At 41.0% G+C, this 72,089-nt stretch overlaps 1 pseudogene; it reads right to left on the bottom strand.

Annotated features, from left to right (window-relative positions):
- Window positions 1–35,739: 35,739 nt before the first annotated feature.
- LOC133758700 (tigger transposable element-derived protein 1-like) lies at window positions 35,740–60,039 on the bottom strand (annotated as a pseudogene).
- Window positions 60,040–72,089: the final 12,050 nt, after the last annotated feature.

The following is a 72,089-nucleotide window of genomic DNA, read 5'->3' as shown; positions in this document are numbered from 1 at the left end:
ATCAGGATTGAGAGTGTCATTCATCCCAGTAGGAGAAGAAAAAAGGATGGATGCCTACCAGAGCAAGAGGAGGTGGGCTATGAAGCCACTGCAGATATCCAGTCACAACTCCCAGACTAGTGGACTGAAAATCAGATTGGGGGAGAGAAGAATATCAAACTATAGAAACAGAGGTGTTCCATGACATGTGCTTCTGCTTGTCTCCCTGCAAGTTCAAGTAGCTTCTGGAAAGTAGATGTTTCATATTATAATCTACTGTTTTTGAAAGTAGCACCCAGAAACTCACTATTGAAAAAGGGATATAACTGTTAATATTTATTGAATGGCTATATGTGTTAGGGAACATCAACATTCCCCTTAAATGGAAGTGCATAGATCTTTAGTGTGATTTTTCCTTGAAGGCTGATTTGAGCTGAAGTCGGAATGGGTGGTGGTGGTACCAGGACAGTTGTGGTTTCTTTTTTTAAAGATTTTATTTATTTATTTGAAAGGCAGAGTTACAGTGAGGGAAAGACAGAGTGATTTTCCATATGCTAGTTCACTCTCCAAATGGCTTCAATAGTTGAGGGTGGACCAGATGCCTGGAACTCCATCCAAGATTCCCATGTTGGTGGCAGGAGCTGAAGTAATTTAAGCCATCTTCCACTGCTTCTCAGGCACATTAGCAGCGAGCTGGATCAGGAGTGGAGAAGCTGGGACCCAAACTGGTGTCCTGATGGGATGATGGCATCACAGGTGGTTTAATCTACTGCACCACAATACTGGCCCCAAGTTGTCATTCTACAGAGGGAGGTCTTCCTTGGTATGGATAATATTGGAGATAGCTGTGTTCCTCCTGTGTTACATGTCCACTCATTTCTATTAAGATTTCTTTCTGTTTTATATGTCCACTCATTTCTACTATGATTGCTTTCCAAATTAACTCCTTTCAGAGTTGTATATATGTTATCCCTTCCTCTAATCTGTAAACTTCATAATGATTGTCAATATGATTATGCCCATTTGATATGTTGTAAAACTGAGGCTTTTGGTAATCATACAACTTGTCAAAGTGAGCAACAGGTAGAAGTAGAGCCTTGCTACAGGCCTAGATCCACATTTTTGTACAACTGGTGATCTGTATGTTTTTCTCTTAGAGCAAACCTCCTGTGTCCCATGGTGAGCAGGGTAGAAGACCTTAAATATTAGAGATTTATTTTTTTGGTGAAATTACCTCACTGAAAAGTAGAGGATGCCATTGGCATTTTCTCAGATCTAGTAAATCTGATTCAGTGGTTGAACAGGCATGTAACTAAATCATGAATCTAGTTCTCCAGTTTGAGAAATCTTCAGGTTGTGGTTGGTTCCCTTGATTCTTATTCATCTCTAACTTTGCATAAAAGCTGTAAAGATGACCTTTGGCCCTGAGAAAACACATGGATTCTTTTTTTAAAAAAATATTTTATTTATACCAATTTCATGTATTTCATATATATTTCAGATTTAGGAACATAATGATGCTTCCCACCCTATTCTCTCTCCCACCCATGCTTCAGCCCTTCTTCCTCCTCCCTCTCCCATTCCCTCTCTTAAATTTTACAAAGATCTACTTTCAGCTTAATTAATGGTTATAAGATTAATCCTACACTGAGTTCAACAAACGGTATGAAGAAGAAAAAAACAAACAAACAAACACTGTTCCTCAACAGTCAAGACAAGGGCTGTTCAAAATTACTGCATCTCAAAGTGTCAATTTCACTGTTATAGATTCTTGTTAGGTACTTTATTAGTTACCACAGATCAGAGAGAACATACGGTATTTGTCTTTTTGGGACTGGTTTATTTTAATAAGTATAATGGTTTCTAGTTATATTCATTTTGTTGCAAATGACAGGATTTCATTTTTTTATTGCTGTGTAATATAATTTCTTTATCCAGTCTTCAGTTGATGGGCATCTGGGTTGATTACGTATCTTAGCTATTGTGAATTGAGCTGCAATAAATGTGATGGGATAGATCCCTCTTTCTGTTGGCCATTTTAATTTCTTCTCTTGAAAAATGCCTGTGAAGTCTTTTGCCCATTTCTTAACTGGATTGTTTGCTGTTCTTGAATTTCTTGAGCTATTTATAGATTCTAGATGTTAACTTTTTTAAAAAAGAGATTTATTTATTTGAAAGTCAGAGTTAGAGAAATAAGGAGAGGTAGAAGTAGAGAGAGAGAGAGAGATCTTTAATCTGCTGGTTCACTCCCCAACTAGCCACAACAGCCAGAGCTGCACCGACATGAAGCCAGGAGCCAAGAGCTTCCTCCAGGTCTCCCACATGAAGTCTATTTTGTTATGAAGCAATACTTTTTTTTTTTTTGACAGAGTTAGACAGTGAGAGAGAGACAGAGAGAAAGGTCTTCCTTCCATTGGTTCACCCCACCCCCCAAATGGCCACTACAGCTGGCTCTGCGCCAATCCGAAGCCAGGAGCCAGGTGCTTCCTTCTGGTCTCCCATGCGAGTGCAGGGCCCAAGCCCTTGAGCCATCCTCCACTGCACTCCTGGGCCACAGCAGAGAGCTGGACTGGAAGAGGAGCAACTGGGACAGAATCCGCTGCCCCAACCGGGACTAGAACCCAGAATACCGGCGCTGCAGGCAGAGGATTAGCGTAGTGAGCCATGGCGAGGGCCTATGAAGCAATACTTAATGAGGTTTACAAATATGGAAAGATGTGAAGCTAGGTCTGTTGTTCCGTCCATCAATTAGGATAATTGTGTTTTTTTCCATGTTGTTATGTTTATTTACAAGCCAATGGAGAAATTTATAAGAGTTATACATGGGAATTGTCTCTTGTGCAAACACATCATTAATAGGAAAAGTTGTGGGAAGGTAGATCGTGTAAGAATAGAAAGTGATTCAAACTCAACTTTGGAAAACCTGAAGATCCTAACATATAACAAAACATTGCCCTGTCTTTGCTATTGGCTGCTGTGTGTGTGATTTTTGTTTAATTAAATTGTACACTTGGAGGCAAAGGCCATCACTTATTGTTCATTTGTACTCTCTGTCATGTCTTAGTGAAGTGCAAGACAATTTAGTTGGTTCATTAAAACAATTTTTTTTGCATCTTTATTCGTGCTTACAGCTAACCCAGATCTTAATTCCTGCTAAGACATATATCTAAAACCACCTCTATATCCATGTTATTTTATTTGGCCTCCAAAGTGACCACGTCTGGTAAATGAACTTTTCGTTTTATTCTTTACAACTCAGACCAAATGTCAGCAGTTCTAGGAAGCTTTTCTAAGCTCATCACTTTGGATTAAAAGCATTCACTTTGTGTTCTGTACATCCTGAATTGAAGGCACTCATCTTAAAATTGATTTGATTTGTCTGTTTTCCCCATGGACCTACAAGATCCTGGAGAAAAGGTGTCATATTTTTCTTTCCATGCAAAGCGCTGTGCCCAGGTCCAAATGACTGTCTAATAGGTGCTCAATAAATGTGTGAGTGTGTGAATTACTAGTCTTCATGATTTTTTAAAAATGACAATCATTCCTACATAGACATATCCCCATTTGCATGTGGAAGCACTTATTTTTAAATGGCCAAAGCAGTTCTGCACTACTTTGATGTCACTAAGAGTCATTAGCTTTGATTTAACTAAAATCTTTGACAACGCCTAAAGTGGGAGCCATAGAAATTCAATCCATGCTTTTGGTCTGATGGTGTTGCTGGGATATTGCATAGTCACATCTCTACTGGCTCCTTCCATTCTAGAAATAATTGGGAGATGTCCATATTTCTGTGTGTGGAGGAGTGACAGAGCAAAATGATAAGTCGAGGGTTCCAGGATGTATGAAAATGATGTGACAGGATTTACGTGATTCTCATCTGGAGTTGTCATGTCAAAGCAAAGTTGCTGTTTCACTCTCTTTTTTATTCCTAACTTAAGTAATAAAACTATTTGAAAATGCATTTCTTCTCTTTCTCCCTCTTGTCCAGCAGGCTGCTCTGTGGTTTTCTGATTCATTCTTATGGCACATAGCTCAGGGCTCAGACACACTTGAATTGTTAACTCACTTCTTTTTCTTTTTTAATGATAATACTAATGTACATATTAATAATAGGTATATTTCTTAATGGGAATATTAATATAGATAATGTCTCCTATAAAGCTTATTTATAAAACTGGCTTTTGGTGGATCCATTGTGTGATTTTTGTTTTCAACAGTTAAGAGGCATTTGATAACTTTACATTAGGGCCCTATTCCTTTAAATTGCCAAAATGCTTTTCTGAATTTGTATATGATTCTGACCTTTGGCCTATAAATCACAGTATCACTTTACAATTTTGGTCCTTGGTATAATTTAAATGCATATTTCTCTGTCTACATTCTATGCATGGAGAGAAGGGATTTTTCTTTATTTACAACAAGCTAATCATTATAATTGCTGGTGTTTTTCTGAAGTCCAGCAATGGGATAAGTGCTGCTGAGTTGTGTTGGTGCAGCTTTATGCAGCTGAATTTATGAGTTATAAGTCTTAATCCAAATGAAATACAATTTTATTTGAGGTAGATCTGCAAGTGGGAGAATGACTATTAATTCTGCAATTCCAAAATAACTAATGTACTTGGTTTGAAGCCAGGTACACTGTGAGTTCTGGATTTAAGTGCTCATGTGGGAAATACAGAGAGAGACTTTAACATATGGATTCTCAGAAGAAAATGCAATGGTTCCATACAAGAAATATTGAGTTATTCTTAGTACTTTTTAATGTGTGGTTGACTATATATTTTTGAGTGGTGCCATTTTTAACACTTGGCAATTCAAGCCAAAGATCTTCATTTCCTGGGGTAATTTTAGTGACTCACCCATTCATACAGCAAGCATTCAGTGAGGATTGATGGTACAGTGTTGTACTTGACCTGATGAGAAATGCAAGGAAAGGAGAAGCAAGATCTCTCTTCAGTCAATTTTACAATACTGTTAGACAATAAAACTGATACACACGTGTTTGTGTATATCTATTTGGTACTTCAAAAAGTTTGTGGAAAATGGAATGAAAAATTTATTGTGGTGCCCAAAACTTTGAAATTCATACATGTCTTAAAAATAGTACACATTTTCCATGAACTTGTTGAAGAGCTCTTGTATGCATGAATTTCAAAGTATTTTCCACCAAAATAAGCTTTTTTCTTTTAAAATGTTTTAATTGAGACAGTTATTTATTTATGGGAGAGAGAGAGAAAGAGAAACCTCCTATCTGTTGGTTCACTCCTCAAATGATTGTAACAGCTGAGCTGGACCAGGCCAAAGCTGGGAGGCTGGAACCCGAGGTGAGTCTCCTATGTGGGTGGCAAGGACCCAAGTACCTGAGCCATCAGTTGCTGTCTCCCAGGGAGCATGTAAGGAAGAAGTTGAGATGAGGAACAGAGCCTGGCCTTGAACCCAGGCATTCCAATGTGGCATGCAGGCATCCCAAGCAGCATCTTAACTGCTATGCCAAACATCCTCCCTAAACTCATATTTTAATTTCATTTTCCACAGACTTTTTTGTAGCACTCTTGCATATAATACATACCCTCAGGCAGTGGAGAGAAAGAAAAATGGAGCTGTATGTTGAATGTATTATTAGAAGTACTTGTGGACTCCCTAGTCTGCTGTGATACAGGCAGAGGTTTTGCAGCCCCAGCCTAAGGGGAGTTCAGGATCTGGTGGTGCGGGCAGATGGGAGAGGAGACCCCCACCCAGTGGGATGTAGTAAAATGCAAAGGGTGAACCAACTCTCCGAGGTGTCATGACAGCATTGTTGACATAGCTGCCAGTCCTGCTTGGGAAGTGCGGGAAGCTTTGGAGAAGAATGGGGGCATGCAGAGTCTCTGGAAAGAAAGTGTTGGCAAGTTGGGTTGTGTGTCCACACACACAGAGACAGGGCAGAGGAGGGAGGAGATGCATGTGAGGCCACAGAAGCTCCTCAGGGGATGTCAGTTCTATCGCGCGAGAAGTTCATACACTATTCTCTGAAATATTCATTATTTCTATTCCTTGATACATGCATGTCAAAGGGAGAAAAATGAGAAGGCAGCCCAGGCAAGAAAAACATCACAGGGCATGGTTCAAGAGGTGGAAAGGGACACACATGAGGAGAGTAGTCCACTTAAATGGGCATCCTTTTACTAAAAGAGAGATCAAGTGAGGTTAGTTTAGGGATAAATAGCATCTGATGGAAAATTTTGTCCTAAAAAATACAAAAAATCAAGTAGGTACTGGTTATTGTAGGGTAAGGTACCATTATATACTGGCTAAAAGCACAACCTGCATTCTAATCATGGCTCCATTCTTCTGGCCGTGTGGCCCAGGGCAGATCACTGAACCTCTCTGTGCTTCCATGGCCTCTTCTATAGAAAGGGGGAAGTGACAGTTTCTGCTTCAATGGGTTGTTATGCAGATTAGATGGGTTGGTATTTGTAAGGGCTTAGATCAAGCCTGGCACAGCAACAAATAAAAGGATATTCACTGAGTGTTTCTATCACTGTGCACCAAGATAAACTCATGAAGTAATCCCACTTTCCACAAACTTTTTTTTAAAAAAGATTTATTTATTTATTTGAAAGTCAAAGTTACACACAGAGAGAGAGGCCTTCCATCCGCTGGTCCACTCCCCAGTTGGCCACAACAGCCAGAGCTGTGCTAATCCAAGAAGCCTGGAGCCAGGAGCTTCCTCCTGGTCTCCCACGTGGGTGCAGAGGCCCTAGGAGTTGGACCATCTTCTACTGCTTTCGCAGGCCATAGCAGAGAGCTAGATTGGAAGTGGAGCAGCCAGGACTCGAACCAGTGTCCATATAGGATGCTAGCACTGCAGGGAGTGACTTTACCCACTATGCAACTTTACCTACTATGTGCCAGTCTCTCCACAAACTTTTTGAAGTACTCTGTGTGACAGCGATTATCCTATAATAATATACAAGACAGGCTCAAATGAGGGGTGTTTCCCAAGCTGGAAGATAAGATGTGCAGATTCCTTAGAGAGCTGGCTAAAGACAGTGGAAGTTTGGAGCATGGTAGTGAAATCCAAAGCGATTTGAATAGAAGATAATTTTCAAAGAAAGAAAGAACTGCTAGCACTTGGGGAGAGGACAGGGGGATGTGAGCCGTAGCTAAGGCTAGAGTTGAGAGAGGCTTGGAAAAGAGTGGTGCCATAGACGACAAATGGGGTAAGTTATGCATGGGTGGACCTCAAAGCTTAGTCAATGAAATCAACTGCTCTTAGCTTGAATTTGCTCAAATAATAATAATTAGCTAGAATTTCATCTTCCTTTGTGCTTTTGTGCAATTCTTTTGCCATCTGTTCAAGGAACAATTCAGGATGTCATTGCTGTTTGAATGGCAAGAAAATGCTAAAGGAACAGATTTCTTAGTTAAAATACATACTTCTGAAGCATTTAATTAAATGAAAAATAAGACAAAGACATAGGAGATTTTACTCTGCATTCATTTGGGATTTAGTTGAATAATGTCGAAAAATTATTTCAGTTGGGAAAAAAAAATAAGAAAACAACAGAAACTAGGTCAAGAAATGACCCCGAGGCCAAGTCTTAAATCTTAAAGGTCAGTAGGTCAGTGTGCTTTAAAAACTGTAATTATAGTTCTTAATTCTTCAATGGGCTTACTGTGTCATGTTCAGCTTGTTCACTCCCATATACCATGGCCCATAATGTCACGCGAGGACTCTTATGGCTTCTCCAGGTATTAAAGAAGCTTGATATGTTTTTGTTCCATTAATCTTTTCTTGGAGACCAGTGATGAGTTCATCTGACTCTTTTCCATCAAGTTGAAAATTCTTTTCAATTAAAAACTCATCTCTACAGATGGTATTAGCATTAGCAGAGGCCTGTTCTGTCTAAAACAACAAATATTGAGATATTTCAGGAATTGTCCTATAAATCATTGGAAGGAGAATGGACTTTAAGGTTTCCGTACTTTTTTTTTCAAAGTGAGCAAAAGTTGAGCTGATGAGAATTTGGTCCATATGGTTTATTGTTGCTAAAATGGATCAGTTTCATCCCAGTGCCTGGGCAATTTTGTTGCACATTAATGTGAAATATTGTGAATGTTTTAAGCAAGCTATCAACGATGAAATACTTTATCCAAAACATTATGATTACAAAGGCGATAATAGAAATAGTTTAAACCAGGAGAGAATGCTCTGTTGAAGAGGATTAGAAAGACCATTTATTGAATAGTGTGGATTTCTTCCAAGCCCCTGTGTGCAGAAAGCATGCAATGCGTGAATAATTCATCTAGAAATTCTATCGTGAAGTTGTATCAGTTTCCACAGTAAAACCTGGCCGTGGAGGAGGAAAATACATCAACATCTGTGACAAGCTCTATGAAGAGACAGTGGCAAAGCCTTTCAGGCACCAGGAGCAAAGCAAAATATAATAAATTCACTTAAGTGTCAAATTTGTGTCGGCTGAATAATGACACCATATGTCTGGGTTGCTATGTCACCATAGGCTGGCTCTGAAAAAAACACATGGCTTTATAGAAACAGCTGTCAGCCCGGGGAAGAAACGTTGCTGGCTACTGCCTTTCAGTCAAAGAAAACAGAGATTGCCCTGTTAAGTGCAGCGTCCGATGGCCTGGAATCATGGTTTGTGGTGGCGTTGCTTTGTTTTTTAATTTGTGCGAATCTTGAGGGAGTCTGGTGTTATGACTTGGGGCGCTATGGCCAAGGAGGCTCTCTCTGGTGTACTGAGGCCTCACATGACTTAGGCAGAGGCTTGGAAACTCCAGTTGACCTGCTGCATAGACAGATTAATGGAAGGCATTATCTCATTTCATAGCATTCCTAGGAGGAATGTAGGACTCCTATTATGTTTGCTCCAGGGGAAACCGAGGCACGGAGCGATTACAGTCACATCCGCCCGTAGGAAGCATGAGTCTGCCAGCGTTGCAGCGTTCTTTGCTCCAGGCGATCAGCGGTCAGCCCAGTGTGCATTTTTACGGGAGACAAGGCTTGCCTTGTCCCTTGAGATTTCCTTTGCCTCCTTTCCGCGGGCACGCTGTGCGCTGGCCCGGGGCCCATGCCCTGCCTGCGCTGCTGCTCCCATGCGCTGCGCCTGGGTTCAGCAGCCGAGCGTGCGGAGATGGCACAGATCGCACACCAGGGCTGTTAGCTGAGCGTTTGCGCTTGCAAACCCCCCCCCCCCCCCCAGCAGGGCGATTATGTCCTGTGTAACTGCTCCCACCAGCCTGGAGAGACCCCTGTCTGCCACACCGGGGAATCAGTGGCCTTGTCTCGGCTGCACGCGGCTGGCGTTGGCCCTCGGTTTTCCGTCACAATTAGTCTGGTGGTGCTTAAAGGAGATTATGGCAAAGATAAAGCATTTGGAATGGGTTATATTTAATTTTAATCACAATGCCATGGGCAGAACCAAGGAAATTGTGTGAATCGATCTGTTATGAAGAAAATTGCTCTTCACGAGAGTATATATTAGTTTTCCACATGACCGCGTGCCCCTGAAGAATTTTAAAAACAGGAAATTCACTTTCAAACAATAACCAAAATGGTGGACATCTGAATCCTTCGGCGGGTTTTCCCGTGCACAGAGACGGGGAGCGCAGCGCCGGCGGGGAGCAGCAATTTTCAATCCCTTCCCCAGGTGACCGTGATGTGAAGTCAATGATTCTTCCCAGAGCTGCACATGCTCCAGTTCCTCTCTTCCCCGCTGCTCAGGAGTGTGAAACATCAAGTGCAAAGGGGAACAGATAAAAAAGAGTTGTGGTTTCCTGAGCAGACAGAGGTGTTTCACATTCAACAGTGTAAAGAAAAGGAGAAGATATAAATGCAGCAGTTCAGACTGAAGCGGAAAACTGGCATTCAGGTGAGGGACACCTGGGGAGCAGCCACAGCCAGGATGTTTCTGACTGACCCCCTCGGTCCCCATCCTGGTCCCGTGCCAGTTGTTTGTGGTTATAATCTGTCCTCTCCCTTCTTGAAACCAGTCAAAAACAGATGCTGTGCAGATGAAAGATGGCCTCACATTCACAAGTGGAGTCTATTTCTCCACCTCCTTGAACTTGGGCTGAGCTTGGCTGTGACAGCTTTCATGAACAGAATACGGGAAAGCCGTGTTGTGTTAGTTCTTGGCCTCAGCTTCTGACAGGATCGGCTGTTTATGCATCTGCTCTTAGAATATTAATTCTGGGGTGGTTCCCTCTTGAAACCGAACAACCATGCTAAGCAGTAGTCCCAAATGCAGGGAGAGGCTGTGTGCAGGCATTTTGCTGAACAGCCTCAGCTGAGTTCCTGGCCAAAAGCCAGTGTCAACTGTGAGCCATGAGAGTGAACTGTGCTGGGCCTTCCTGCCCCACTGAACCCCAGATAGCCGCAGCCCCCATCAGCATCAGGGGGAAGCACAAGGACCACCCAGCTGAGCCCAATCGAACCAAAGAATCACAAAAATTAGCAGGATGATGTTTAAACCACGAAACATGGCAGAGGCTTGCTAGGCAGCAATAAATAACTGCTAGAAAGTGTCAGTGTATTTCCCAGTCGGCACCACTTTGAAGGTTAAAACGTTGGATCACAACTACAATTGCAAAATAGTATTTTTGGCTGTATCTTCTCTTATTTTATGGGAACTCCAGGGCCCTCATACTCCTCCCACATTATTTCTCTAAGGGGTGTCTCGAACAGATGACCCAGGAACCAGTTCTTTCGGCCACCATGTGGCACTGGCTACTTTCTGATTCTTTCTCTGATGACATCTCTGGTCTGAGGTGGTGTCTTTTTTATCTGCTGACACAGAGAGTAGCAGCTTGGTTCCCCGGGTATCTGTTGTTGTTGGCCAGGATCATTGTGCTGAACCTGTGGAAGCCCCAGGATCTGCATCAAGGTGCCTACTCTGATGCTGATGAGGCTTCCTGTCTCATCACAGCTGATGCTTTGTTTGCAAGGTCCCATGGGGGTTTGAAGAACCAATTCATTATTGTAATTAGTGATGCAAGTGCTCATACACTTAATAAATGCTTGTTCAATTGAACTAAAAAGTTAAGTCATACTGTTTGGGTTATTTATTACTATTTTTTGTATTTTTTTTAACAGGCAGAGTTAGAGAGAGACAGAAAGAATTTATTACTATTTTTTGGGGGGGTGAGAATTCAGATGATCAGAATTAAGGACTCTGTGTAGGTGTTGCTAAAGTTGAAACATTTAGCCCCACCTAGAGACTGAACAAAGTGTTGAATGGTAGGATCCATTTGGGGATGTTTCTATATCTGGTTTTCCTCAGCAGGAAAATTTCCTTACTGTTTATGCTGTATTTGGATGGGCTAATGTATTTGACCTGCTTTCTATTCCTTAAAAAATACAAGTAGAAGATAAAAAGATTCTCTCTTTAATGATAACCTTAATGAAGACCTAATCTAACAAATAGGAAACTTTTCTTAAAAGTTTGGAAATTCAGAGGGGAACAGACTTTAATCTCTAATGCACTAATTCAGTAGGTGTTTGGTATCACATTTATTATGTGATATACTTATACCAGTATCATGGGATTATTTCTGGGAAAGAATTGCATGTACCATTTCCTTGTTGTCAGTTCGAAAGGGACTGTGTCTCCCTCCAGGATTACAGTTGAAACAGATGGAAGGTATTTGAAGCATTGGATCATTGGTTGAAAATATGAGGGTACATACAAGTTTCATGAGATGGGAAGATGAGAGAACAAGAGAGAATAAATAAACATTGAGCAAGAGAATATCAAGATGGAGTTGTCTTCTGAGGTTAGATTGCAGAACAGCTTGATTCTCTTGTGTGTGGTTTTGGAAGGTTGAGGAGAAGGAGAGTATCTGTTTTTCTGGACACCAAGGCATCAGGAGATTAATGAGAAAATGAAGGGAACTTTATGCCTGAAACAAAACCCTCTTTGATGTTGTCCTTTATGATACTAAGAGAAGTAAGAGCAGAGAAGAATTCTGCTAGCTGATTTTACTGCTTTCTAAAGTAATACAATGATTGATCGATGATTAATCCCCTCTGACATTGATGAATTTTCACTCCCTGAAACATCTTAGAAAAATTGAAAGTTGAAAAGATCTAAAAAGTACTTTTTTTCTTAGAGTTTTAATAGAAAAATAAATTTGGAGTCTTCATCTTCACAAATTTAAATACTAATATTGGAGAATGCTAAATATTTCTAAAAATAAATTGCTTGAGTCCCTCGAAATTATGTTAAACTTGGTAATGGTCACAATAGGGTATGGAGTTTGAATAGGTCTTTGCTTAGTTAACATGGCTGTTTGTCCTCATAATGAACATCTGGTTAAATTCTTAGGTACAAATGTGAAGGAACTATATTTGAGGAGATAGAGTTCTAGGAGTGCATCTGGTACTTGGAACTATCTGTAACCTGCCAAAAGATGCTCTGATAATTTTCCAATTTTGAGACTCACTTCTTTTTCAGACCCCTTGGAAAGAGGCCTACATGTGAGGAGTAGATCTCATAGAACTAGGGCCCCTTCGCCAATTTGGAAGCTTTTGAATTTTTGTTGGAACAATGAAGTTGAGTTCTAAACCCTTTCACCACATGTTATAAATATTAACAATGAAGGTAATGTGGGTGGTGGAGATTTTTTTTTTTTTTTTGAAATGGGGATTTCAATATTGGCTGAGATGATAATAAAGTCATTCAGTGAGAAACAGAACAGGAGGTTGTTCTAATTTTACATTTGACTTATTTTTAATGAAAGAAGAAGGAATAAGAAACTTCAGCATAGCAATCAAGTTTATAGAGGTAAAATTAATGGATATAATGGATTAGACCAAACTGCATACATATTTATATGCTGAAATTCTGAGGAGTCAGGCTCTAGGGTCTGATTTCCCTGGGCTTAAGCAATAGCTCTACCATTTACAAACTATGTGAACTTGAGGCATACAGAGGTTAAGCAACTTGCCCAATTTTCTCACCCTAATACCTCCGAGAGTTAATCATAATACTTAGGAGATAGTTGTGAGGATTTCTTTTAGTTCTTGGTGCAGTATGTTAGGTGAAACACTACACCCTTGATAAATATAAGTTGTTGCTTCCTTACCATTAAATAGGAAAAAAAAATCCCATGAGTAACTGTATTCACTCAGAGAGAGAGAGTCAATTTATTTGGCAGTATTCTTTAGTATCTTTTAGATACTGAAAAAGTAGATGGGGAAATTGAAAAACTTTTCATGCTTATGTGCTTAGACATTAGTGAATTATTCCTTAAACAAAAATCTTACTTCTTATCCTTATTATGTTGAGAGGTAGTTTCAAGTCCTTTTATACCACACCTTGAATAGATGTTGGGCTGGAACCCCTCACTACTTTGCTGGACATGAAAGGTCCTCTGGATTCCCCTTTGTTTTATTATTGAGCCTAAATTATTGCAATGGAAATGTTTTGTGAGTACAAGGTGTATGTGTGACTACAGAGCATCTTGCATCTGCCCATGTCACACAACAGGCAGGCACAGCGGAATACCATCCCAAAACTGCGAGCACAATCAGAAGACATCACCTTCTGAGAGTGACTACGAGGAGGAAACATTCTGTGCTTCAGCTGGTCATCTGCTCATCAGCAGAACCAAGCCTTCTGGGTAGAAGCTGCTTTCTGGGTTGCACACAAGGCTGCTGTGTTTCTCAGCGGCCAAACAGGAGGTACAAGATATCTCCCAGATTCAAAAGGTCCTGCCAAAATCATCAGGGTGTGTTTTTTTCTCTAGGAAAAGAATGCTGTAATCTATTCAATACATGTCGCTTACATATTTAAAGGGATCATTGCCTTGTAGGAAAGGATGGGGGTCATTTATCTGCATTCTAGGAAAAGACCAGGAAGCTGTTTTATCAGGATGTCAGCATGGAGCAAATGGTTATGTCTCCTCTCCTTCGTGAGAATGGTTTCTGGAAATGGAGCTGGGTAGCACAGGTTGTACCTGTGGTACAGGTACCTTGGTGGTACCTCCTATTAGCATCCCATCTTGCTGTACTGGCTGAGCTGCCCTTTAAATGTCATTTAGATTGCCATGTAACCTTTCCTAAAGAACAAAGAATGATCTGTTCACTCAGAAGCCACACTGAGCCTTAGGGAGTTCTATTTATCACTGTGAAGTAATAAATTGATGTTTCAAATCAGTCTCTTGGGTATTTGGCTAGTAGTGTCTAGGAATGATCACTCTGGATCAATTAAACAATAGAGGATTGAACTTGTAGAGCTGGACCTAGCATGGGTTACCATGGACCTTTTCAGGGTGCAGCCAAGCAGTTAGCCTGGGCCACTGAGTGTCTCTGTTTGACCTTGTTCACCTGTAGCAAGGACACTCTGGGCCATTAAGTCTTCCTTTCTTCCCCTCTCCATCACACAGACAGATATTCTCACACTCCCACTGGGCTAGGCGATGTTCTGATTCTTTGTGAATTGGCAGGGAGTGGGAAGAAAGCAATTAGATGGAGGAATTAGTGAGTATAACAATTGAGATCCTGTGAGTTTTCCTAACTTGGCTCCAATTATGACGTCATTGCCGCAACATCACTGAAAGCACTTGACTTGGACTATATTTTCATGGCCTCCATCCAATTCCATTAAAAACCAAAGATGGGTTTTTTGTTTCTCAAATCTCAAATTTTTGGCAAATATCCAGAGAAACACACCATCCAAAAGTACTCACTCTGTTTCAAGCTTGTCTTATTCAACAGAGGGAAACAAGACTAACAGGTAAAGAAAGGTCTTTTACAGCTACAGAAAAGTGAAAGTGTATGACAAATATATGGCTAATGTTTTACACTCACCCTCATTTTCATGCCATTGATTATTTCAATTTATTTGAAAGCTTGAGAAACAAAAACAGAAAGAGACAGATATCACATTTGCTGGTTCACTCCCTACAGCTGATAATGGCTAGAATAGGCCCAGGCTGAAGCCTGGAGCCCAGAACTCAATCTGATCTCCCACGTGGGAATCCAACTGCCTGAGACAGTACTCTGGGCCTTGTGTTCTGCAGTCAGAAGTGGAGCTGTGACTCCCACCCAGGCATTCTGGGCTGTCCCCAGGGGAACTTTAAGTGCCGCACTAAACTCTGGCCCCCATTGTTATTTAGCATTCAGATTTTGCTGTGGTTACCAAAGCCTCTTGTCCTGGAAGGAATAAACCAATTGCCAAAGTTGTGAGGTCTCAGATAACAAATGTTTTAATTAGGCACATCCTGTTTGTTCTCATAAAACCCTAAAGAAAATATCAACTAGTTTTTAACTTTCCTCTGACTTAATTCATTGAGAAATGTGAACAAGAAACCCCAAATACCTCCTGAGAACCAGTTTTACAGGAGTAATTCTTTTCTTTGCCTCAAAAGGAAAAAGAAAAAGAAGCCAATGCAAACAGAGCATCAACCTTCACTGGCAGCCGCTGCCCCCTGTTTTACCTGTGGGAAGAAGGGAGCCCTGGAGAAATGCCCTCAGGCATCAAACCTGCTGTCTCAGGATCTGCTAACGGGTGATTTCAGTGGCATGCCCTTCCCCCTAGCCAGAGATGTGGAGGATGAGCTACCTCATAACCTCCTGGCTACCTTTGCTCGCCCTGAAGTCACCAGCTCTTTGTTTATCTTTTCCTTTTGAACCCTGGGAAAAGTATATCAAAGTGATAGGACCTGCCAAAAGTTTGTGCACTTAGGAACTGGCGCTGTGACAATCGCCTGCAGAGAAAAGATTTCTGTGTTCCTTAGTGTTATTCTCTCCCTTGAGATGTTTCCAGAGACTTGAAAGGAGGGCTGTACAGAGGAGGAGCTGATTAAACTTGCTCCTATTAACATTGAAAACCCTTGTGAGTGACTCTTTCTCTCTCTCTCTCTCTCTCTCTCTCTCTCTCTGCTTCCACCCCTGGCCCAGTAACCTAGGTAGCTGGGATCACTTATCATGGAAATTAGAGCTGGAAAAGACCAGTCCTACCCTTGTACCTGGCAAGGGGAGAGTTGTTTCCGTGGTCTCCCTTGTTTAGTCTGGTTGAATCTTAATTCATGCTTCAGGAAGAGAGAGTCCCGAATTTCCTCTGGGAGTTCTCCCAGAAGACGCAAACTTGGGAGATTGGTTCTGCTAATAAGTTGAAGATTCTTTTGGTTAGGTTCATCCCATTATTCTGAGGCAGTCCTTGCCTCCTCTGTGCTTTGTGGTCGTAGGAAATTATTCAGTTCTCCAGTTTCTCCACATCTGAAGAAGGGAATTGTCTCATCATTAAAATACTGTTTGGAGAAGACAGGAGAGCTGGGCCAGAGAGAGAGAGTTTAAACTGTCTGCTGTGTGACTAGTTACATGTAGCCTCAACGTTTCTTCAGGAAACCCTAGTTTTTCCAAAAACTAACACAGGCATTGGTCGATGTTGAAGTTGGCCTGCTCTGTTGTGAAAGGGCTGTGCCCAGTCTGAGGCGGTTCTCTGGGCCTTGTGTTCTGTGCTGACCTCCGAACCTAATGGGATGGTCTGACAGGAGTCCTCGATCAACCTGAGAAAGCCAATGACACTTTTAGGGGGCACCTATGTCCACGTCCACGTCCAGGGCCATTCTGCCCTCAGGCCTCCCTGAGCGCTGGTGTCAGTGACAACTCTCCAGGGCTCTGCCGTCTACAGCCCTTGCCTTCTCTCATTGAGCACTAAAAATACCGTGGGAGTTATTTGCTGAACCAACAAAACTGCTCAGCTGTTGGCTGGTACTCCTCTTGGCACCTCGGGGCTTTTACATATAACAGTGAACACTTGCCTTTCTACAGTAGGCTTACTTTTCCTTCTTTTGATTTCTAGATGTTTGGGATAGAAATGGTAACTGGGGAACATTTTTTAAGCCATTTTTTTACAATTTTATTTTTATTTGAAAGAATGATAGAAGGAGAGAGAAAATTTTCCATCTGCTGCTTCACTTCCCAAATGGTTGCAATGACCCAGACTGGGTCAGGCTGAAGCCAGAAGCCAGGAGCTCCATCCAGGTCTCCCACATGGGTGGTAAGGACTCACGCACTTGAGCTATCTTCCACTGCCTTACCAGGCATATTAGCAGGGAGCTAAATGGGAAGCGAAGCAGCTGACACCCAAATTGGTGCTCTAATATGGGCCGCAGGTGCTAAGTTAACATCGCAATCAGCGACTTAACCCACTGTTCCATAGTAATGGCCGTAGAACATTTTGGAGGTTTTTGTGGAGATACTGAGGAGGGGGTGCCTATCAGAACTTTTTCAATAGCATACCATGTAAATGATATAATAGTTAACGGAGAGCCAAGTCAAGCATCTATTTTTTTGAATTTAGTTATCACTCTGACTTGTTAGGCAGATACTACTGTGGTTCCTATTTTATGGAGAAACAAACTAAGTCTTGGGGAGTTGAAGACCACATGATTAGTTAGGGTTGGAATTGTGTTTGTGTTCAAGACATCTGAATTCAAGCTATGTTGCCAAATCTCTATGTGGTTTTAGTACTAGTCATGGTAGTGATGTTAATCAAACCAGAAAATGGTTACTAAAGTGTTTGAGATAGCTTTTCGTGTGTGATATCTTGCTTAGTCCTCAGAATCATCCTTTGAGACAGGGTAGTGTAGTCCCTTTCTATATACAAGAAAATGAAGCACAAAGAGGCCAAGGTTACATTTATTCAGGGTTACATTCACTCAAGTTATAGTCAAGGTTTCATACTAGTAGACTGCAGAGCTGTGGCTTCAAACCCAAGGAGACTGATCCTGGAGTCTCTGCTCTTCCCTGCCTGCCTGCCTCCATCAATCTTTACCTCCATAGAGATGGAGGTGGCCTGCTACCACAGTGGCTACTATCACATGCAGCCTTCAGACAGTGCTTTAGAAATTGGTCCACTTATAACTTACCCCGGAAGTCTTGAACCCCCTGGTGACAGAGTTGGCAAGAAGTCACCATCGGTGACAGAAGATAGCAAGATGACAGAATAGTAATCACAACCTTACCCATAAATCCTGGCCCATCATATCTGTGTACTAATTCTTATGTAATTCCTATGCTCCTGGTGCAACCCAACATATTTCTCTTTAGTTTCTTCTCTCCTTCTTCATATGCAAAACAGTGACCTGAAAGTTTATCAAATGCTGTCTCTCACAAGGCCTCTGCACTGACACCAGTGGACAAGTCTACAAAGCGAGAGAAGCATGACAGATGGGAGATTTTAGCCTGCAACTCTGCTGAGATGTAGATCCAGGTGGCTTTATCTGAAAGGACTGAGAAAGCTTGGCCATGGGTTGGAAAGAAGTGGTAACAATGCTGAGTGTGTTCTGGTTTACTATTTAGGGACCATGCATAAAATGTAAAGGACTTCTCACTCATGGCTCCATGATAGTGTAGCACGAAGAACACTGCCTGATTACTCTCAAAGATGAAAGAAGGAGTCTCCATTCCCTAGGTATTTAGCATTCCTGAGTTCATTGTGCTCCCTGGACCACACTACTTGGTTCAGGATGACCATGCAACCCAACTAGACTTGGGGCTTTGTGCAGCAGCAACATGTAGGAAGGGGAGCTTATTTCCCATGGGATTTAAATCTGGATTGATACAAGCTTTTCCTCTCTGGTTTGCTCTCTGTCTCACGATTACAGGCAGCCTGCAAAATGAAGCCATCATGAAAACCGGTGATTCTGAGAGGCAGAATGTCTTATTCTTTTTGAGCGGCTATAAAAAACACTGTAGTCTGGGTGGTTTGTACATGACAGAAATTTATTTCTCACAGTTCTGGAGGCCGGGAAATCCAAGATCAAGGCCAAGGCAGATTAGGTGTCTGATGAGGACCTGCTTCCTAGGTAGCTGTCTCTTTGCTGTGAGCTGACAAGGTAAGAAGGGGCAAGAGACCTCACTGCGGTCTCCTTTATAATGGCACTCGTCTCGTGACCTACCAATCTCCCCCGACCCCCTCTCCTAACACCCTCATATTGGAGTTGAGATTTCACCTTAGGCATTTGGGAGGACACAGACATTCAGACCACGGCACCCAGGGACACATTATTTGAATCTCCAGATTCAAATTCCCTCCTTTTTAAGGTTCTGAATTTTGCCACCCAAAATTTCCACAGCAGGGTTGCAAATGACAGACTGGGTCATTTTAAAAGTTAGCTTTGATGGAAAAAAATCTGTCTGAGTATCTGGCAGGTTATGGAGCCAGGTTCTAGCAATGCACCGTTTCCCAGAGGTGGAATTAAGGGTGATTTTTTTTTTCTAATACCTTTTTAAAGAAACACTTATTTCTTTGTTAATAGGAAAATGCTATATGTTCAATTTCAACATTTCCTAAAATTGTGAAGCAGGCCACTGATCACACTGCCTCTTTGTTACAGCCCGCATTTCCCCCTCGAAATTCCCGGGGATAATTCGCCAGAGAGCTCACAGATGTGCTTTCTCCTTTACACACACCTCATTCGTCTTCTTCCTAGAAGGTAAGGTTCAGTCTTCTTTCCTGTCACTTGGTTTAGCATCTTTTTTTTTTTTTTTTAACCCGACATGTTTCTAAAGTCTCTAATCTTGAGAGGTCAATTGCTGAGTTATTTGTCAAATAAAATAATAAATTTATTGTGATAACTGCAAACTGGGAGATGATGATGGCTAATAGTTTCCAGAGGCAAGATGGAGTTCCCCAAAGAGTCTGGGGCAAGGAGAGTCCGAGTGCACCAGCAGACTTGTTTCTGGGTGTGCCTGCTTCCTCCACTCGTGCACACACACACTGTATATGTGAGAACTAAAATGGGAAGCTTTCTTTGAGTGAAAGCCCCTCAGGTAAGTAAGCTGGAGCCCCCACTTAAACTCCAGGTCATATTTGTCTGCTATCTGTCTGCCATACTTCTGGGTAGGACCCCTACAGGAAGGCAGGCCAGGGGGAAACCGGAGGCCCTCCGAGTGCCTGAATTTACTAGCTACTCTGAATTGGCTTCCTGTACTTCATCTTGGGAAAAGCAATTCAAAGCAAGTGACAAAAAAAAAAAAAAAAAAAAAAAAGCCCTTCTTCTGGCTTTTTGAATACCCTCAGGGCCTAAAGGGGAGGAGGGGAAGGTTTCTAACCCTTTGAAAACTCTTTCAAATGGAAGCCTACAGAGAATGGTGTGCATGCTTTCCTGTGCTTTCCACAAGGAAAGTTCTGCTTAAAATGTTAGTTGCACGTGGACTGACTTCTCCTGATGGCACGTCTTGGTGTATACCACGGATCACAAGAGGAATATTGTGTCCATCAAAATCAAGTTGACCCATCTTTACCAAATGGTGTTTGTTTCAATTCTAAAAATGGAGTAAAATTGTTTCATATTGACTGATCAATGTATAGGCACAGAGCAGCAGACATAGCAAGAATGGGAGTATTTCTTGAAGCCCATATGTGTGCATCTTTTCCTTTGTGTCTTTTCATGTGAGTCATTGCTACACCACTGAATAGTCATACTCTTTTAAACAATGCACTAATAATAGTTTGTTCCTAAGATTTGGGGAGCTTTATAATCTATTTTTCTTATGAAGCTTTTGGCATAAAATTTTTACAGATAAAAGTATAGAGAACATGAGTAGTGTAATGGACCATTGTATACCCATCACTGTGATTTAATACATATTTGCTTTATTTTCAAAGTAATTGAAAGTTAATCATAGACTCACAACGTTTCATGACTGTATTTTCTTTTGTGAGCATTTCTATGATAATTTTTCTATAATAACACTAGTGTTATTACACTTATAAAAATTCCTAGTCTTTACCAGTAAAAATAAAAAATGAAGTATTTTTGAATTTTATGTAATAATGAAAGCATTTTACAAGTTAGGTTTTTAAGTGTACAATGAGATGCATCTAGAAATATGTGTCACTGTCACCTTGTATTTGGTACAACTTTAATAACATGTACACAATGAGACATTTCTTGTCTTTGTCTTTAAAGGTTTCAATGAAAGTTCATGGAATGACTCTGCATCCATTTTTTTCTCCCACATTCTTTAACATAGTATTTTCTTGTTCAAAATGCATGCGCTGTAGGCACCATGAATAATTCTTTATTCTTTTGTGATTTTTTTTTTTAAACTTGATGGCTAATTGTGAGAACAGCTGAATCTCCTCCCAAGCCATAGTCCTGGTACACATGAGAACAGATGACATACCAAGCTGTTTCCACTCTATGGGTTTCAACTGACTAATCATTAGATGGTCAAGTATAAGAATTACAACCTAAGACTTTCCTAGTTTATTCCAAGGACCTCCTTTGAAGCCACATGTTTCCACAGTAACTGTAGGACAGCTCTTACAAGGTGAACAACACGAATTGTCATCTTGGCCACTGACAAAGTGCTCTAGAACATGAATAAAAGGCATGTGCTGAGTTCCAGCTTTCCTCGCCTTAGTTGTATGATCTTGGGCCTCCCAGTGGATTTCTCTGAGCCAATTACAGAGTTGTGGGGATTAAATTAGATGCAGAAAACATTTTGTAAAGTATAATACTCTTTGTAGAGATAAGGTGATTGGGTGTGGCCATATGAACTGTTCCTGCCCAAATCTTATTGCAACCCTTATCTCCGATGTGACTATGTTTGGAGACAGGTCTTTTGGGAGCAATTAAGGGTGCATTAGTGCTAATCTGATAGGACTGGTGGCCTTAAAAAGAAGAAGGGCTCTCGCTCTCCCTGCACCTGTCTCCTCTCTCCACACACACACATAAGCACACATACGTACATACATACATACATGAAGGCCCATATGGGGACACAGTAAGATGGTGGCCATCTGCAAGCCAGGAACAGAACCCTTACTATTACCTGACCATGCTGGAACCCTCATCTTACACTTTTAGGCTCTCTAGAACTGTGGGGAAATAAATTCTGGTGGTTCTTGTTGTTTTTAAATTTTTGGTTTTTTTACACCACCCCTTCCCACCATCTGTGGCATTGTTTTAATGACAGCTTGACCCGGCTACTACAAGTGTATAAGGGAAGAATACATCCTGTGGAGCTGGCCTCCTCTCTATTTCCGCTAGAAGATCAGAAGAATGGGTTTTCTTTGTTGCAGGAAGAGAGGAGGTTGAATAGAACGTGGCACACAGGGCAAGAGCACCGTCTATTGAACCACTAATCCTACTTCAGAAATCTGATGGTGTGATCTTGGGCAAGTCATCACAGAAGAAAACCTTTGTGGTTAGTTTGAGCTTCATGATCTCTTTAGTCTCCCTGATGACACAGTGGAAAATGAAACAGTTGAGAGCTGTCTAGAATTGCGGAGGTGTGTACCTTTTCAAAGATGTTGAACTTCATCCTTCTGCAATAGTGTGATTTACCTGGGATGTAGGCCTCTAAGTCCTCTATCTAGAATTTCTTTAGGATACCAGATTTTCTGAGACCTATTTTTTTTTTTTAAAAATAGTTTAAAGAGCAAGAATGATATATTTTTGAATGCAACAGATAGGAGTTACAGTGATATTATTAATCCAAGTAAAAGTATGCTAAATCTTGCTGTGCAATTTTAGAAAGTATTTTGCTTGTTTTGAGGCTGGCTTTGTCATAATTCTCTCTCTCTCTCTCTCACACACACACACACACACACACAAACACACATACATACACACTGTCCTGAGTTGAGTGGTGCTCCTTGCAAGATATATCTACCTAGAATTTGTGTACCACCTGGGTAAAATGGTCTTCCCAGATATAATTAATTAAGGATCCTCAGTGAGAGCATCCTGGCTTGTCCAGCTCACCCTAAACCACAGGACAGGAGTCTTACAAGAAACTGAAGATGTGGAAAGGGAGGCTGAGATCGGAGTGACGTAGCCACAAGCCAAAGAACACCGAAGGCACCAAAAGCTGGAAGAGGCAAGGCAGGATCCTTCTCTTGCGTCGGGAAGGAGCACGGTCCCGCTGACACCTGGCTTTTGTGTTCCTGGCCCATAGAGCAGTGAGGGAATGGATTTGTTGGGTGAAGTCACTCAGATTGTGGCAGCTCCAGCAAAATCATACATATGTGCTGTTCCCCCTATACTGTCACTACCTACTGTTTCTCAGTAGATATTAACTAGCTGGGAATGACTTTGTCTCTTACAAAAGGGAGGCCTAGTTGTATCATGAGATGCACAAGCTGGGGCTACTTCTGGACTGAAGGTGCACGGTTCTCAGCACACCACTATGCTTTTAGTAGGTTGTTGTGAGCAGTCTCCTAGGCAAACAGGATTAGCTCAGTTTTGTAAGTGGGAAGACAGCAGTAATGTTGAGTGACAGAGAGATTTTAGTGTAATCAGGGTGTTCCAACATCAGTTGAGAAGCATTTTGGGTGGAATAATTCTTTATTATGGATTGCAGTGTTTAGAAACTTTCCTGTCCTCCAGTCACTAGGAGCCAGTGGGACTCCCCCATCCACGTCCAGCTGTGATAACTAGAAATGTCTCCTGGCATTGCCTAATGTCCCCTCCAAGAACAAAATCACCCCAATGAAGAACCACTGTTTTAAAACACAGCAAAAAATAGAGGCTGTGTGACAGGATGACACAAGTGCCTATGAAAAATATTCATCCATCCAAAGCAACTGATTTTCTAAGGAGAACTGTTTTCCTGTCTATAATGGATGATTCTGCTGTAACCTTAAGCAAGAGTGGCTCTGTATGAGAAAGGGTGTATCATATTCATGGTTGCACTGAGAATTCTAATGTCAAAGGAGAGCATCTATGGCAGAAGATAGATTGTCTATACAAATGCATCTGTTTCTTTTGCTGTAAAAATTTTGGAATACATGCATGCATAGATCTTTCATAATACTCATTTTCATGGACTCTTTGAAGACCCATCTTATGTGATTGTACCTACAAGTACACACAAATGCATGCATACATGCACACATATGGCTAATATATGCAAATGTACATATGTGAGGACATGTGTGCACATATATAAATGCATGTGTGCATACATATGGTTAACTTCTTATTGATAAAGAGGACTGCAATGGTTTAATGTACTTCATTGCCTTGCTTTAGAATTCTGATGTTTCAGTGCATCATAAATACTTTCTAATGATGATGGAGCAGATTAAAAGCCTTCGGGAGAAAGCTTCTCTTTCAGAAAGGGCCACAAGCCACAGTGGCACACGGGGCGGGGGTGGGGGGGGAACCAGCTAGAACAATACTGTTGCTATTATTCCTCAAACAGCCCTTCTTTCTCTTGCAAACCCAAGATTCAGCCAGCTAATACGAAAACAGGACTCTGTTCTTTGGTTTGTTCTCTACAAAGTGCTTATTACCTATTGGGTACTTTGTGATCCTTCCCAGTGGGCTTGTGAGTCACGTGGTGGAGAAGCCCTCTGTTTACTTACGCAGGCTGTTGCCTAATGTGCTCTGTAAGTCATGGATAATTACAGTGAATCTATCTTGCTAAAGATACATTTGTGGTAAGCTTGGGATCCGCTACTTCTAGAAAAATGTTCACATGTAGGAAAAAGTTTCCTTGGAGGATATTTAAACGCTTCCTTCACTAGAGAAATCATCATTTGCCCGTACCTTAAAAACATACATTGGAAAGGAGGCAGACAGATTGAAAGCTGCTAAGGGCGGTTCCTGGCTTAGGAATTTGACTGGGCTGGCTGAGCTCACCACAGAAGGACACCGCTCTCGCTGCTCTGAGTGTAAAGGAATGAGATAAGTGCTGGACGCAAATCAAAGATTTTTGTGGAAAAACTCCTGTGGTTCCGTGGAGCAACAGAACCTAAGGAAGGACACTTTTTGAAATTGAATTTTTAAGAAGATTGATTATTTGAAAGGTAGAGTGACAGACAGGGGGCTGGAGTGGTGAGAGGTGGTGGGGTGAAAGAGGGAGAGGAAGAGGGAGAGAGAGAGGCAGAGGGAGAGGGAGGGGGGAGAGGGAGGAGGAGGGAGGGGGGAGAGTGAGAGAGGGAGGGAGGGAGAGAGAGAGAGAGAGAGAGAGAGAAAGAAAGAGAGATTTTATCTGTTGACTCACTTCCCAAATGGCCACAACAGCCAGGGAAGGGCCAGGCCAAGGCCAGGAGCCAGAATCCACATCTGGGCCTCCCACGCATGTGGCGAGAGCCCAAGTACTTGGCCCATTACCCCTTGCCGTTCAGGTGCGTTAGCAGGAAGCTGAGTTGGCAGTGTGGGGTGTCTGGGACTTGAACCAGGCCCTCTGACATGGGATTCAGGTGTCCCAAGCAGCAGCTTAAGCTGCTCCATCACCATGTCTTCTCCTGACGCTGATTTCTGAAATTAAAGTTCACAGATGACAGTGTTTCAAACTCTTTGGGTTTTAATTGACAAAAAGGTAAATGAGCACAAGGATGTGAAAATATGACATTGGGCCACAGAGAGCTGATGGATTTTTTTTTTACATGGGTTTATTTCTCTTTTGAGAGAAAAATATTTTTTTCATTTATTTGCCCTTTCAATTTTTAATTTTAAAACATTTCAAAAATATAGAAAAGCACAAAGAAGAGGTCAGTGAGCATATAGCTTTAACAGTTTTTAACATTTTGCCATATTTGCTTCATATGTGAATATTATCTATGTACAAATACATAGTATTTTTCTTGAAAATTAGGGTGGCTATATTAATATCAGATAATGTGAGATCCATGATCAAGATCATAAAATGAGAAAAGAAGTTTCTATCTTTATGTAAGCAGTATGATTGGGTGAAGACAAATATTTATAAATATCTATATAGCAAATGATATGGCAGCCACACTTGTGTTATGCTGTCTACATGTTCACCTTCATATATGAGAGAAAACATAGGGTCTTTATCTTTCTGCATCTGGCTTATTTTTACATTTTACAGAATAATCTCCAATTCTATCCTTTTCATTGAAAATATCAGAATTTCGTTCCTTTTTTGTAGCTAAGTAATATTCTATTGTGTATATACCACATTTTCCTTATCCACGCATCCACAGAGGAACATCTAGGTAGTTTAATATTTTTGCTACTGTGAATAGTGCTGCAATAAACATGGGAGTAAAAGTATCTCTTTCATGTGCTGATTGTATTTCCTTTGGATATAGTTCCGGATGTGGGAAAGCTAGGTCATGGGTTAGAACTATTTTTAGGTTTGTGAGGAAACTTCACACTTCTTTTTTTTCCATAATAGCTGTGCTCATTTGCATTCCTACCCACAGCGTGTTAGGGTTTCCTTTTGGCCACATCCTCTTCAGCATTTGTTATTGATTTATTTATTTTGCTTTTTGATAATAGCCATTTTAACTGGAGTTAAAATGGTATGATTCTCACTGTAGTGTTTATTTGCATTTCGCTAATGGACCAGTGACTTGGGGCATTTTTCATGTGTTTATCAGCACTTTGTATTTCTTCTTTTGAAAAATGTCTATTCAAATTTTTTTACCTGCCTCTTTTTTTTAAAGGTTTATTTATTCATTTGAAAGAGTTACAGAGAGGCAGAGGGAAGGGTAGAGGGAAAGGAAGAGAGAGAGAGTGAGAGAGAGAGAGAGAGAGAGAGAGAGAGAGAGAAGTCTTCCATCCACTGTTCACTCCCCAGATGGCTGCAATGGCCGGAGCTGCACAGATCCAAAGCCAGGAGCCAGGAGCTTCCTCTGGGTCTTCCATGCAGGTACAGGGGCCCAAGCACTTGGGTCATCCTCTACTGCTTTCCCAGGCATACCAGAGAGCTGGATCGGAAGTGGAGCAGCCGGGTCTTGAACCAGCGCTTATATGGGATGCCAATGCTGCAGGCGGTGGCTTTACCCACTACGCCACAGCACGGGCCCCTGCCTATTTCTTAACTGGATTATTTGATTTGTCCTTGTTGCTTTTCTGGAGCACCTTATATATTCTGGATATTAATTCTTTGTCAATAGACAGTTTTCAAATGTTTTCTTCCATTCTGTTGCTTGTCTATTTTTTTACTCTCTTGATTTTTTCCTTTGCTGTACAGGAACTTCTTAGTTTGATAAAATCCTGTTTGTCTACTTGTGCTTTTATTGCCTGTGCTTTGGGAGTCTTGTAAAAAAAAAATCCTTGCCTATGTCTTGGAGTATTTCCTCTACATTTGCCTCTGGTAGTTTCATGTCTTTCATTTAGATCCTTGATCTGTTTGATTTGATTTTTGTATTGGGTGTAAGGTAGGGGTCTTGTTTCAAACTGCGGCATGTGAAAAACCAACTTTTCTAACACCATTTATAGAAGAGACTGTCCTTTTTCCAGAGAGTGTTTTTAGCATATCAGTCAAAGATAAGTTGGTTGTAAATGTCTGGATTTATTTTGGGGTTTTCTCTTCTGTTCTATTGGTCTATCAGTCTATTTTTATGGCAGTGTCCATGTTGTTATAGTTAGAATAACCCTGTAGTATGTCTTGGAATATGGTACTGTGATACCTCTCACTTGGTTTTTATTGTTCCAGATTGCTTTGGCTGTTTACGATCTGTATGTTTCCATTGACTCTTAGGATTTTTGTTCTAAATCTATGAAGATTGTCAATGAAGATTTCATTAAAGCTGCAAATTGCTTTGAGTAATATGGGCATTTTGCTAATATTATTTCTTCCAATCTATGGACAAAGGAGGTCTTCTCATTTTTTGGTGTGTGTTTCTGAATTTATTAGTGTTGTATAATTTTCATTTTAGAAGTCTTTCGCATGCTTAATTTATTTTTGGTGAAAAGGATTGTTCTTATAAGTTTTCTCAACAAGATCATTATTGGTATTTAAAATTCTACTGATGTAGTATATTACTTGTTAATGCTGTATCCTGCAACTTTGCTGTATTTGTTTATCAGTTGTAATAGTCTCTTGATGGAGTTTTTTTTGTTCCTCTATGTAGGGAATCTTGTCTTGGGCAAACAGGGATACTTTGACTTCCTCCTTTCAAATTTGTATACTTATTTTTTCTTTCTCTTGTGACCCTGGCTAATACTTCCAGAACTTTATTAAATAAAAGTGGTGAGAGTGGTCATCCTTTTCTTTCTTTTTTTTCTTTCTTTCTTTTTTTTTTATTTGACAGGTAGGGTTATAGACAGTGAGAGAGAGACAGAAAGAAAGATCTTCCTTCCGTTGGTTCACTCCCCAAATGGCCACCACAGCTGTGGCTGTGCCAATCCCAAGCCAGGAGCCAGGCTCTTCCTCTTGGTCTCTCATGCAGGGGCCCAAGCACTTGGCCCATCCTCTACTGCCTTCCCTGGCCACAGCAGAGAGCTAGACTGGAAGAGGAGCAACAGGAACTAGAACCGGCGCCCATATGGGATACCGGTGCTACAGGCGGAGGATTAACCAAGTGAGCCATGGCGCCGGCCCCACCTTTCTTGTTCCAGATCTTAGAAGCGCTTCCAGTTTTTCCCATCCAATATGATGGTGGCTGTGGGTTTGTCACATAGCACCTTTATTCTGTTGATGTATGTTTCTTTTGTTCCTGATTTATTCAAGTTTTTTTTTCTTTCTTAATCGTGCATTGATGTTTATTTTATCCAATACTGTCTCTGTATCTATTGAGATAACATACTTTATCCTTCATTCTCTTAATGTGATATATCACATTTGTTGATTTGCATAGGTTAAAACATCCCTGCATCCCTTGGCTAAACCCCACTTGGCCATGGTAGATGAGATATTTGATGTGTTGTTAGATTTGACAGTGTTCTGGTGAGGATTTTTGCATCTGTTTTCATCTGGGATATTTTTCTATAGTTTTCCTTTTTTTGTTGTTGTTGCTGTACCTTAGTCTCGTTTTGGAATTAAGGTAATGCTGGTAATAGAAATTTGGAAAAGTTCCCTCCATTTCAATTATTTAGAATAGTGGGAGAAGAAATGGTGTTAGATCTTCCTTAAAAGTTTGGTAGAATTCAGCAGTGAAATCATCTGGTCCTGGGATTTTCATTGTTGGAAGACTCTTTATTAGTGATTGGATATTATCATTGATTATTGTTTTTTTCAAGTTTTTATGTCTTCATAATTAAATTTTGGTAAGCTATATATTTCTTGAAATCTATCTATTTCTTCTAGGTTTTCCAATTTTTTGGCACATACTTGCTCGTAATAGTTCCTAATGATTCTTTTCATTTCTGTAATATCAGTTGTATAACTATTTTTTATTTTTGATTTCATTGATTTAAGTACTCTCTCATTTTTTTCTTGGTTATTCTGGCTAATGGTTTATCAATTCATTTTATTTATCTTTTCAACCAACCAGCTATTCATTTATTTAATATTTTCTATTTTTAATTTCTGTTTTGTTTGTTCTCTAATTTTGATTATTTTCTTCCTTCTGCCAATTTTGGGTTTGGTTTCTATTTTTCTAGGTCCTTGGGATACATTATTAGGTTATTTATTTAATCTCTTTCCTTTTTTGGTATAATCTCTTATTGCTGTAACTTTTATCTTAGTATTGATTTTGCTGCATCCCATAACTTTTGTTAAGTTTGTGCTTCAATTTTCATTTTCATTAGTTTTAAGAAACTTTTAAATTTTCCTTTTTTTAAAAAAATATTTATTTATTTGAAAGGCAGAGTTAGAAAGTTAGAAAAATCATCTGCTGATTCACTCCCAAAATGGTCATAACAGCTGGGGCTGGGTCAGGTTGAAGCTAGGAGCCTGGGACTTCATCCAGGTCTCTCATGTGGATGGCAAGGGCCCAAGCACTTAGGCCATTTTCTGCTGATTTCCCAGGTGCATTAGGAGGAGCTGAATGGGGAATGGAGCACCCAGGACTTGAACTGGTGTACATGTGGGATGCTGGCATCAGAGGCAATAGCTTAACCTGCTGTGCCAATGCTGCTCCCGTATTTGATTTCAGTGACCCACTATTCATTAAGGGGCATGTTGTTCAGTTTCCATGTATTTGTATAATTTCTAGAAATTTTTGTTGTTGTTAATTTCCAGCTATATTCTTTTGTGGTCAGAAAAAAAATACATGATGTGGTCTCAGAGTTTTATTGAGACTTGTTCCATGTGCTGATGAAAAGGATGTATTTTGCAGCTGTGTGATTAAATGTTCCATAACTATCATTAGGTCTACTTGGTCTATAGTGTAGGCTAACTCTTGTTGTTTCTTTGTAGATTTGGTTTTAATATGGTTCATTTATCCATTGATAAAAGAGGGATGTTGAAGTCCCTTATATTATTGTATTGCAGTTTATTTCTCCTTTTAGATCTACTAAAACTAGGTGTTCTCATTAGGTGCATATATATTTACAATGATCATATCTTCTTGTTGAATTGATCACTTGATCATTAAATAGTGTCTTTGTCTCTTAGAAGTTTTTGTCTGAAAGTCTATTTTGTCTGATGCGAATATTACTACTTCTGCTTGTTTTCGATTTGCATTTGTGTGGAATAAATTTTTCCATCCTTTCACTTTCAGTCGGTGTGTATCTTTTCTGGTGAGTTGTATTTCTTGTAGGCGGCATATTTAGGTCTTTTTTTTTTTTAAATCCATCCAAATAGTCTGTATGTTTTAATTAGGGAATTTAGTCCAGTTACATTCAAAGTTATTATTAATAGGCAATGACTTCATCCTGACATTTTTCTCATAAAATTCCTTTTGTTTGTTTTTGTATTAGGTGTTATACTTTCTCATTCTTTCATGATACAAGTTACCTTTCTTTGTTTCTGCGTGTAGTACACCCTTAGGTATCCTTTGTAAAGCTAGTTGGGTGGTAATGATGAATTCCTTCAGTTTTCATTTGACTTGAGAAATCTTTACTTCGTCTTCATTTATTTTCAGTACCTCTATCTCTTTGCTGATTTTCTCATTTATCTCATGCACAGATTTCTTAATTTTTAACAATTTTTCTGTGTTTTCTTGTATCTTGTTGCATGTCTTTACAACCATTATTTCAAATTCTTTCTCGGATATTTCATCAATTCCCCTTTCTTCAAGGTCTTATACTACTGCATTATTGTGTTCCTTTGGAGCATCATATTGCCTTGTTAATTCATGTTCCTTATGCTCCTACATTAATTTTTGTGCATTTGGTATATCAATTGTTTCTATCACTTTTATTTTCCTTTTGAAAAATTTATTTTCTTATTCTAAAGGCAGAGTGATGGGAAGATATGGAGAGGTTGGTCTTCCATGCTCTGATTCATGCCCAAATGCCTACAACAGTTGGGAATGGACCAACTCAACAGCCAGGAGATGGGAACTCCATCCATTTCTCCCACATGGGTACCAGGATCCAAGTACTTGGGTCATCATGTGTTGCTGTTCAGGATGCATCAACAGGAAGCTAGATTGGAAGCAGAGCAGCTGGGTCTCAAACCAGCACTCCAATGGTATGCCAGCATTGCAAGTGGCAGATAAACTTTCTGTGCCACAATACTGGCCACTCTATCAGTTTTACAGGATTTTTTTTTGAGGGGGGGGTGAAGGTATTTTCCTGAAGATGTGCCTTTGGGTGTTGGTTTAGTAGACTACTTTGGCTTTTGCTCCAATTGTATAGTCTCCATATACATTGTTAGGTTCATAGTTGATGGTACCAGTAGTAGGGGTCCAGGGTTCTCCTGTCTCAGTGTGATTGCTGGGATCCCTGTCATGCAGGTACACAGCTGTCCCCTGAGAGATGGACTGCAGTCAGGAGTTTCTCAGTGTTGGGATCATGCCCTGATTGTGCTACAAGTGGGCCCAGCACACAGACTCCTGGCTGCTACCCAAATCAAGACCAGGAGTTGTGAAATCAGTACTGGCTATAAGAACAGACTAGGCTCATGGACTCGCAGCCATACTTCACACCAGAGCCCCAAGAGTAGCACCAACGCTGGGTTGGGGCGGTGGATCCTCTGCATGCTGTCTGGGCAAGTGGCTGGATCTCTAAGAGTTACTTTGGCTCTGGGACAGCAGAGCGAGCACTCCTAGGCTGCACTCTATAGGACACTTGCTGAGCTGGATGGGGTGCAAGAACCCAAGGTCAGAACCCAGAGGGAGAGTGCTGGGCTGGGTGGAGCACAGAAATCCTGGGCCAGAGTCCTACATGAACAAGTAGTGTGCTATACTAGTGGTGGCACAGAAATCCCAGCCCAGAGTTCCTGGCAGCAAGGGGTGTGCTGGACTGGCCATGGTATGGAAAGCACAGGCCACAGCCCTGAAGAAGCCTGCTGTGTGGGGCCCAGAAAGCCCAGGTAGCTGTGTGAAAGAGGGGCAAGTGCCCAGATGGGCAGTGCAAAGGAACTCCTGCTTCTGCTAGTGGAAGGGGCTGGAGCCAAGTGATGCAGAGCTCAGTCTGCAGACCATTTCCTGTGTTGGTGTTGGGAAGCAGTTGTGTTCTCTGTCCATAGTGAGCACACTGTCCCAAGCATGTTCACCCACCCAGAATGTGGGTGCATTCCCTATTGCACATTCAGATCCTATGGAAATAATCATCCCTAGTGGGCAGACAGCTCTGAGCATTGTGGGCAGACTGAGCAGGGCCATGGATACCTTTGCTGAGTATACAGGTCCCAGCAGTAATGAGCAGTTCTTTGAGGGGTCAGGTGAGCGGAGGCAGTGGGGGCTGGGAGGAGGGCAATCCCCAAGTCTGAGGCGGGCGTCTACATCTGCCTTTAGCCCGATTTGGAACCATATCCCACATATGGATACTTTGACAAATAACTGTGGTGCCTGAAATAATTTGTCAGAGGCCTGGTTCTGGCTACAGAACATGCCAGCAAGCTCTTGAAGGAAAGGCACCTGCTCTTGGCCGCCTGCCTGAGGCAACATGGTGCAGTCCATCCAGCGCCAGCCTGACCACCCCTGTGTGGATGCTGATCTCATGAGCTGGGTTTTTCCATAGTTACATGGGAGGAACACTTACTACCCACCACTGTTGCTTGGACAAGTGCTGGGTTTTGCCCACATGAGCAACTCCAAACCCAAAATGTAACTCTCATTTGTGGTTACTAGCATGGAATCTGATGGAAAATTTGACCATAAATAGGGAAAAGTCGTGTGAAAAGAAAAACCCTCTAGTGCAGAAATCAGCAAATAATTGAAAAAAAAAAAAAAGTACATATATTGTGTAGCCAACACTCTCTTTCCTAACTTTCCCTGCTGCCTACAGGTGATGGCCACCACTGTCACTGTCACTGTCGCTGTCCCCACCTTCCGTTCTGAATCCCCACAGCAGAGTGGCTGACCTCTCAATCCTGTTCCACCCTTGCCAGGGCCCAGAGGGAGAGTCCTGTCCTCCTTGCTCACCTGGGATGCTCTCTTGAGGTGGGACCTGGCTGGTCTGAGGCTCCTCATCTCATTTCTGTGACTCTTGCCTTGCCTCGGCTCCAGAGGCTAGTTTTGCTGGGTTTGGAGCAGGGCCCATTCTCAGCACAGTGTGATAAAAGTTTCTAAGTCTTCTGAAGCAGGATAACCTTACTCTTTCCCCATGGAAGCACCATTAGGACCCTCTCATTCCTCCAGCCCCACCTCCTAGGTACACAATAGCAGTAAGTGAATGAATAAGTGAATGAATAAATTTTTAACACAGACACTTTTTGTTTCTCAATCTTTTAAAAATATTTGCAATTTATTTGAAAGGCAAAGAGAGAGAGAGAGAGATTGAGAGATTGAGATCTTTCATCTCCTGGTTCGCTCCCCAAATGGCTACAACAGCTGAGGTTGGGCCAAGCTGAAATTGGGAGCCTGGAACTCCGTCTGGGTCTTCCATATGGGTGGCAGGGGTCTACATGATTGGACCATCTTCCACTGCCTTCCCAGGTTCCTTAGCAAGGGGCTGGATAGGAAACAGGTAGTCAGCCCTCTGACTGGTAATCCAATATGGGATGCCTGAATAGCTAGCAGCAGCTTAACCCACTGCACCACAATGCCAGCCCTGTTTCTTAATCTTACAAAGTCTTAATTCTTTTTTTTTTTCATCAAACTCACAAAGTCTGTAGCAAAAGCTTAGATTTAGAATAAAAACACCAGATGCTTCAATTCCCCAAGGAGCCTTCTCTAGAGATTCTGGAGCCTGGTGCTGTTTGCTTTCTCAGCTTCTTGGGAGGCACTTTCTCAGGACACTTGTGACTGAGTTCCTGGGAGCTGGGTGGGTGGACAGAGTGCCCCTGAGCCCTTCTCTCATAGCTCACTGTAGGTCTGGCAGTGAAACTCAGGGCTGGCAGCCCAGGGTCTGTGCTAGACTTGCTTGCAAGATCACCCTCCTCTTAACCCACACATCACTGTTTCCCCTTTTCACAGTCACATCTAGCTGTTTTCCACAGTACTTGTCCTCCTTTTCTATTCTTTGCTTCCACACTTTGAAGTATAAATCTCATTCCTAAGAGAGACTATGTGTTGGAACAGGCATTATGTGTAATTTGCCACCTGGGACACCTACATCACACATTGGAGTGCCTGGGTCTGAATCCTGGCTACTCTGCTTCTGTTTCAGCTTCCTGCTACTGCTCACTCTAGGAGGCACCAGGTGATCTTGCAAGTACTTAGTTCTCTGCCACCCATGTAGGAGATCCAGATTGAGTTCCAGGCTCCTGGCTTCAGCTTGGCCCAGTCTTGGCTGTGTCGGGAATTTGGGGAGTGAACCAGTGGATGGAAATATCTCTTTCTGTCCCTCTCTCTCTTCCCCTGTCCTTTTAAATAAAATGTAGATAGATAGATGGTAGATAGATAGATAAATGATAGATAGATAAATGATAGATAATTTCAAAATCTGCTAAGGGTGTTTAAGAAGCTGTAGGTGGGGGCTGGTGCTGTGGCGTAGTAGGCTAAGCCTCCTCTGGCATCCCATATGGACACCAGTTCGTGTCTTGGCTGCTCCTCTTCCTACCTAGCTCCCTGTTGATTGCCTGGAAAAAGCAGTAGAAGATGGTCCAAGTGCTTGGGCCCCTGCACCCACATGGGAGACCTGGGGGAAGCTCCTGGCTCCTGGCTTTGGAGCAGGTCAGCTCTGACTGTTGCCGCCATCTGGGGAGTGACCCAGTGGGTGGAAGACCTTTGTCTCTCCCTCTCTATCTGTAACTCTACCTCTCATATAAATAAATAAAATCTCAAAACAAAAACCAAACACAAAGCTGTAGGTGAAGTAATACAGACCCAGGGTTCTGGGGACCACTTCCTGCTTTTCAAGTCTCAGCCTTCCACCAGAACCTGAGCAGGTGACTTACTCGCCAGTGGAGGAGTGTGGGATTCACCTTATCAGTGCTGTGGGGACTCAAACCATTTACTCACAATCCTTTCTTTTCCATGTGGCTTTTATTGCAGTGAAACTTGTAACATAAATTTTATCATGTTTCACCTTTTAGAACTGTACAATTCAGTGGCCATAACGATTATCCCAATATATTTTTTCTGCCACTGATGACCATGAAGATGGTTTCCAAAATTTTTAGAAGGTTTTATATTACTGTGGTAAAAACACTTAACCTGAGGCCTGCCCTCCTAACAGAAGTTTAAGAGTACAATACTAATGATTGTTGAGTATGGGTCAACATATTATTCTATTGCACATATTGTATGTGCAATAGAAGATCTCTAGAGCTTATTTGTGACTCTTAACCAAAGCTTTATGCTTGTTGGCTAGTAACTCCCACTTCCCCTTTCCCCTAAGACCTTGGAAACCACCACCTACTCAGATTCTATGAATTTGACTACAAGCATACCTCGGAAATATTGCAGGTTTCGTTCCAAATCACTGCAATAAAGCAACTATTGCAATAAAGCAAAGCACACAGGGTCTTTGATTTCCCAGTGCATATAAAGCTTATGTTTATATACTGCGGTAGTCTGCCGAGTGTTCAATAACATCATATCTCAAAGAAAACCAGTGTACATATATTAATTAAAAATACTTTTACTAACATCAGTAGTGATTATCTGAGCTTTTATTGTGTTTGCTAGTGGAGGGTCTGGCCTCGATGTTGGTGGCTGCTGCCTGCTCAGGGGGCTGGTTGTCAAAGCTTGTGGTGACCACGGCAATTTCTTAAAACAAGACAATAATGGAGTTTGCCACATTGATCGATTCTTCTTTTCATAAAAGATTCCTCTGTAGTACATGATGCTATTTAAAGTATTTTACCCACAATGGCAGTTCTTTCACAGTTGGAATCAGTCTTCTCCAAAGATACAGCTGCTTTATCTGCTAAGTGTATACAGTGCTCTGAATTCTTTGCTGTCATTTCAACAATGTTCCCAGCATCTTCACCAGGAGCAGAGTTCATCTCAAGAAGCTGTTTTCTTGGCTGGCCCTAAGAAGCAAAGAAAAGTTTTATCATGAGGACGCAGTAATTCAGTCCCACATTCAGTCTCCAATTCTTTTCTTTTTTAAACTATTTTATTTTTTATAGAAAGCTTTTATTTAGTAAATATAAATTCCATAAGTACAACTTTTGGATTATAGTGGTTCTTCCCCTCATACCCACCCTCCCATCCCCAAACTATCCTACCCCCTACTCCCTCTCCCATCCCATTCTTCATTAAAATTCATTTTTAATTATCTTTATATACAGAAGATCAACTCTCTACTAAGTAAAGATTTCAACAGTTTGCACCCACACAGACACGCAAAGTATAAAGTACTGTTTGAAGACTGGTTTTACCATTAATTCGCATAGTACAACACATTAAGGACAGAGGTCCTACATGGGGAGTAAGTGCACAGTGACTCCTGTTGTTGATTTAACAATTGACACTCTTATTTATGACGTCAGTGATAAACAGCTTTAATCTCATGGTGCATTTCCCTCAGAGCTCTGGGGTGACTAGGCACACTATCCATAAGCACTGATATTCTAAAAGGAATCTTCTTTCCCGAGTAGTAGTTCTCAACAATGGGCTTAAAATATTCAGTAAACCATGTTGTAAACAGATGTGCTGTCATCCCAGTTTTGTTGCATTTATGGGGCACAGAGTGGATTTAAGATAATTCTTAAGGGTCTTTGGAATGGTTAATTAGCATTGATTTCAACCTAAAAGAACCATTAGCTCCTCACAAGAGAATCCACCTGGCCAAAAAGCTTCCAAAAAGCTTTGGCCAGGCACTGACTTCTCTCTAGCTAGGAATGTGCGAGAGGGCACCTTCTTTCTATATAAATTCTGTGGTTTACTGTAGACACCTCATTGATGACCTTAACAAGATCTTCGGGCTTCTTGCTGTGAGCTTCCATATTAGCACTTGCTGCTTCACTTTCTGCTTTTGTGTTATGGAGATGACTCCTTTTGTCAACCCCCCTGAACTAAGGTATCCTGGCTTTAGATTTTTCACAGCTTCCTTGCCTCTCTAAGCCATCATAAAATCGAAGGGAGTTAGGACCTTGCTTTGGATTAGGCTTTGGCATAAGGGAATATTGTGGCTGGTTTGATCTTCTATCCAGACCACTGGAACTTTCTCCATATCAGCCATAGGCTGTTTTGCTTTCTTATTGTCTGTGTGTTCACTGAGGTAGAACTTTTAGTTTTCTTCAAGAACTTTCCTTCACATTTGCAACCTGACAGTTTGGTGCAAGAGGACTAGATTTTGGCCTATCTGGCTTTTTCTTAAAATGTGACTGTTCCTTTCAGGAGATCATTTAGAGGACTTTTTTCAGGTTAATGGCTGGCCTAATTTCAATATTGTTGTGTTTCATGCACTAGGGAAGCCAAATGAGAGGGAGAGAATTGGCGGAGCATAAGACCCACAACATTTGTTAAGTTTGCCATTTCATGTGAGTGTGGTTTGTGGTGCCTGAAACAATTACAATAGTTGGCCTTTATTGTGTTGAAGTGTTTTCCTTTTATTCCTAATTACATCCTGGGGATAAATCCCACTTAGTCATGGTATATGACTATTTAAATGTAAAGCTGAATTTGGTTTTCTGGTGCCTTTTAAGGATTTTTGCATTATATTCATCAGAAATATTGCCCTACAGTTCTCTTTGCTTGTGATATCTTTATTTGGCTTTGGTATCAGGGTAATGCTGGCCTCTCAAAATTTGTTTGGAAGTTTCCCTCCTCTTCAATTTATTTGAACTGTTTGAGCACGGCTGGTATTGATTTCTCTTTAAATGTTTGGTAGAATTCACCAACAAAGCCATCTGGTTCTGGGCTTTTCTTTATTGGGAGGGTTTTGATTAGTGATTTAATCTCTGTATTAGTTATGGGTCTGTTAAGATTTTCTGCTTATTCATGGTTTAATCTTAGTAGGTCGTAAGTTTCTAGAAATTTATTCCTTTCTTCTAGATCATACAATTTGTTGGTGTATAATTGTCCACAGTAGTCTCTTATGCTTTATATTTCTTTGGACTCATTTGTAATGTTTACTATTTCATTTCTGATTTTGTTCAGCTTGAATCTTTTTTTCTTGGTCTAGCTAATGATTTGTCAATATTGTTTATTATTTCAAAAAACCAACTTGATTCATTGCTCTTTTTCTATTTTTCTGTTTTCTACTCCATTTATTTCTGCTTTAGTATTGGTTATTTGCTTTCATCTGCTAACTTTGGGCTTAGTTTCTTTTTCTTTTTCCACTTATGGTACAAAGTTAGGTTATTTGAGATCCTTCTTCCTTTTCAGTACAGGTGTTTATCACTGTACACTTCCCCGTAGCACTGGTTTTACTACAGCCCGTAAGTTTTAATATGTTGTGTTTTTTACTTCATTTGCCTCAAGGTATTTTCTAATTTCCTGTTTTATTTCTTCTTCAACCAAATGGTTGTTAACAAGTGTATTTTTAATTTGTGAAGTTTCTGGTTTTCCTTCTATTGATTTCTAGGTTTATGCCATTGAGGTCTGAAAAGATAATTGGTGTGATTTCAATTGGCTTCAACTTGCTGATACTTGCCTTGTGACTGGACATGTCATCTGTCCTGAAGGGACAGATGTGAGTGGGAATGGAATGTGTATCAGTATGCCTTCAGATCCATCTGGTATTTGGTGTTATTTATGTTGTTTTTTTCCGTACTGATCTTCTGCCTGAATATTCTATGTTATTTAAAGTAGAGTATTGAGTTCTCCTGCTATTGTATTGTTAGTTCTTCCTTCAGTTCTGTCAATGTTTGCTTTATAGATTAAGGTGCATTGTTGATAGAAGTATCTTATAATGGTCATAGCTTCTTGGTGGATTGGTCCTTTTACCATTATAATGTCCTTATCTTTTGTGACAGCTGTCAACCTAAAATTTATTTTGGGGCTGGTGTTGTGGTTTAGCGGGTTAAGCTGCTGCCCGTGATGCCAGCATCCTATATGAGTCCCAGCTGTGCTACTGCCAATCCAGGTCTCTGCTAATGCACCTGGGAAGGCAGCAGAAGATAGCACAAATACTTGGGCCCCTTCACCCATGTGGGAGACCCAGAGGAGGCTCCTGGCTCCTGGTTTCAGCCATGGCTGTAGCAGCCATTTGGAGAGTCAACCAGTGAATAGAGGATATCTCTTTCTCTCTGTGTGTCTCTCCCTCCATCTCTCTGTAACTCTGCCTTTCAAATAAATAAATCTTAAAATAATTATTTTGTCTGCTGTCAATTTCACTGCATCTCCTCTCCTTTGGGTGGCATTTGCATGGAAATCATTCCTATCCACTTATTTTAAGCCTATGTGCATCCTTAAATCTAAAGTGAATTTCTTGTAAACAGCAGGTTGTTAGTTTTTATTTTTTTCATCCATTCAATCATCTATGTCTTTTGGTGGGGAGTTCAAATTTATATGTAATTATTGATAAGGAAGGATTTACTCTTTCCATCTTGTTCATTGTATTCTCTGTCTGTCTTGTATCTTTTGTTATTTTCCTCTACTGTTTTCTTCCTGCTTTGTCTTTAGAGAATGTGTTGAGTTTTGGTTCCTTTATCTTTTCTTCTCTGTAGTTTCTTTTTCTTTTTTTTTTTTAAGATTTTATTTATTTGAGAGGTAGAGTTACAGTGAGAGGAAGAAACAGAGAGAAAGGTCTTCCTTCTGTTGGTTTACTCCCCAAAAGGCCGCAACAGCTGGAGCTGCGCTGATCCAGAGCCAGGAGCCAGGAGCTTCTTCCAGGTCTCTCATGTGGGTGCAGGGGCCCAAGGACTTGGGCCATCTTCCACTGCTTTCCCAGGCCGTAGCAGAGAGCTGGATTGGAAGAGGAGCAGCCGGGACTCGAACTGGCACCCATATGGGATGCTGGCACCGCAGGCGGAGGATTAACCTACTGCGCCACAGCGCCAGCCCCATTTTTTTTCCTAAGATCTATTTATTTATTTGAAAGAGTTATGCAAAGAGGGGAGAGGCAGAGAGAGAGAGAGAGAGAGAGGCCTTTCATCCGATGATTCACTCCCCAATTGGCCACAACAGCTGGAGCTGCGCTGATCCGAAGCCAGGAGCTTATTTTGGGTCTTCTACGCATGGGTGCAGGGGCCCGAGGACTCAGGCCATCTTGTACTACTTTCCCAGGCCATAGCAGAGAGCTGGATTGGAAGTGGAGCAGCTGGGACTCGAACTGGAGCCCATATGGGATGCTGGCACTGCAGGCCAGGGCGTTAACCCTCTGCGCCACAGCGCCAGCCCCCTCTGTAGTTTCTTTAGGTATTTTTTGTATGTGTAGTTACCTTGGGGCTTACATAAGATATCTGGTAGTTAGAATGGCCTATTTTAAGCTGATAACAATTTAAAGTTCAATTCCATGCAATAACTCTAACTTCCCCACACTTGTTATTCTTGTCAGAATTTATATCTATTCACATTTTTATTATTTAGCATAGTTTGTTATAGCTATTTTTAATATTTTTGTTTTTTTAACTTTTTGAAAATAAATAAATATGCATTTATTTATTTGAGAGAGTGATGGGGGCAGGGAGAGATCCTCCATTTTCTGATTCACTCTGCAGAAGCCTACAAAATTTGGTGACATGGATGAGGGGCTATTAAATTTTTACTCCAGGATTTTGTTGTGCACAAAGACAAACATGCTAAGTACTGATAGGTATAACATGAATAGAATGATAAAATTTATTTAAAAGGAAAGAAAGTGAACATACATATATGCATGGGTGTGGGCAGCCCCATACAGAAAAATACCTATAATGAGTAGGCTATAGGACTGAAGATTTGCCCAAAAGGAGAATGGGAAACAGAGAGAGCAACTGGCTGTGCTGTGGTCCCTCCAGCTGTGGTCTGCAGCTAGGTTGGGGGGGTGGAGGAGAAGAGAACCCCTTCCAGTTGTTGGTCTCTTTTATGAAGTAGGGATGGTGCCTCCCATGCATGAAGCCACCTAGGAATTACATGGCACTTATATAAGCTCCACATCCATATTTTCATGGCATTCTTGCTTAGGTCCCAGATAAAGCAGATGCATCCTGGGAGAGTGGGTGTTTTACTAATGAGTAAGAGAGAGATTGTGATCTTGATCTTCCATCTATGGGTTCACTCCCCAGATGGCCACAACAGCCAGGGATGGCTCCTGAAGCCAGGAGATGGAAACTTTATCTGGGTTTCCCATGTGGGTACAGGGGCCCAAATGCTTGAGCCATCTTCCAACGCTTTTCCTAGGCCATTAGCAAAGAGCTGGGTTGGAAGTGGATCAGCTGGGACAGGAGCTGGCACCCATATGGGATACCAGTGTCCCAGGAGGCAGCCTAATCTGCTGTGCCAGGGCACCACACCTATGCTTCATTTTTGAATGACAGCTTTGTTGGGTATAGTATTCTTTTTTTTTTTTTTTGACAGGCAGAGTGGACAGTGAGAGAGAGAGAGACAGAGAGAAAGGTCTTCCTTTGCCATTGGTTCACCCTTGGTTCACCCTCCAATGACCACCGTGGCCGGCGCACTGCAGCCGGCGCACCATGATGGTCCGAAGCCAGGAGCCAGGTGCTTCTCCTGGTCTCCCATGCAGGTGCAAGGCCCAAGAACTTGGGCCATTCTCCACTGCACTCCTGGGCCACAGCAGAGAGTTGGCCTGGAAGAGGGGCAACTGGGACAGAATCCAGCACCCTAACCAGGACTAGAACCCAGTGTGCCAGCACCGCAGGTGGAGGATTAGCCTATTGAGCCACGGTGCTGGCCGGGTATAGTATTCTTAATTGGTATTGTTTTTCTTTCAGCACTTTGAATATATCGTTCCACTCCTATCTGGTCTATAAGGTTTCTTCTGGAAAACACTGATAATATTTTTAGAATTCTTTTTATGGGATGAGCTGCTTTCTCTTTTTGATTTCAAAATTCTTTGGCTTTTGACAATTTTTTTTTATTATGTGTCTTTTCCATTTCTTTGATTCACCTATTTGGTCTCCTTTGGGCTTCTTGGATCTAGTTATCCATTTCTATACTCAAATTTGGGAGTTCTCATTCATCACTTCTTTGAATAAACTTTCTGATCCTTCTTTGTACTAGTCAGTTTTTCTTTAATTAAAATGTCTGAGGGAATCTTCTTAGGAAGGAAGAAGGTTTATAATGGTTTATAATTTTTGGAGTTTCAGAATCTGAGATTAGGCAGCCTCATTCGTTCAGGCATATGCTGAGGACTGAAGATGGCAGAGAGATTATCACATGGGAAATCAGGAAACACAGAGAGAGAGATTACGCAGAACTTGGCTTAAACAACCAATCCCCTTGTGAGAACTACCTTCCAAAGGTGTATCTTAATAGCTTAGCCATTCCACAATGCCTACCTCCCAGATTCCAAAATTAAAACAAGTCTTCTCCTTTAACCCATCCATTAATATTAGTCAATTAACCATTATCATAGGGCTTGGTGTTTTTAATGGTCTGCATGAGTTTGGGTAACCAAATTTTAAGCCATAACATTTTCCCTGTCTCCTCTGACTCTCCTTCAGTGCATATCTTTGTTCTCTCTTGATGTCCTATAAGATTTCTTCACTCTTTTTCATTCATTTTCATTTTTTCTGCTCTAAATTATTTCCAGTGACCTGTTTTTAAGTGCAAAGATGCTTTCTTCTGCTTGATTTGGTCTTATTGAATACTTCTAGAGAATTTTTAAGTTCAATCACTACGTTCTTTACTTTCATAATTTCAGTTTGGTGCTTTTATTAATGTTTTCTGTATCCTTGTTGATATGCTCACTTTGCTCATACATTGTTCTCTTTATCTTTATAAGGGTTATTTTGAATTTTCTGCAGATAAATCATGTAACAATTTCATTGGAGTCAATTTCTGGAGATTTGTTTGTTTGGAATATCTTTATCTGGTTCTTCATTTTCCTGGACACTTTATATTGTTATCTATGGAGTAGATGAAGTAAGCACCTCTCCCAATCTTCATGAACTCATCTTGTGCAGGAAAAGACCATTACCAATCAGTGTAACTCAACATTTTGGGGACATTTACCAAAGCTTTCTTTCTGTAGGGAGAAACAGACAGCTGAAGTCCATTCACTCTGCTGAGTAGGGGGTGAGGGATGGAGTTAATGGTGTCCTGCTGTCCAAAGCAGTGTCTCCATTCTCCCCCATGCTGTTATACTCTTCCATACCTGTCAAAGCTCCAGGATGAGATAGTCAGATGACAATCTTTGGGAAGTCCTGGAGATGTTGGAGCATTGACTATATTCCCTCTCCAGAAGACAACCAAAAAGCTGTTTTTTTTTTTTTTTTTCACTTGCTTGCTATGTCTTGAGCAGTAGGTGGTAGATCTCTAGAACTTACAGGCAGTTAGATTATGCCAGATATGTCATAATTCCAAGATTGGTAAGATTGATGCTGGTTTTTTAGGCCATCCTAGGGAAGTTTGGGTGCTGGATGAATGGATCGACACTTTTCCTTCTTCTCCCCTAGGTGATTGTATTGGAGTTCATTAGCTCCAATAGGCTAGACAGTTGTCAGTCCTCTGGGAAGCCACCTTGGAAAAGTTGGTGCACTAGATTTATGAACTAGTTTCTTTAATTCACTGGGAGAATCTGAGGGCTAGGGGTCTTCTGATAGTATGATGCTATGACAAGGGTAGGAATTCTGGTGAGATGGTCTCCTGAATCTTTCTACCATCTATAGTGAATCTGCTTTTACATTTGCTCAGGGTTCAGGAGCCTTCAATTAGTTTCTGTATTTCTTACAAAGGGAATTTGTGAATTTTTGCTGAATGAATGTTTGTGGAGGAAGAGAGGATCTAGGACTTTCTACTTTGTCATCATGCTGATGTTCAAGCATAAACCATTCCTGACAAAAGAAATGTCATACCTTGCCACCATTGCCATTAAAGAGTTGAATTAGCTTTTTGTCGTCCATATCAATAACATGCTTTTAAAAGCAGGTGAGGTGAGAACAGGAGAATAGAAGTGAGGCAGTAAGGGTGTATTTCTCTTGTACCAATGATTCTTTCTCTCTTCTTAGTTTTTCTTACACTGGAAGGTCTTCGTAAGTCCATCTGTTAGTGCTTATAGTAACTCTGATAGAACAGATTCAATCAGGGGAGAGTAATTTTATTTGTGTTTTGAACCCAGAGATTCTATAAGATACCTTGGAAGGTGATTTGGGGCTGCCTCCATCTTCCTTTCTTATTTCCAAAATATATGGTTTTCAAAATGGGAGAATAAAAAAGAAGCCATTTAATCACTTTAAAGTCAATTTTATTTTCCTTTTTGTTATCTCCTATTGTTTTATGTAACCTCTTAATGGAAATTCTTAAAGCTTTAAAATATTCCTCAAGTCTCAACAAGAATTTTGTCCATTTGTCTTTTCCTCTGTCCACAGTGTAGAGCATTGAATTAGGTTCTTTTACAATATTTTTAAAGAATTACTTATTTATTTGAAAGGCGGAATGATGGGGGAGGATCTTCCATTTGCTGGTATATGCCCCAAATGCCTGCATCTGCCCGGACTGGGCCAAGCTGAAGCCAGGAGCCAGAAACTCCAACTGGGTCTCACACAGACAGCATGGTTCCACATGGATATCCATGAGCTCCACAAGGATATCAGGAACCCACATGGATAACCACAGTCCCACATGGACAGCAGGAGCCCAAGCTGATCCATCATCTGCTGAATACCAGGTGCTTCAGCAGGAAGCTGGATCGGAAGTGGAGTAGGCAAGACACAAACTGGTATTCCAATATGGGTTGAGGAGGTCTCAAGTGGCAGCTTAACCTGCTGTGCCACAACACCAGCCCTAAATTCTTAAGTAGTTAATTTTCCTGAAACATTGGGTGCATTATTATTTTTTGAGTGGTAATCATAAGGATTAGAAGACATTTCCGAGTGGTGGCAAATCGCGTGCCTTCCCTGAGCATTGTATCTCAGCTCTTCCAGGCTTCACCAGGGAATGAGCTCACAGAGTTCCCTTTAAATTAACATTCTCATTCCTTCCTTGGATGAATGGTTAGCTTTGGGAGAAAAAGGATCAGGTAATACTTACTTCTGGATACTTAAATGTGATCCTGCCAGGAAATTTTACATTTTGAACATTTGAGCTTTGTTAAGCCAAAGGAATGATTCTCTAGCAGTAGAGTAGTACAGGAAATGTCAAATATGCACCTTTCATTCTGTCCAAGTGAGGAATTACATTGCTGTGAGTAACAGAGGCCTTCTACCCCACCTTTTCCACCACTGAAAAGCCCTACTACTTAAATCAATCAGGGTCATTTTTATCTCCTGCAAATACAGAATGAAAATAAGTATTCCAAGACTGGGATGGCAGCTTCTTGAGAAATGGAGGGCTTGAGCTTCTGCCAATTCTTAGGATGCATCTCCTGTCCTCATACTTCCAACATGGCATCTGAAGCCCAAGTCAGCCTATGACAAAACCATAGGGAAAGGGGCACAAGAAAAAGGTCAAAAAGAGCATGCCCTGGTTGCAACAATGTTCTTTAAAGAGTTCTTGAAACTCTGTCAAGCTTATACAAGAGTACATCAAAAAGGTAATGGAAAATGGAATGAAAACATTAAGTTTATTTTGGTGATCAAAAATCAAAATCCATATATATAGAGCCTTTGAGAAGTTCATGAAAATACATATTATTTTAAAATTATGCACGGATTTTATGTTTTTGCATGGAAATAAGCTTAACTTGCAATTTCATTTTCCCACTAGCTTTTTGAAGTGCTCTCTTATGTTGTTGCCTGAAATATTGCTTATAACCATCCCTGGGTGTAAAGAAGGCTGGAAAATGCAGTGGTTTTTTTTTGTTGTTGTTGTTGTTTATGTATTTTTGGAAACTGAGTACATTGCAAGAAGGAGACAATGGATGGACTGTTGGAGAGATATTGGCAGCTCTGCACTCTCCTTATGTATCATACAGAGTTTATTATTCTCTCATTTAGAGAAACACTTTATAGAATAGAATCAGCTCCATAAATCCCCCACAAGACCTTGTGTCTTTGTCCTTTCTTGTGTCCATCCCACTGCAGAAGATGATCCTATGGGGTTGGGCCGTCTAACAGTACACTCCTCAGTGTTGTCTGTCATAGCTATTTTTGAAACATTTTCTATCACTAGGGCCATTTACATTTAAACCCATGTCTACTGGTAAAATGCCCCATCTAACAACCTGGAGCAGTAAACACCTACTTAAAACAACACATATGGTTTACTCTTTAGCTTATGGGATGGTTTACACCATCCTCTCAAAGAGGCAGTCAAATGGCTCACATCTCCCTGTTCCCCAGCCCCACCTACATCCCCATGTGGAAACTCACATCACCAGCCTTTCATCGGCTACGAGACCAACTTGTAGTCAGAAGTTGCTAAGCTATCCTCAGCTACTCCTAAGTTTCTCTTTGGAATGGAAAGATTTGCCTATGGATTTCTACATTAATGCATTTTAACTCTTACCTGGCTCTTTAGTTCTAGGTGTCTTCATTTCAAGTCTGTGTTCCTAGCTTCTTAGTTCTCTTGGCTAGTTTGTCATTATAAATGGCACTACCTTTTTATGGTGAAGCTTGGGCTCTTGTCTTTACTCTCCCATTGCCTGCAAAAAGTTCTGTAATGTGATTTTCCTGCCACATCAACTGTAAGGCAAGTCACTCCTTTATTCTTATTGCTGCTCAATTATCTGACTTGGCAAGAGATCACAAATAAACTACAAGCAGGGTTGTAATCACACTGCTGGCATTGCCACAGGTCTGGCCAGAAACACTTTCTGTTGCTGGTCCTATGCTCTTTCACATGGTTCCCTTCCCTAGGAGTCTTTCTTTCCAGTCTTTTGCATAGTATATTTCGCCTATATCTTGAAGTTATCAGCTTAACCACCCATCTTCATCTCATACCACTGAAAAGTATTTTTAAGTAATGAAGTCAAAGAGGTTCTGAGTCAAATGTTAAAATGATTTTAAAAAGGAAATCATATGCTGTTTTTGACATACTTTGCCCATGTAAGCTTTTTTAAGGCTCCTGTATCTATGAGTTTTTGTATTTCCCATAATTACATCTTTTATATCAAATAAATTTAAAGTTCATTAAGTTGCTCCAGCTTTGATGAGGAATTGATTGAGCTCTGAAATGCAACTGTTAGGAGTGAGGCATAAATTAGCAAAATGATTTCCTATTCCCTATGCATGGAAAGCATTATGCCACATTTAGTAAGTGCCTACTGGAATCCTTAACTGCACTTAAATCATGTTAGCATTTTCCTTGGGGTAGAGGCAGAGTGGTTAAGCCTGCTGAATGATTTGATAGAGGGAAGAACTTGGCGGGGAGCCTTGTAACCTCAGGCTGTGAAGTTGAGCTCAGCCCCACATTTCTACACTCCCTCCCCCGCACCCCTTATTATACATACATGGGCTAACTCTTAAAGCAGTAGTGGAATTATTCCTATTTACTCAAGAACTGAACAGAGCTGTTAGGAAGAAATCTTTATGAAAATAATTCTTCCACTACTGCAAGACAGGGGTGATGGAAGTTTCATATGCCAAGAGGAAGGCAGCTAAAAGGGCTAGAAAATCATCAAGAATGTTTTTCCACACTTTTAGGTCATTAAAATTGGCTTAACATACTGAAACTGATTTCTCATGCAACTGACTCCTCCCACCATAACTTGTCAATATAATGGTTCCTCTTGTTTCTTGATTTTAAAAATATCATATTAAAGCTAGGTAGGTTGATTCAAACACTGCCAAGCTGATGTTTCTAGATAGCATGAATATTTGCAGATGTTCCTTCTCTTGCTGGCATGGTCAAAGAGAAAACTGGAATTAAGAAAGAGTCCTTGGAGTTTCTCAGTTTCATGCCTTTCTCAGCCATGATCTTGGACCAGTTATATCTACTTTAAGCCTTAGTTTGTTTGTCTGAAAAAATGGGAACATTCATATCCAATTTGTAGGGTTGCTGAATAGCCCTTAGCTCAATACCTGACTCACAGTATGTACTTGGAACTCAATAAATACCAGTTCCCTTATCCATGAACCCTCACTAGTGATACTACATTATTTGTATGAGAATTCTAGCTTTATTAAAAAATTGAGAGCAATTAAGTCAAACAAATACAACTAAGAGTTTCTTTGTGGAGCTTCTTTATTTTAGCAATACACAAAATATTGGCATGCATTGGCAGGAGTATATCTTTGGGGTTAATTCCTAGTAAATATATTACTGATTTATGTGGAAAGTACATTTTACTTGGCAATTATTGACTATATATATATATATATACATATGTATATATCATGTATATATACATATATATATATTGACTCTATCCATCTATCATCTATCTTCCATCTCTATATATAATGTAAATAATATGAACTAACTTTTTTTTTTATACTGGCTCATGCTTCTTTTCAGTTTAATTGCTAGGTAAAATCTTTGTCTCCTCCCTTTCCTGAAATACCTCCGGCTTCCTACCTCCTTCTAGGCTTCTGCAAGGAATCAAGTTTCTTAGCCCAAAGTCACACAAACAAGGATGAACAGACCTCCATCTGTGGCTGTAACATAGTCCCTTATTGCTAGAGAGACTTCTCTGAGCTAATCTCATATGAAATCAGCAGAAACCACTGATATTCAAGCGTAAGTGTTTGTAAAAATGAGAGCATTGTGGAAAATAGATTTCTGGGTTCTTCCAAAGAGAGTCTCATTCTATAGATCTGGAATGGGACCTGAATTTTTTTTTAACACACACCACTGCAGATAGCCCCCAAACCATACTTGCATAGGAGTCAGAAGATGAAAGATCACTGAGAGTATTGTACCATAGCCTGGACAAGCAGAGCTATCCTCCTTTACTTTTAGCCAGCTTTTACCCAACCAAGTTCAGTCTCTGTGAAGATGTCTTTTGTACTTGAGTGACAAGTAGGCCTCACATAGGCAATTGAGCTTCCCCAGTTGCTTTTGAGCTGTGATGAGTCTTTGAGAGGTACACCTAAAAAGCTAATATCTCAGTGAAGAAATTGTTTTGTTGGCCAGATACTCATTTAGGAAACTAGGAGCAATGTCACTGAAGTTCATTGACATGTGACATCACATGCCTTGCCAACTACTCTGCCATTCCTGTGACTGCCACTGAATTGGCACAACTCTGTTGGGGGCAAAATTGTAATTGTGGCTAGGTAGAGGGATAAGGGAGGAGGGGCCTCAAGAATTAGATCTTCTTGGTCTTATTTTTCAGCTCTTTAAGCAATGTCTATGTTACTATTAACTGACTCAACAAGTCTGGCTCTGCCAGTTTCCAGTTCTTTCTACTTGCCTAACCTGTACCCAACAGGGTTCCCTGTGCATGCCAAGTAGTCAGGAAACATTTATCTAATGTCTTTCAGCATCTTTACTGACAGGCACTTGGCAGATGTGAGCCTTTCGGATATGACAGTTCTTGCCATTCTGGGGTTTATATTTTAGTTCTCAAAATCCACTGCAAACTGATTTGTGAAGTCCTACAAAGGATTTTTGAGATTTAGAAGGAATGAGAAATTGGATTTGGAAATTAGACCTAGTGTTCCTTCAAGGCATCTCCAACAAAAAACAAAGTGATGAATCTTCGAGTGATATGATAATATTTTTTAGGATCCTTTAAACCATTTTGAAGAAATGTCTCATAGAATTAACAAGATGGTCTCTATGGCATAGAGTCCTATGTAACATACAGGGCTTTTTAGGGCAGGCACTGTGGTGCAAATGGTTAAGCCACAGCTTGGGATGTCACATGTTGGAGTGCCTAGCAAGGAGTCCTGCCTCTGTTTTCTTTTTCCTTTTTAAAAATTTAAAAATATTTATTTATTTATTTATTTGAAAGGCGGAGTTACAGAGAGAGAGAGGGAGAGCTTCCATCCTCTGGTTCACTCCCCAAATGGCTGCAATGACCTGAGCTAGGTCAATCCAAAGCCAGGAACCAGGAGCTGCTTCTGGGCCTCCCACATGGGTTCAGTGGCCCAAACACTCAGGCCATCTTCTGCTGCTTTCCCAGACAATTAGCGGGGAGCTGGATTGGAAGTGGAGCAGCTAGGACACAAAACAGCACCCATATGGGATACTGGCACCGTAGATGGCCTAACCAGCTATTCCACAGAACTGGCCCCTGCCTCTGTTTAAAGTCCAGTATCCTGCTGATGCACACACTGGGAGGTGGCAGGTAATGTCTCAAGTACTTGGATCCCTGCCACCCATATGGTAGACCTAGAAGGATTTTTTGACTCCTGGCTTTGGCATGACCCAGCCCTGGCTATTGATGAGCCTTTGGGGAGTAAACCAGCATACTATTGCTCTGCCTTTTAAATAAATAAAAACAAACTTTAAAAAAAATCTTAAGAACCTAAACAAAAAAAAAAAAAAATAGGGCTTCTTAAACAGAGTCCCATTCCTTGTTTTAGTCTGAAAGAGCAGTAGGTGTTTTTGCCTCTTTTACCTAATATCCGGGGATATGCTAAACACCCTGTGATTCTTCCAATATCAGCTAATTTTACATCCAGACATGGCTTCCAGCCAAAGTGTTCATGTGGCCACCCACTAGATGTACAGCCTGGACAGCATGATGACTGCTGTCTAGAAGGATGATCTGATTTCTCTGAACAGCATGCCTTGTGGACAGATGATTCCCATGAATGGATGGTTTGTGAACAGCTTGAACATCCTTGTGTGTTTGCTTTAGTTGTGGATATCTCTTCATCACCATATTTAGGGACATCTGGTGGTGTTGAGCCTGTGAAATAAATTAATTTGTTACTTGATCAGCCTGCCTATTTAACCTAGGTACTCTTTCTTTGCTTATGTACAAATGTATTGTTACTTATATACATTCAAGTGTGGCAGTGTTGCTGACACAGTGACATAATGAAGAATGCTCTTATATCTTCATGGAAAAGGCTGACGATAGGCTTATAATTGGTACATGTTAAGGACATGGCTCCGAAAGTGTGGAGTTACTAAGTGAAACTTCTTGGGACTAATGCCATAGAGTATTAGTAGAGATGAGTGGGTGAGTGGTAGTTAAATTTGAGTATGCATAGCAGTGAGAATATCTGTAAGGAATCAATGCCTTCAGTCATCATAACTTGAAATGTTAGGAAGTAAGGGCTTCTGCTTGTAAGAATTGGCTGATAGTTGGGTGGTGTTTTGGAGACTGATCTCTGGTTGTCCATCACCTGGAGGTCAACTCCACATATGTATTAAACACCTGGTCCCTTCCTGGGACACTGCTTGATACTGAGAGATGATAAAAGAACCAATAAAGTAAACTCTCCATCCGCAGTGTCTCACCAACCTAGGAAATCTGTGGGATTAAAACTATAGTGCAGATTGACCAATATCAAGGTAGTTTGCTATAGCATTGCTTTTCACAGAGGACACCATGGGGTGTGTGTTGTTCATTCAAGAGGATCCAGTGACAACAGCCTTGATGTGGTGATCAAAGAGCCTGACTCATTTTATAGCTATCATAAAAGTTTAATATACAACAAAGTAACTGGAGTTGAAGGAGGTCTCTCTGCAAATTATGTTATTGATTCAATATTTTTTATTTAACATTCAGAGCAATTATTGCCTCCCTCATGTGGCCACCTTGCCTAACTTCTCGCCTTTATTCTCCATGTCTCTCTTAACTGTAATGTCTATTTTGCCAAATCTGAGAACACTGAAAATATAGATCTCTGCCTTCTGAGAATCAGAACTTTTCACTGTTTAAAATACAGGTAGCATCCTCTCCCCCAAACTCTCTAAACTCCCCAGTACTCCTGATGGCCATTTGGATCCAGTTTTCTATTGTGCTGATTGACTTAAAAGCAGAAATGGGAAAGGTAGGTTGTAGTATTCAAAATCTTAAATAGGATGTCCTGGTATTAGTCTCACCACTTCAGGCAGAGAACACAATATGACCTACTCAAAAGCCTCATGGCAAAGTAAACATTTAGAATTACTGTAGCCAGCTTCTTGTTGGGAATGAGCTGGAGCAACCTGAACAAGCACTCATCAATGGTCCAAATAATCATTCGAGTAAGAGTAGTCCTTGACAAACCAAACCACAATGGCTTGTCCGTGGCACCCCTGCATGTACCTAAAGGACCATCATATGTTGACGAGGAGGAATGAACTATTAAATGTCCCCAGTGTGCTGTTTCCTGCATTCTTGGATGTATTGAAGATCCAAGGTGTGAAACCACAAGTTGCTAATGTCTGTATTATGGGATTCACCCTCCTGCAATCATCAAGCACTGATTTTAGGCTTGGAAGGACTCATTTCTAGGCTCAGTGCTGGATAAACACAGATGAAGAACTGGTCCCTGTTCTCAGTGAAATGTGTTGGGGGTTGTGATACACAGCCGGGCTGGAGGTTCAGAGGCAAGTGGGAGTGCAGAGGTGGACAGCAGAGCCACCTCGGAAAGGACATGCTATTTAGGTTCCTTCTCATGAGGAATTTGCTGGTTTTGGGCTGGTACGGTGCGAGGAAAGATGGGAAGTTGTTCTGGCAGTTTTAAGTGCAGTTGCAGAATAATGAGTGTTGCTGCTAAAGTGGGGAGTGCATCCTGGAGGAACTTGTTCACCATATCAGGTAGCCTGAGTTCCAGGGGAAATGGTGAGGTGTGAATTTGGGTGGGTGCATGGAGGAATAATAGCAAAATAATGAAATACTTTGCACCAAAAAGCAAGCTGCTGCTTTATATGGATTGTGTCGTTGAGTACTTAGAATGACAAGTAATGCTGCAGTTTGAGGCATGGAGAAGTGCCATGATTTTCTTCTGTTACACAGCTAATAAACCATGGTGCTATGATTTCTGCACAGCCTGACACAGAATGCATGTTCCTAAGTACTATATTGTACCTGAGAGTGTTCCTGGGCTTTTCTGCTATAATAATAACTATGCTTACCCAATGTTAAGTGATAGGAAGTCTTACATTATCTGGGCTTTATTTTAATGAAAGTTTGCACCGTGTTTTCTCAAGACTTAGAATCTGCATTTCATAAAAGGAATTTGATGCACTATAAGAGGTACGAGCCCAGCTAGGATGTTTGCTAGTGGTGTGACTTTGGGACAAGTTACTTAACCTCTCTGCGCCTTTGTTTCCTCCTCCGTGTGGTTGAGATGAAAACGCTCACCTTGTCGGGATATAGCGAGGATTTAGCAGTAATGTACATAAGGCGTCCAGAACGGTGTCTGGCCAAGAGCAAGCACTGGATAAGTTATTATATTATTACTCATTTCCTTGAATCTGCCAGCAGGGCTTTGGTGTAATCCTCTGTAGTCATGGTTGGGGCTCAGCTGTCCAAACCAAGTTACAGATGTGGCAGAGAACACCTTTCCTTTTTTCCCATGACCCTCTGGGTGAGCCAGCTCTGCTTAAGGCATGGGCAGAACGTATTGGAAGCAACTTTTTCATTTTTCTCATATATGCCCTTTAAAAATAAACTATTGTTAATGCCCAATTTGGTTTCTTAGAAACTCAACACAGGACAACCTCCTATGCTATCTTAGAATCCCCCAAGCCAGGCTGTGATTGGTTGTCTTAACAAGAGTGAATTCCCTCCCCAGGCTGCGGTTTTACTTGTGGAATTTAGAGATAGTGGGCAATGATTTTAATAGTAGTGTGAGCTATCAGATGTTTTGGGACCAGATGAAGCAGGTTTTTTGGTGACCTCATTACCATACATGTTTGGGTTACCCAGATTTGCACTGAAGACTTTTTTTTCAGGGCATTGTATCTTGGTTCTGGCCTGCCTGCAGGAAAGTTCTTGGGGGTATGATTCACAGCAAGTACACATTGGCACACCACTTGTATATTCTGAGATGTCATTTCATATGCATGATGGAAAGGGTACAACCAGCAGCCTGCAAACCATACTTGATAGTGAACTTACACTGTCTGCTATTACTTGGTTTCTCTGTTCATTTCCTTATATCAATATTGATTGATGACAAAGAGGTACTTGCTTTTTGGGCTAAAAAGAATGACTAAGGGCTCCCCATCTCTGTAGTCATCTCCTGGTGGGTGGACACCGAGGAGGTAATAACAAGTACACAAATATATATATATATATATATATATATGAAATATTGAATTAGAAATGTCTTAAGAGATATAACAGCCAAGTACCATGGAGATTCCAGGGAAGGCGATGTTAAATCCAGGGATGGGGAGTTGGAAAAGTTTCATAGAGGACTACACTTTCCTTGTGGTTAGAAGATAATGTGTTGGGAAGCCATAAAACAGGTAAGAGGCAAAGCCGGTCTTAAATAAAACCACACTGTGATATTGCAACAACAACCTTGAACTAGCTGGCCCCTAAATCACTTTAGCATAGAAGAATGAAAATGGGACTGAACAAGGGATTAGTTCCAGGAGGCAAATGGGATTTGTAATGCAAAATAAGTCACAGCTCATTCATGGAACCCTAAATACATACATTTAAACACACCTGAATGTACATCATTCCGAAGGCCAATGCCTGTCCTTAGAAGGAAAGGCAGTCTTCTTAGATGTTACTGCAGTCAATGAATCCATAAACTCACCACTCTGCAATTAGTTTATTGTTCCTCCACTGCCAAAATACAGCATACATGACTTTATGGCATACAAATATGGTCTGCACTGGGTTTTCTTTTTAAATACTTCTCATTTTTATTTAAAGGAAAGGTCTACTTTTTCAAACTATTTGGTACAGAAACATGGGCAGACATACAATTAAACTAGGAACCACATCACCATTTTATCCAAGTTTTATTGTGGGCTGGTACTAGCCTTTATGATTCTCCCCAGGGCTTTGAGATTTTCTGGTTTGCTTGGAATTTTATAATTGAAAATTTTTCCATCTGACTTTGGCCCTTCAAGTAAACACTGGATAAGCTTTTCATTTTAAATCATACTGAGTTTGAGGGGAGGCAAAGCAGATGTGCAGTTCCTGTTTCACTCAGGAGCCTTAGCCCAGGCAGAAATCTCAGCGGCTCTTGCTCTGGATCCACTGGATGGATCTAGATAAGAAGTGATTTTGAGAACTCCATACAATGACTTCGCATGTTGTCCAAATCATTCACCATCCACTGGGAACACTGAATAGCAGAAATCTCCCCAGAGGATCAGTGCCAAAGCCATCTCTGCTTCACCATGAAGGCTAGGTGTGTCCTCTGTGCCTCTACATTATAAGCGTTGCAGTGGGTGACAGGGTAGACTATTAAATGGGTGAGCTGATCCCAGAGACTCGGAGAGGGGATACGCTACCCCTAAGCACCCTAGACACTAACACTAGCCTGGCAGTACATGCCGAAGGTGACATTGTCTCACTATAATTCCTTATTCTCCATCCCTCCCTTGCCACATGAGCTCTGGCTTGCAGTCCTTTCTGTTCTGGAGCCCTGTGCCTTGTCTCACCAGTCACACCTGCAAGCTCCCAGAGAGTCCTTCTTCATAATGCAGTCCAAGGGGGCTGGGGGCTGGGGCACTGTTCCCCTAGAGGAGCATGAGAGGAGAGAAAGGTGTTTCAGATTGTATCAGAGATTGCGGGCACAGTGATGAGCAGAGGTGCCCTGGGACAAGGACTTGGATTTATGTCAGCAGGTACAGGGGAGACAGTGATTCTGTAGCATCCTCACAAGAAGTCTTCTCAAACAGTCCCAGAAAGGCTCGTTCCTCTTTCCTTTTCTAGGATTATGTTTTGTACACATGACGGTTTTCAGAAATACCCTTTGGTCCATTAAAGAAGGTCTTCAGGCCACCAGTTTGTTCCCACTTCTCAGCGGTATGCTGATCTTTCTAAAACACAAATCTGACTGTGTCTCTGCTACTTACACTCCTTTGGTGACTCCCTCTGTCCTTTAGACTAAGATTCGATGTGGCCTTGGTAGTGTCTAATGGTCTCACTCCCATAGCTTCTATAGCCCCCTGACTCACTTTTCCCCACCATCAAAGGTCTCCCTGGCTGTATTTCATTTTAGTAAAAGCAAAGACTTTTTAATTTATTTTTAGTTTTTGAAAGACTAACTTATTTGAAAAACAGAGTTAAAGAGAGAGAGACATACACAGAAAAAGAGAGAGAGAATCTTCCATCCTCTGGTTCACTCCCAAAATGGCTACAATAGGTTGGGTTAGGCCATTCCTCCTACATGGGTGGCAGAGGCCCAAGCACTTGGGCCATCTTCCACTGCTTTCCCAGCCACATTAGCAGAAAGCTGCACAACAATGCCAGTCCCCATTTTTTAAGCTAAAATAATTAAAATTTGGAGCTGGAGGTAGTAGTATGAAAAAATATTTATTTATTTATTATTTATTGAAAAGGCAGAGATACAGAGAAGAAGAGAGAGAGAGAGGGTGGTCTCCCATTTGCTGGTTCACTTCTCAAATGGCCACAATGGTCAGGGCTGGGCCAGGCTGAAGCCAGAAGCCAGGAGTTTTTTGTGTGTCTTCCACATGGGTGCAGGTATTCAAGTTCTTGGGCCATTTTCCACTGCTTTCCCAGGTGCATTAACAGGGGGCTGGATCACAAGTGAGGCAGCCAGAACTCAAACCAGTGCCCATATGGGATGCTCGTGTTGTACATAGTGGCTTTACCTGCTACATCATAGTGTTGCCCACCCCCCCCCCCCAATTAAGTTCTTTAAGTCATTGAATCAAATCAATGACTGTCTTCAAAAGGAACAATAATTATATATCTATGTACAAATACAGATATAAATTTAATAATTGAGACACATATACCATAGAGAAAATTCAACATTTTAAATGGCCAATTCTTTCTTTATAAAAACTACTGAAGATTTTATGTTCATTATAGCATTTAGCTAAGAGCTGGGATGCTGGAGTCCAGCTGTTGGAATTCAGATCCTAGAACTGCCATTTGTTAGCTGTGTGGCTTTTGCCAAGTTTCTGAAGTTCTCTGTTTTTACATCTCCAAAACTGGAATAATTATAACAGTTATCATTTCTGAGCACTTAACATGTACCATCATTCTTTTCAATATTTTACATATAATATAGTAATGAATTCTCATTCCCCTTCTGATTTTCTTCATAAGTAACATAAAAACACAGAGAAGTGAAGTAACTTGCCAAAAGTCTTGCAGTTAGTTAGGAGTGTAACCAATATCAGCATAATCTACTCAGGATTCATGCTCTTAACTACTCATTCACTGAGCTAAACTCTAACAGAACAGATATCCTAAAGCATCTACCTGGTGGGTTTGTTAGGGTGATTAAACAATAATCCATATGAATGACATCATCTCTTTAAATTGATGAGTTATTTAAAGTCACAATGCTTGGCACTTAGTTGTTCCATAAATGTTAGCAGATGAATTATCATCATCATCATCATCATCATCATTATTTGACTTTTTCACTTGGTTGCCAAGGCGTATTTAAAATAAGTAGATTCCAAATTGTCTTGCATTTTAAGTATCCATAAGGTCTGCTTAAAAGTATGCATTTATTTCTAATTCAAAAAAATTCTGTCTGGCATTTCCAACCATGATGTTTTGCAGTAACAGGTACTTTGATATGTATAGTTTCTAAGCCATGTCAGCAAAAAGTCATTCTGATAGTTTTTTTATATAACAGCTAGCATGATTTATTTTTCCATCATGCAGATTCCTTAAATACATTAGAAAGGAATAGATCTTAAGAATGTATGAATTCAGTTTTAAAAATTAATGTGCAATAATGTTGGTAATAAGAATGTGTATAAATACGATGGCATATAAAAGACTTATGCTCACTATAAAGATTGACATTTAAAATTTTATATCAATGCTGAATGCTTCTTCAACAACAAAAGCATGTCATGTAATCCAGCAGCAACACGAAACTCTGCAGGGGGTGAGTGTTAGAATACCTTATGTTGCCTCCTCCACATGTCTTTTTCATGTTCCCTTCATGCTGGGTAGCAGCCTCCTGTTCAACCTGTCTTAAAGGCTCAGTTGCTTAAATCAACATCTCAGTTGTCATAAACTTGATTTTGTCTTTTACCGTGCCCTCCCAGGACCTTTGCTTGTGTGATTTTTGGTTGAGTGAGTGTCTTTGTAATATGAAAAACATCTTTCACGTTTGGCCATTTTCCTGTTTCCAAATCTCCATTCTGAAATCCGAGTTTCTTCCCTAGGAAAGCTTTTATTTTTCTTCTTTATAGCTGGCGCTCTCTTTTCTAACATCACCACACCTGTGTCATATTATCCTGTAAATGCATATTGAGTGCAAATGTATTTTTCTCTTTGAGGGATATAAAGTAACATGTATTCAGAAATATGAATCCGTTTCTTCAGAGTATATGCAATCAATCATTTTGTGAATGAATGAAACTTTGGTTCTATTCCGGTCCTTTCAAACAGCTTCTTCATAATAATTGTAGATATTGATAAATTAGGATGGCATCAACTTCTATGTATATGACTCCCTTATGTGACAAGGACATGTTTTTTAAAGAGTTTTCCCCTATAAGATTTTAACTGAAAATAGAAAATAATATAAGTATATGCAATTAAATAAATAGAACGGATGGATATTATGAACAAAAGTTAGAAATAAATTCTACAAGTAACCAATAGAATTCCTGAAAGTTGTTGGCTTAAAGGACTTAAGGTTTTGCCTTCCAAAGATGGACCAGCTGTTTCTCACTTCTGTGAGCAACTGGGAGCATAGGGAGAAATTCAATAATTTTAGTATATAGTACCTTTCACTCAGGCATCTCCTAAGACCTAGTAGATGTTAAGTTACCACTAGACACCAACTCAATGGCACTTTTTAGCAAACAAGCCATGCTCAACCATCTGAATGCGAAGTAAGATTTTGGTGATGATAAGTCTGCCAAGTAATTTCAGCAGTCCCTCTTTTCATTAGCTAGTCTCTCGTGGGGGGAAGAGCCAAGATCTGCTTATGCTATATCTTCACAGTTTCATAACATCACCCAGTGTTGGGTCCATGTGCACAGCAGACTCATTTCACAACTGGAAAATCCGAAGCCTCTGTCTACACCTGGGTTAAAAAAAAGAATGGTAACCCCATGCTTCAACTTCAACCCAGTTTCCCACAAAGGCACAATTGCAACTTTTCATTTCTTGTTCTTCACTGGTTTAACATTGCTGCTCTGTAACTATTGAAACCCTCTGTCTCCCTGCTCCCGTTTCCAGACGATTGTTCTACCACAGTCACTCATCACCATCCTGGGAAGTCCTCACTATGCAATTATCTACCCTTTTATCCATCATTATCATCTACCAAAGTGCTCATTTTTCAAGGACTTCAGCACTTTCATTCTTCATTTGCTTATTGTGTAATATCAACGCAGGTCTACAATGATAGGGCCAGATAGGACATGGTGATTATTCTCCCTGATCTACTTATGTTGGACTTGGCAGTTGAGATTACCCCTCATGGATTCAGCTGGGTGAGATTTTTACCTAATCATCCCAGACTATGTACATGCAAGTGTTTCATGATCATAAAAACCATACTTAATCTGTAAATGTTGAAAGCAACAGGTCTTGACTGTGAGTTACATGGAGCTTTGAGCCTCTAACAGGGGCATTTATTTGAGAATTTGCTTTTACCCTCTGAAAGCTGTATTTGGTCATAGATACTAAGTTGCTCTTGTCAGTGTTTGGCATTTTTAAGGACTATATCTCAAAATGAGATTATTAACCACGCTTTCAAAAACATCTAAATAAAGTGGATATGTTCATATTTTATGAACTAGTAAGATCTCCAGAATGGTGTGTGTGCATGTTGCTGGAAGCATGTGATAACTGCCTTACCTGCAGACACTGAGAGCTGGGCAGGAGAGTTTCTGTACTCCAGAAGGTTGTGTGGAAGATGCCTGGTCTAGTCTGGGAGTTCAGGCTCTGATTCTTGTGACAGTGAGATTGCAATGGACTAATGTCCATTGTGGACATTATGGACATAATAGCACAGACTGGGTAATTTATTAAGAAAATTAATTTAGCTTTTTGAAGATTTATTTATTTATTTGAAAGTCATATTTACAGAGAAGGAGAAGCAGAAGCAGAAAGAGAAATATCTTCCATCCATTGGTTCACTACCCAAATGGCTGCAATGGCTGGGACTGTGCCAGACCAAAGCCAGGAGCTAGGAGCTTCTTCTGGTTCTCCCACATAGGTGCAGGACCCAAGCACTTGGGCCTTCCTCAGCTGATTTCCCAGGCCATTAGCAGCAAGCTGGATGACAAGTGGAACAGCCCGAACTTGAACTGGGCCCATAAAAGGATGCTGGCATTGCAGGTGGTAGCTTTACCCACTATTCCAAGGACCCCAATTAAGTTATTCGTAGAGTTTTGGAAACTGGGAAGTCCAAGCCATGATGTTGGCTCCTGCTCAGCTTCCAGTGGGGACCTTGCTGCCTCATGGCATGGCAATGTGACAGCAACTGTGCACGTGCTAGCCTGGGTCTCTTCCTGTTCCTGTAGAGCAACCAGTCCCATCATGGGGGCCCCACCCTGATGACCTCATCTAATTCTAATCAGCTCCCAAAGGCTCCACTTCCAAATACCATCAGCATTGAGGTGGGGGGTTGGGAAATTAAAGATAACCTGGGTGTCCTGTTAATCACAGATGTGAAATTTGGGAGACACACTGAAACCATAGCAGACCCCAATATCCCCTTTGAAGACTTGTCTCAAGCGCTGACTTTATGATTCCTGAGGCTGGCTCACTACTAATTCACAGCTTCTGTGGATATAGGACACAACACAGAAAGTGTTGATCTCAGGGCTAGAGCTCTGCCGACAATGCTAAGGCAGGGATAGAATAAGGAGGGCTTCTCAGAAGATATACTGTTTGTCCATCAGCAATTCTATGGGTGGACAACTGCATTGATTGTAACCTTGACCAGATACTGACGTCATTCTGGACAATGCTGGCCATCAGAAGTTGTAAAATAGGATGAGAATGTGACTAATTCCATCTCTTGGATTCTTCTGAGAGTGAATTGGCAGAATGTAGAAGAGCAGGGAGGGACTGGAGTCTGAGAGCTCAATTAGGAATAGGTCTTGGAAGTTCAGCTCAGACCTCATAAGCACCCAGACTCAGGGACTGAGTTGGTAAAAAGCATGTAAGAAAAATTAAATGAAAATAATTTGACATGGGAGAGATTTCCAAGGAGAAGGACCTGGAAGACTTGGAAACCCAGGAATGCCAAGGGATCCTGTCTCTCCTTATATTTCTCTTTTCAGTATCTCCCACTGATTTGTTACATTCAATTTAAGGACATCAGCTGTGAATGGCTCCCAGACTGACAGTTTTAGTTTTAACCCCAGTCTTGAGCCTTAGGTGTGTTTTCAGATTCCTGATGTACCTTTATGCCAGAGTGCCCTGGGAGACCTCACAACCAATATATGTAACTTAAGTTCCTCAGGTCCAGGTCCCCTCAAGTAAGGTAGCCCCGTTTACCTAGTCCCAAGGGCTCAAGTCAGGGCATTATTTTCTGGGTCTCTTCTGTTAGCCCCACATCTAAACCACTGCCAAATTCAGAAGATTTTATTTCTATGACTTGTTTCACTTTGGTTCCCTTCTCCCATTTCCGCTGTAATTACTTAGTCTGTGCCTCCTACCAGTCTCTCTTACTTTCATTTCATCCTACACATGGGTACCCAACCCATTCTCCCAAAGCACAGATATAACCTTATTTTTTCTAAGAAAACAGCAAAACCAAGAGGAACAAGCAAGCCACCTACCACTCCACCCCTACCCCCATATCACTGTGATAGTTGTCCTTTGCTGAATAAGATTTTCACAGAATACACATATATGTTCTTTCATGCTTTGACTCCAGCCTGCTTCCCCCACCTCCACCTTCTTCCCCCATGATATTTCCTGCACTCAGTGCTCCATTCAAAATAAAATAAATGCCTTGCTGTTTTGCTCCCCTACTAAATTGTTAATAAGGAACCCTGTTCACCTCTGTAACCTAGGCAGTGCCTGGAATGCTGCTCAGAGCACAGCAGGCGCTCAGTAAGTGCAGGCATACTTTGAGGAGGGAAAGACTGCTGTGTCATGGTGGCTGGATAACCTCAGTGTTTTTAGGAGATGTAGCCAAACAGCAATGAAAAAGGTATAATGTTTAAATGGACTTTGTACAGATTCATTAAGATTTAAAAATATGCTTGGAAACATTCTATTGAGGTATGTACTTCTCATCAGGTGAAGGAAAGAGGTTACCTGAATAATTAGGTTAAAATAAACCAGAACTTCTGGTTGTGTCTTTTGCTTATAAATAGCTTTATAAATTTGGAAAGTTTTTATTTTTTTGAGGGAAACGTGGGCAGTTGAAGGAGTGTATTTTCTCTGGAATTCATTGTCTGATACTTTTTCACAACCCCTTGAGTTTCTTTTCTTCCTCCCCTCCCTTCCCCTCCATTTTCCCTCCCACCCTTCCTCTTTCCCTCCTTCCTCTCCCTCTCTCTTATCTCCTTTGCTTTTTTTTTCTTTATTATAATATACAGGAATCTATCCCTTTTCTTTTGATAGAAAGTTAAAAATGATTAGGCAACCCTTGGGACATTTGGATCTGGCTAAAATGTCCATGAGAGTCTCACAGGCATGGAAAGCCATGACACGGTGGCAAAAAACAATCTAAATGAAAGACCCTGGTGAACAAGACCCCAGCAGAAGGAACAGGCCATCAAGGAGAGAGGCGCCTTTCTCTGAAGGGAGGAAGGAACCTCCACTGTGACACGGCCTTGACTAAACAAGTTCAGAGTCAGTGAACTCAAGGGACTTCCATAGCCTAGACAGCTCATAGCTAGAGTCTCGGGTGATTGCTGGCGTCATAAATAAGAGTGCCAATTGTTAAATCAACAACGGGAGTCACTGGGTACATGCTCCCCACGTAGGATCTCTGTCCTTAATGTGTTTTACTATGAATCTTAAAAACACTACTAGTCGAACAATACCCTATACCTTGTGCAGTTGTGTGAGTGCAGCCTGTTGAAATCCTTGCTTAGTATATACTAAGTTGATCTTCAGTATATGAAGGTAATTGAAAATGAAACTCGATAAAGGGCGGGATGGGAGAGGGAGAGGGGAGGGCCACGGGAGGGAGGGAGGTTGGGGGGGAAGCCACAACAATACAAAAGTTGCACTTTGTAAATTCACATTTATGAAATAAAAAAATAAAAAAAAATGATTAGGCCAATCTGTTTCGAACACATCAGAAATGTACACTTTTATAATTAAACTTGAAGATTTCCTTAGATATGCAAGGGATAAATGAAACACACCTTCCCTAAAGTTGATTTTAAGTCATTTAACTTCAACTTTCCTCCCATACTAAACACTAGGAGCCCTATTATAAATCATGGAGGAGTATGTTTCATGTATGTCTTTTTCCCTCAATGTCATGTAAATATGCACCTAGAAAAAGAAAACTAGAAACAGTGACAAAAACAAAGGCCATGAATATTCTGAACATTGGAATTTCAGATACTGATTGAATTTAGTATAAATACTTACATCAAGTTAAAACCATTTTTGTTCATTTTTCTAATTTCCACTGAGCCATGTTTGCTTAGAATCCGGGGATCTTCATTTCATGGCTGCATAAAAAATGGCCCAGAAGATCATGGGATTTGTCCGGTAATCCATAGCTATCTATTGGCATTGCTGGAGCATAACGGACAGATACTTGGGAGCGCAGCATGTCTAACTTAGAGTTGGGTTGCCACTGATATGACATTTCTCTGGTTTGGAACTGGTTTGGGGTCAGGAATATGGGGAGAAACCCAGTCAAGACCATGATATGCATAGTAAGACTGCCTAGTTTAGATCACCATGAATGCCCACCTTTTTAATTTCTTCTCTGGGTCAATGGGATGGTGGGTGACAGAGGCCAAGACAGGAATGGTTGCCCCCAGAACTTGTGCTCTCTGACCCTGAAACTTCAGAGAATCACCTCTTACACATGATATATTTCAGATGAGAGCTAAAACCTGGAGTAAATGCATAGGAGCCTGGAGACCCTTTACTGTTTTCAATCTCCCGAGAGTGGTCTGTTTTTCTCTTGGACCTAATTAACAGTGAGTTTTTAGATTTTTCTCTTTTTTAAGAATCAGTCTAAGGAGAATGATGTACTTCTCATATGACAAAAGGCTATGTGTGTGTGTGTGTGTGTATATATATATATATATGTATATATATATATATATATATCAGTGTAACAAGAGACTCTTTATAAACAAGTCCTTAATAAAAATATATGCTTGCTTAGGAAAATAAATTAATCATGCATGCTGGCTATTTAATATTGTAATTAGGTTTATACAGAGACACATCATCTATGGGACACTCACACTTATTGGTAATGGATACATCATTAATGATCATTGATACTGTGAGGATCTTGCTTCAGTCCTATTAATGCTTTATTGTGGAAAGGTAGAAAGTTCATTAGGCTATGCATATGTATACAGACATGTATAGATTGTAACACTAAGCTAAACGTCCCGACATTTTCTTCATTAGCTGTCTTCTCAACATGTAATGATGCCCTTTTATATATTCAGGCAGAATAAGGATGGCATTGGAGGAGGAAACCACACTGGAAAAAAGCAGATTTGGGGGCATGTGAGGGGAACGGGGCATGGGACCGTGAGGACAGGAGGTCAGCGGGCAGGTGTAGGGGCAACCTGAGGATGACCTGAGGGGCATTTAAGGTCCTTACCTTGCCACTTGCCTCTCGTCGCTTCTTCGGTGTCATTATACAGAATTCAAAATTAAGTAGCACAGAGGTCAGCGAGGAACAGAGCAGGATTCTGTTCGCTTTCTGTGACATAGCTTTTTTTCTTTTTGTTCACTTCTTTTATTGCTTTTCCTGCCTTCTGCCTTTGCAGCTCTGTTCCATCTTTCCATTGCTGGAAGCTACTGTTTGTGTTATCTGTGGAGTGGAAACAACAACTCTGCTTTAAGAATGAGAGCCCTGGTCATATATGAATGAGCACTAAAGTGGTTCTATCTGGAGTTTCAATGGCAAGCAAATGCCATGAAAAAGTCTTGCAAAAAAGGAAAAGAAAGAAAGGAAAACAACACACTTTGTACCAATAAATGATGTAACTCTAGCGATGTTGTGCTAAGTAAACAACACCCTTTAAAATTAGACTTAAATAAAAAAAAAAAAAAACAACCTCACTCCATTCTGAAGAATTTCAGGAAAAAGTACTATTTTTGCAGATTCCTGTTTTCTAACACATTATTTGTGTGCAACATTCAGAAGTACATGCTGAACGTTCAGGACAAGTGTGTATTCTAGTGTGCTATGCTGTTTAGTTTTAATGCCAAATTGTTTATGAAAATCACATTGTCCCGAGTCATGCATGCAGTATCTATTTGATTGTAGGTTATGTTGGTTTACATTAATACAATTTTAATGTTTGAATAAATCACAACCTTTTCAGTAGCTCCACAGTGTGTCTTAAGGAGGCATTGTTCCAGATAGAGTTCAAAAGCTCATGAGAATATTATTTTTCATGTGTGAGATATTTATTTCTGTTGGTTTGCATAGATATAGCTGTAATTTGCATGGGGAAATGAAGGGATTTGTTAAAGCACCCATCTCTAGTGAACATGGCAGTGGATGTTTTCTTAGTTGTCTTTTTTCTTCTTCATGAATATAGAATCCTTTTGGTCATTATCTTCAATTTTGAATATGGTCATTTCCTTGCCATTTTCCCCCAAAATATTGCTGATGGTTAAATTCTTTTCTTCCAAAAGTGTTTGTTCATACTGATAGAATCTTCTCATCTAAAAATTATAAAATGTCTTTTCCTTAAAATATGAGAGCAAAGCAGCCCAAATAAAGGATCTGAAAGAATTGAAAATGAACCCTTAAAATTAATTTAGGAACAGGAGATAGATCAAATGTTTCCAATTTATCTTGGAATTTGACATATGGCCTATTTACAACAGAAGATAATTGGGGTCAAACCCAGTGGCCTTGCAGATTCTTTGGCCACCCACCTTGCATAGTGTAGACTTTATCATGGTGTCAGGAGCAGGTGCTATGGATGCATAACTAGCATCAAACTCATGGTTTTTAATCATTTGCTGTAAGAAACATCCATGTTTTTGTTTATTTTTTTTAACTTGCAATGTTTCTTAGCCCAAAGACTATTAGAGTTTCACTCAACCATGCCTAGAATAATGAACTGCCAATTGCTTCAACAACTATTTGAATTTAGATACACTTCACAGGACAGTATCCTTTGACAGAAGAGTTGGGTAAGCTTTAGGGCTTTGTGAGATCCTGAAGTAGACTAAAATGTAAATTATGGTACTTTTTCTAAAGTTGCCTTTGGTTTGGGGCTGGCACTATGGCATAGTGGGTAAAGCTGCCACCTACAGTGCTGGCATCCCACATGGGCACCGGTTCAAGTCCCAGCTGCTCCTCTTCTGGTCCAGCTCTCTGCTGATGTGACTGGGAAAGCAGTAGAAGAGGGCCTAAGTTCTTGGGCCCCTGCTCCTACATAGGGGACCTGGAGGAAGCTCCAGGCTCCTGACTTCAGATCTGCCCAGCTCTGGCTGTTGCAATGATTTGGGGAGTGAAGTAGCAGATGGAAGATCTCTCTGTGTCTCTGTGTCTCCCTCTCTCTCTCTGTTACTCTTTCAAAAATATTTTTAAAAAAAGAATAATTAAAGTTTCCTTTGGCCTAATGATGCTACTAATGATAAACATTTATTTTCCAACTTATTTTTAGGGAAAAACCACCTTGTATATCAAGTTCTTCCTGCCATACCTGCATAATACAAAATGCAAACAATGACAAAATCTAACGCCGTCTTTTTCTCATCATTAAATAGGAATTTCAGAGAGATATTTATAATGGGAAACAGCTTTTCTTGAAGCGTCTACAACTCATAGAGATGACCGTACATTCAGAACTTTAGAGGTGTGCAAGTTAACATAGATGCGTATGGTACAGGGGTGGATGTAATGTATCTGTTCTCTTCCTTACTAGAAATAGCAGCTTCTAAGCAAGAAGTGTTCTGAAGGCTATTGGGGCTAGTAGACATTAGCTTCACCAGAAGTTCTTCGCCACTGGGATACTCTATCTAATTGTGGTGATGTCATCATGTCCCATTTGCACAAGTGTTTTGCCAGCCACATTGTGCACATTTCTATGCACACATACTGACTGCTGACAATCCTTGGTACCGTAGATACAGGTGTGATGATTTCAAGCAAGTTAGTTTTGCATCAACAGTATGACGGAATAGATCTGATAGGAACACAAAATGTCTCTGATAATTTTGTCAGACTGTTGTTTTTTTCCTTAAACTTCTTAGTGATTCCATGCCTAATAATGAATGAATACAATACACTTTTATTGAATGTGGATGAAAATGAAACTCAATGGTAAAATTGAACTGAAAGCATCCTTTTCTCTTCATTTTTGCATGTTTTATTCAAACAATATGGAATGAATGTCTTCTAATGAGGTAGAAAAAAGGTGGCATTTTATGCTGTCATTTCTTGCTGTTGGAGACATGGCAGACATCACTAATTCATCACTGGCAATCTCGTCTCTTGTTGACTATTTTTCTCAATGTACTTCCCCAGGTAGACATTACTGCTAATAGAAGATGGGACAGAAGACCTATTTGTCATTCCTAGTCTATTGTTTACCCAGTATGCTAGGCAATGTAGGGAAACAGGAGTATAAAATACTATTTCTTAAGGAGATTCTAATCTATTGAGAAACTAAAATAGAAGAAACATTAGAGAACAGCACAAGACTTCAAAATTAAATTCAAATGAATTGTAATTAGAAGTGGGAAATATTTTAATCATCTGGCCCATTTTTAACCAGTGGCAATCACATTTTGTTTGTTCTGATGAGGTAGTTCCAAGCTTTATTTGCTCATTTCCTCAATTATCAGCAATGCATGGCTCTTGTGAGGCACTTAGAGAACCTCTCTGTGTTCTTGAACAGTTTCTTCCACATTTTCACGATGATTCTGATTTGTAAATTACTCTTGTTAACTTCATTACAGGATTGGTTTGCTTAAGGATCAGGAGATATGTAGCCTAGTCAATAAATTTCAAGAACTCCAATTCATAGATGTCTGTGAAGAGCTAATGAAAAGCTGAACTTACAATAAAATTTCCTTAAGTCAGATTAATTCAAAATTTGTGCTAATTTGGTCAAGGTCTGGGGACACGGTTACCACTAGTATGTTGAGTATTTGAAAAGACTTTAATGCTGCTAATAAAGTCACAAGATTAAATTCCTAATTATGTGTGAGAACAAACTTTTTCAGCAGCAGTTCTAGAATTATCTACTGTACTTTTAGCTCTGTAATTGCATGCAATCAGAGGCTTGCCTTTGAATTCTTTTTCATTTAGTAATTATAAACTCCTCCACTCATTGGTAGATGATGACCTTTTTTAGAAATAGCTTTTTGGCCTCATTAGGATTATGTGTACTCAAAATACCTCCACATTTCATTGTAAAATTTATAATTTAGATATTGCACAAATTCATTGACTTTTCTTATAAAATAAAATGTGAGGTATCATTTTGCCATTTTGGTGTTAAGGCTTTCTGATAGTCATTTCACCACCATGTTTTGATTGCCAAAGAAAGGCTTTGCATCCTAAAGCCTCTTTGGATCTGTTGCATTTTTCTGACTGTGCATATGTTGGCTTCACCTGCCAGTCAAGTGTCTTAGTGTTGGATGGCATTTATGGACTTAGCTCCACTTTGTGGGGAACCACAGGCTGGCCACCTGTGAGAACCTCCTCATCTACATGGTTTGCAGCAATCGGTCAACTACAAGTCCTACGAAAACAGCCAGGTGAAACAGATGAAGTTGAGGCAGGATGGACTCTGCATAAACAACTAGGAAGAACCAGGTGAAACAGATGAACTTTCGACCTGAGGCTATTCGCGCCCTTTCATCTGATTGGACGATATCAGCATAAAGGGACATTGGGATCTGGGTGGGCCGGCGCTGGCGAGGGTCCGACAAATGGTGCCGAGACTCGGATAGTCGGACTGGTCGCTGGAAGCAAGAAAGAAAAATTAGAACGTGTGTAAAACACGGGAATCTAGGCGGTATAAAAAGCCTAGGGTTGGTACCGGAAAAAAGGGAAAATTAGAACGTGTGTAAAACACAGGAATCTAGGCGGGTATAAAAAGCCTAGGGATTGGTACTGCGGAAAAAAGGAATTCCTGGACAAGCAAGTTGTCTTTTAAAAAAAAAAGTAGCGGGGACGCCTGTGAAAACGGTGAGTTAGATCAGGAACAATGGCGTAGGGTCGGAAGACAATTGAGGGCAGCAGAGAAATTGCCTGAAGTCCTTAGGCTATGGCAACTGATCGACCAAGCTAAACACAGAGAATCTCAATCTGGGAGCCTAGACGGAGACAGAGGACCAACATGGGTCAGGACAGAGATAGGAAGGATGAGAGACCCGTTCCTTCTGCACCCCCCTATTCAGCACATTTGCCCATAGGAGGAGTTCCACCGTGTTGCTGCAAACTGGCTAACCTAACTTTGCAGGATTGGCCTTCATGGCAACCAATCACCTTAACCAAGACTCTCCCCCCTCCAGAGGACTCCTCCTCCACGAGAGAGACAAAAGGCGGGGGCTTCTCCCCAGAACCTCCTTGAGAAAAATGGGCCGGAGGACGAGGCACTCCCCCTAAGTGGGAAGAATATCACCACATAAATCAGGCTTTCCCTGTGATAGTGGACGCGCAGGGCAACCGGGGATGGACCCCCTTGGACCATAAATTGTTGAAGGAATTACAACAATCAGTACAATTATATGGACCACATGCTAACTTTGCTAAAGTGGTCCTAGATAACATAGGCACCAATGGACTAGTCCCAGAGGACTGGAGGAACCTAGCTAAGGCAGTGCTTGGTGGGGGAGACTTCCTCCTCTGGTCCGCGGCTTAGAGAGCTCGTGAGGGCTCAGGCCCATGATAACGCTAGGAACGGTCAGCCAGCCTGGAACGAGGATATGCTAAATGGGGAAGGAGCTTTTAATGACGAACAGGCCCAGGCTAGTTGCCCTAATGAGGTTTTGATGCAAGAGAGAGAACTAGCTCAGAGGGCGTGGAAGGTCATTCCAAGGAAGGGGGAAATCAGACACAGTTTATCCAAGATTACACAAGGCCCGACAGAGCCCTATGCTGATTTTGTGAACAGATTAATGGAGGCTGCCGGCAATATCTTTGAGACCATGGATGAGGCTATGCCTTTAGTCTGAAGGTTAGCCTATGAACAAGCAAACAAAACCTGCTGTGAGGCTCTAAGACCCTGGCAGTAAAAGGACATTCCCACCTTTCTAAAAATCTGTAGGGATGTCATGGATGAAGTAGCCTCGGGAGAGCACGCAGCAGTTGCCATGGCCAAAATTATACGCAATAACGGGCTAGGACAAAAATGTTTTAGAATATTATTAAATCATGTGAAAAATGTGTTGTTTTCACCATCCCCAAACTTCCGGCGGGGGCCAACCCCCATGGCCTGTGGCCATGCCATATCTGGCAAATGGATGTTACTCACATCCCGTCTTTTGGACGCCAGAGCTGTTTGCACGTGTCAGTGGACACGTTCTCTGGAATTGTCAGCCACGGCTCTAAACAAAGAAGGAACTCAACAGGTTATTCAACACTGTCTACAGTCCTTTGCCGCTTGGGGGGTGCCCAAAATTATCAAAACAGATAACAGGCCAACGTACACTTTGGCCTGTTTTGCTACATTAAAAGAATTCGGCATAACGCACGTCACAGGTGTGCCCTATAATCCCCAAGGGCAGGCAATAATTGAACGGACTCACCTGTACTTAAAAACGTTAATTAATAAACAAAAAGGGGGAATAGAAAAATATGCGGTAGCTAATCGCAATGCATTAGCTATAGCTCTATGTACTATAAATTTTTTGAATAAAAAAAAGTGTGGCAAAATTCCTGAGTTACATTCCTATTTGGCAGACAAAAAGCCAGTACAGTGGGTTATGTGGAAGGACTTACAAGATAACCAATGGAAAGGCCCGTATCCCCTACTAAGAAGCGTATGAGGCGCTGTCTGCTTTTTTCCGCAGGGGGCCTCCCAACCCATTTGGACGCAGGAAGGGAGGATTCGACTCCTTGCAAAAATCCCTGACGAACCCTTCCCAGTGGAAACGACAACAGACTCATCGACAATAGAAAGTGACTAGCTTAAAAGTGATGAAGAGACCATTTCTTTGCCTATTGATAGTCTTATTGATTACCTTCCTCCTAATCAGCAGGGTCATCCTGGCAGTAGACAGGAGTTAGCAACGCACTAACCTAGTGGTCTGAGAGGCTATGCTTGCTATGTATCGCTCTGACCCTCAGCAACAGATATGGCTTAGCATGATGAAGCGGTAGCCAAAGATGGGTAATCACTGGCGAGTGCCCCTAGCAACCTACGGGTAAGCAGGTGGTGCATCGCTAGGAACCTAAGACAGGCACGACTCCGCGCCATAAATAACAAAAAAGAGGGAGCTGTGGGGAACCGCAGGCTGGCCACCTGTGAGAACCTCCTCATCTACATGGTTTGCAGCAATCGGTCGACTACAAGCCCTACGAAAACAGCCAGGTGAAACAGATGAAGCTGAGGCAGGATGGACTCTGCATAAACAACTAGGAAGAACCAGGTGAAACAGATGAACTTTCGACCTGAGGCTATACGCGCCCTTTCATCTGATTGGACGATATCAGCATAAAGGGACACTGGGATCTGGGCTGGCTGGTGCGGCCGCCACCACCGCGGCCCCTTCTCTTCTCCTCTCCTCTTCCCACTTTCCTTCTGCCCTAAAAAGTAAAAGTTCCTTGAAAACCGATGAACAGTGACCGTGTCGTGACTACGTTGGACCCTCGCTGGTGAGGGTCCGACACCACTTCATTTATATACCTTCAGAAGTAAGGTAAGAACAAATCATCAACTTTG

Source organism: Lepus europaeus, chromosome 4 (genome assembly GCF_033115175.1).
Source record: "Lepus europaeus isolate LE1 chromosome 4, mLepTim1.pri, whole genome shotgun sequence".
Classification (NCBI taxonomy): Eukaryota; Metazoa; Chordata; class Mammalia; order Lagomorpha; family Leporidae; genus Lepus; species Lepus europaeus.
This window is presented reverse-complemented; position numbering and strand designations above follow the sequence as displayed.